Genomic DNA, 72089 nt, shown 5'->3' on the forward strand with positions numbered 1-72089 from the left:
CCCATTAGCCTTCTCTTCAATACGTTGAACACTCCCAGCCCTCATTGCCTATCCTGGTATGTCAGATGCTCCAGTCCCTTAGTCATTTTAGTAGACCTTCCATGATGGTGACATTACAGAATATCCAAGTATGTTACCATATTTGACGTGATAATGTGGATTCTAGTTTTATATGATTTCTGAAGCATATTGGAAGACTTATTAAAAGGCTTCACATAAAAAAAAAAAAAAAAGAAATTAAAATAAAATAAAATAAAATAAAATAAAATAAAATAAAATAAAATAAAATAAAATAAAATAAAATAAAATAAAATAAATGTAGTATAGGTTTACCATCTCCACAAAAGTATGTGGGAAATTCTGAGTTTCATTGCATAGTCTAAAATGTAATTTATCCAGTAAGAAGAAAGCCTTTCAGATAACTTTAATTCTGGAAAGAGATAAGTGTATTTCTGCATGTTTAAACAGCAGAAATGTAAAATGGAAGACATATATAGTTATTTATATAGTCTTAGAGGAATGTACTTGTTTCTGGATATCCATGGTGAGTCTGAACTTGGCTCAGTACATCAAAGATTTTAGCTTCTTCCTAATGGTCATATTAAGTAAACACTCTTACACAACTGGGAACTAATTCATAGTACTCTGCAAATTAACTCAGCATATGCAGGTGGAGCCTGACCTCCACATAGACTTGTACTGAATTCTTCTGTTACAGCTTTTAGTATGAACAGATGGCTGAGTGTGGCTGCATTCACAAATAATAAAGGTGCTTATATCAGCATAATACGCTCCTTTTACCAAGCTGCATCGGTGAGTTCTTTAAAAACACGAACTCCTCTGTAAGCCAAGAGAATCTCAGCTGGAAAACACATAATAAAATTTTCTTTATCAGCTACCAGTTGCAGTTTATTTTGTAGTTGTAACCATTTTGAATAATCAGAAACAATATTTAGTAATTGACTACTTAGGGTTATCCTTGTCTGGATTGTTTTTTTTCATTTTCACAAAATAATATCAGTATTTACATTTCCTTAAGAAAATAAGTCTGGTAGTTTCATATAGTTATTTTTGTTTCTTAATTTCTGGTTCATTTTTATGTACAAATGCTATGTACATTATGTTTTTTTCATTGCTTGTTTGTTTGTTTGTTCGTTTTTATGTATGTTTTTTTCTTTTCTTAAAAAAAAAAAAAAAAAGATTTTCAACTCATTTACTGGTTTCATCTTACAACTTTGAGCCTGAAATTGACAGCAGTGTATGAAGCAACATGTGCTAAAATTTTTAATCATTAAGAATGTATTAGACTTCTTAGATTTTAGACATATAGACATACTTAGAAATTTGCTAAAGAATGCTTTAAGTATTATTATAAGTATTCTATCTGGCATTATGTAATTATTTACAAAGCTATAGTATTAATTACCATAATTGTATTTCTTATCATCATTTATTTGTGCAATCACGTTTTGAAGAGATTCATCTCAATGAAAATATTGACTTTTTACCATTCAGAACACTATTTATTTATCCCAGCAGACTTTTCACTAAGTATATCAGTAGAGGTTTTTTCTTTTATTCTCAGATGTTCCGAACACCTCTTGAAAAACAAACAAATAATAATTTATGGTCAAAAAAATATAACTCCCCATGCTACATTAAAATGTCTTACAGTTTGGATAACCAGGATATCTGGTTATTTCCTTTCATATTGCAGCAAGAACCACAGTTTATTTTTAGGGTTATCATTCCAAACAGAGTTAAATTAAAATAAAAGTAACAGCAACAACAAACATTTGTGATTTAAGAACTACAGATTATTTTCTCACTGCAGTTCTTTTTTCAGAGCTCAAACAAAATGATATTCTGCCCCCATTGGTAAAAAAGAAGGATGACTAATGAGGGTACTTATATTCCACTTTCATTTTGCGTTCTGCCAGGATGTTGCTCTTGGCACTCCGGTGGAGAAGCAACATGAGATTATGGTCCAGAACTCTTTCTTACCCACTCTGTGATGAGAGAAAGATGACAGCAAGTGTTATTTCTGGTAAGTACATCTCTCATTAGTTCCTTTTCTTACTTTTTTATATCTTTTGTTTGAGTTTTGGTTCACTTTTCCATATTATTTCTGAATGTCACTGCATCATTCCTTTGACGTCAATAATGCACTCTGTAGTTACAAGTAGTTATTGTTGCAGTTACAACAATAGTTACAAGCACTCTGTAGCACTTCCAGGATTTTGCACACAACAATTGTGGAAGCTCTCTGACTTCCCTAAAACATATGTGTAACAATCACTTTGCAGCACAAAATGCTCTGCCATCACTCAGAAAAAGCTCTGTATGTGATCCTTTTTCCCAAAACAAACTGCCCAGAAATTGATGTACCCAGACAGTGATTGCATGTAGAGAAAAATAGGAGAGAGCAAAAACATTAGATTGTAAGACAACTATCTCTGTCTGACCCTACAGAAATTTGGAAAGCAAAATAAGGAGAATTCATTAGATTCATGGCTCCCTGCTAATTCATTATTTTTCAAAGTTGGAGTGAAAGTTTTCTAGGATTTTTCTTTTTTTTTTTTTCTTTTTAAGTCCTTACTTTTTAACAGTTAAATCATAATCAAAAACATATGCCATCTCTCTTCAACTGCATATTTTTCAAAGAAAGCACATTGGTATTTATCAAATAAGGATTAATATGAATCTAGCATTTCAACAAATGATGAAGAGAATAAACATTAGCTATGTGGATATAGTCCTTTAAGGAGGCAGACAACTCTCAGTTACACTACAATTATACAGTTCTAAGAAGCACATTTTCCATTATTGTGGATAGTGTGGTTTTAATTTATCAGGCTAGCTTTTTAAGAAGCCTTGCAGTGTAAGCATACAGTTACTTTCCAAATGTATAAGTATTTGCATTGCTCGATGAGTTGATAATCAAATGAATAGTGTAGACAGTCCTTCATATGGTGTGTTGCCAAAGTTGCAAGAGGCATGGGAGGGGTTCACATATTTTTGTTGTGTTTTTATTGCCAGCTGCCATACTGCTGTGGTGTTTAAAGACAGTGCCAAATACAGGGTTTTAAAGGTTCTCCTGTAATTATATCAGATAGAGAGAGGGCAGGGCATGCTTTAACACTGAATCCTGCCTTATTCATTTAGAGCCTGGCTCCAGTCTTGAGAAGTTTAAGGCCTGGCAGAGCTGCCTGCTAGAGGAGGCCTGTGCAGCCCTGGCAGTGCACATTCATGCTCACATTCATGTTCTTCTGGTAGCAGGCACCTTTTTAAAACGTGTTGGTTCTCAGGCATGGAATTACCCCCCATATTCTAGATGTCTAGTGACTTCTTAAAAGCATTATAAATCATACTCATGTCATCACTGTGCACTGTGTTAACTTACTTGCTTCATAGCTTACTTGCTTACTTACTTTGCTAGCTTGGTTTTATTTCTATAAATATTGCTAATATTTGTTACAGTGATAATGCTGAGCATAAAAGCAGGATCTTGAGCTTACAAGAAAAAGCATGCTGGAGAGCTCAAAAACATCTCAGAATAGGAACCAAAACTGGATCCCCAAATCCTCATGTCAGTAGCCTGGGAAGCTATTTCTCTCTTCACCAGATATTTCCCACTAAATAATTTTCTTTACAATAAAACTTTTATTTCCTCCATAGTAGATGTTTTCACCACCTTTTTGTCACTTCAGATAAGTGACAGAAATCTCTCATAATTTTCTCTTCTCTAACGTGAATTAAAGGCAATATAAAAACCAGTCATCACCTCCCTCACTTCTCATTTTCTGTAACATGTTCCTCACAAGCCCTGAAAAATCTTTTCACAAAAACTGCATGCTTTCTAGACATTTCTAAAAATTAGGAAATTGCACATCACAAGTTTCTCATTCCCATTTTAAATGTTTCCAGTGACTTTTCTTTTTGACTTTATAAAGTGATCTAGTCTTCTCTTCATGATCTTCCTTATGGAACTAAACCAAGCCTTTTGCCTTTTTATTTTCATATTGTGCTAATGCACTGACTTTCAGATTTTTTTCTGCACGTACTTCTGTTCTGGATGAGCAAAATATTCCAGCCACTGAACTAGCATGGGCTGTGATTTTGTTCTGTAAATATGCCTTTTGGAAAATCATTGAGCCTGTTGTTCATTCAGTTTCTTGCCCTTTAAGTTAGTTTGACAACTTTGGCAACCAGTCTATCTATCAGATGTCTTGAATTTTTCTGTATATTGCAAGTTATAATAACTGAAATAAAGCATAGCTGCATAACCTTATCTTTTTGTGCAGTAATTGCTGCCTTTCTACCCTGGTGCACAACAGAGAGATCATACAGAAATGACATGATGAAAAAAACCCTGGGACATGAAAAACTGTTACATTTGATGAATAAGGTTTCTTGTTAAAGAATGCCTGGTAACACAAAACTAAGTCTGTGACCTGATTTGTCTTTTAACTCTCCCACATAATTTTAGACACTTGGGACATTTCTCTAGCTTTGTTTTCCATCTTTCCTTCCCACAGAAGCTGGATAAAGGGACATACAAAAGTACACACACTGTGGCAACTGTGTTTGAATGCCCTCCTACATTCATTGCCTGATAATCCATTCAGAGCTGTGATCTTGCTTACCTAGTTTTCATAGCAGCTTGAATAACACCTTGCAGAGTACAGAAATGGTCACACAAATTAAGCATGGATCTCTTTTCTGCTAAAAAAAAAAAAAAATAAAATAAAAATAACAAATAAAAAATAAATAAAAAATAAAAAATAAAAAAAAATGAGTGAACAGGATAATGCATCTGAGAGAGATCATATTCCTATCTTCTTTTTAAAAATGGGTTAAAATCACCTGGTAATCTCTTCATGCTTTGATGCCATTGTGTTCTGTGTGGAACACTGGAACATAAGCCACGGGATACTGAAAAGAATAAATATAAGTAAATGGAGGGAAATGGAAGAGGAAGGATCATAGCAGCAGAAGGAAACCAAAATTAATGAAATTTTGCTAACCAATACTAGTACCGGAAAGCAGTAAAGTGAAATCATATTCTGTACGTAAATGTCACATGTATTTAGCATTTCAGTCAGTGGGGCTGGGTGGAAGATTTAATCTGAATGGCTTCAACATCTAAGGCATTATTTGGTTTTATTGATATTTTTAAAATTTGAACAGAAAGTGCAGATTACCTGTACGGAATTGCTTGTCGCTCAAAGCACCCAAACCAAACTTTCATGCAGTCATTTAAAATCTTTTCATGCTTGTGATTTCAGATAATAGTCATTTGTGATTTTTATGAGTCCAGTTAGCATATTGTATGACAAACCCCTAAGGCCATGTGTTACTGTACACTTCACTTGGGAAAAAAAAAAAAAAAAAAAAAAAAGAAACATGAAGGTGGTATGATTTGGTTTGACTGTACCATTAAATAATGCAACATCATTTTTTATGTCATGTTTTCTTAAATAAGCATAATCAGCTTCCCACACACATTAAATAAGATACCCAATGAATGTACTCAGTCTCTATAAACTATTTAGGATGATACATTGTTCATAGTTGCTTGTTGAGACAGTTCTTCCAAGTTTTTATATACTGTCTGATATGGGTTTTTCTTAAGGATAGGTTATGTGAAAATGTGGACCAATAAAAAGCAGAAGTCCTCATGCTTCTCTGTTCTTCCATGAATATTGAAGGCAAGGTTTGAAAACTGCCAATTTAGTCATGGAAAACAAACCCTTCATAACTAGCCACCCAAGTTTCAGCAAGAAGTCTATGAAGAGATGCTAACTCTGGATTTCTAACAATGCAAATGTCTATAAAGAGCTTTTTTTCTGTGGGCAACATTTAATCTTTTATGCAGTTGATCATATTACAGACCAATGTTGGTAAAAGACAATGCCAGAACAAAATTCTTCAGTCACTGCAGTGAGTTATCAGCAAATTTGGTGCAGTGTGAAGGAGAAAAGCATACATATCTCTTACAGCCAAGCAATCTCTGCTGGCCCTGGTAAATCACAATCATCCTTCTGGTACTTCCTCCTGTATTTGGAAGATTGGCACATTCTGTTCTAGCTGAGAATGCTGTCTTTGATTTCAGATATATTTTTGCCAAGGTTACAGGTATTGATGCGGAACACTTGTGGGTTTTTTTTGTTTTGTCTTCTTGCACAAGTACATATAATGGACCCTTTCCATTACTACATTCAGTGAACAAAATCAGATTTAGAAACCTTGGGTTAGTATATTACAATACTTCACTTTCTGTAACTTCAATCTACCATGTCCAGAATTATATTCAACCAAGCTGACTGCTAGAACACAGACTTGTAAGATTTGTTTAATGCAGAGTGTGTGCACTCAAAGCATTCCAGTGTCACTGAAGAGTCCAGCTTGTTCTTAAAATTTATGCAGAGTTATCAACAATTTAGAAAAGAGCTGCCAAAGGTCATACTGACTACAATGATTTGACAACACAAAGGCTTTTTTTTATTGATCTTTTCCTTTGCGTAGCACTTTAAAAAAATATTGATACACAGTGAAAATAAAGACCATGACGGATGTTGATTGTGACTTGGCCAAAGGTTGAGGAAGGGGAGAAGTTATCGGGGTTGCGTTGAGTGTGAAAGACTCCACTATAATTCTATTGTTTGGTCCCTATGTGGTAACAGTGTTCTCATGATGTGCCTTTGACCGGGCACTGTGCTTGCCTCTCAGCAGATTAGGGAAGCTGGCTCAGCTGGTTGGGAAAGACTTCATTAGGCATGGCAGTTTAGGTGGCACAAATTTCACAGTTCCAAAGCAATCTGGAGTCCTCCCAGAAATACAGGTATCATAGTCAAACAAATCACTAATCCCAGAGACCAGCTCCGACTGCTTTTCTGAAGTACTGTGAATCATGATCTTTAGGAAAACTAGATGGCTGCTGTCCAATTTTGCAGCTGGATTATATTAGTTCACATTTTTAAGGACAAAGGTTATAATAACAAGTTCTTGTGTTACTCAATTTACTCAATTAGGTAACATAGTTACCTTAATAGTTCTGTAACAGTTTGCTGGTGTTAGGAGTAATATAATTCAGTTCTTCTAGGGAAAAAAAAAGAAAAAAAAAGAAAGAAAAAAAAAAGAAAAAAGCAAAAAAAAAAGAAGAAGAAAAAAAAAAAAGAATTTAATGAAGGGTGTTCCATATATGAAGGCAGCATAGGAGAAAACAGGCAGCTGGGAGGAAAAACCAAATAGGTGTACTGTTCCTGTCGCTGCGAAGCAAGGAAACACTGCAACAGACAGTAATGATAGTGATGAAGTCTGAGTCAGAGTACCTTTGGGCCTCGAAAGCACAAGCAAAAAGTTTAAACCTGATACACCAGGCAAAAGAGCAGCCCAAAGAAAAGCGTGTCATAATACACAGATGCATACCTGACATATGTACGTTTTCTGTGCTTAAGGCTGGAGCGATGGGTTTTCCCATCTGCCCAACACTCCACCGCAGTGGTTTTCCTGTGGGATAACATTTGTGAGCCTCCAGTGAAATACTAACGAACAAGAAACTTGATTTCAGCTTTTTGATCAGTAAGACTGCTCTTATTTCTTACATACAGTGATGTATGTTACTTGGTCTTGATACATCCGTTTTTAATCAAACGTAATTTGCGTTATGTAGTGGGATATTTGGCTTGCAAGCTGTAAAAGTGGTTAACCATTTCTGGAAACACAAGGTTCATTACACACAGACCTGAGCGTTTCTCAAAAGCAGTTATCCCCATGTGCCCGCCGTTCGCCCCGTTTAATGCCTGCTTCTTCACACAAGGGAGCCCTCACACGGGTTGCCAGCTAGGGAGGGGGCTGCCGGGCTATTCCCGGGTGGGAGGAAAGGACAAGCACCCTGTGCCTTTTCGCTTGTCCGGACCGCGCTTCCTTCCCCCTGCTGCTCTCCGCCTGGCCCACCCGCAGGGCGCTCAGCCTCAGCCGGCTGCCGGGAGCTCTCTCGGAGCCCGCAGACCCCTCTCAGCCCATCCGCAGTGGGCCGGGGGCTCTGCCCCAGGCGGGGGGGGGGTCTTCTGGCCGGCCCTCGCTGCTTCGGTCTTGCCCCGGAGAGCGAGTTAGCAGGGACCGAGCCGCTCCGCCCCCGCTCCCCCCTGTCCCGGGCAGCTCGGGGACGTACGCGAGGGGAGCGGGGGGAATGGGCCGCAACAGCACCGCCGGGAGGAGGAGGAGGAGGACGAGGAGGAGGAGAAGGAGGAGGGCAGGAGGGAGGGCAGGAGGGAGGGAGCGACGGAGGGAGGAAACTTGGGGCAGGTGACACGGCGCTAGGTTCCTCCGGCGGGGCGGGAGAAGCCTCCTGTGCGCCGGCCGGGCGGGACGGACCGGCAGCGCCATGCACGTCAATGGCAAGGTGGCGCTGGTCACCGGCGGGGCGCAGGGCATCGGCAGGGCGTTCGTCCAGGCGCTGCTGGGCAAGGGAGCCAAGGTAAGCCCCGGGTAGCGCCCCCGCCACGGGCACCGGCAGCCCCCGAGCCTCGGCGGGGCTCCGCTCAGCCCCGCTCCTTCCCTTCCCTCCCTCCGTCCCCGGGCAGGTAGCGCTGCTGGACCGCAACCTCGAGGCCGGGCAGGAGAGCAAGGAGGCCCTGGACGAGCAGTTCGAGGCGCAGAGGACGGTGTTCATCCAGTGCGACGTTACGGACCCCGAACAGCTGAAAGGTAAGGGACCAAGCGTCAGCGCTGCGCTCCGGCTCAGCGCGCCAAGGGAGCCCGGGCTGCTGCACCTATAGGTGCGCAATTATGGGTGCTGCAGGACAGCCTACTCCCAATCTCTCCTGACAGTGACTCAAAAAGGATTTGTTTCTGAACCTGCAGATGTGAAATATGACTGCCAGCGCGCGCATATTTCACTGTGTTACTTGGCACATCGTAAAGAAAAGCCAGAGAAATCATTTCCATTGAGCGCTGTGTGACATTTTTGCATAAAAGCCTCTGCAGAAGATAGTTGTTATTTTATGAGTAATATACATAAACTTTAAAGCATGGACTTGCTTTTTATGAGGCTTCAGTACAGACTCCAAGCTGCATTCTCTCATCACAGGAGTAATAAATCTCCGGGTTGCAGTGCTCTTTCCGTACAGCATGCTTGCCTTCAACGTCCTGCTGCTGTGCCGAAAGAAGAGTCGGCAAAAGATGGCACGCTGCTTTAGTGTGGGGTTGGATAAGGATCGATAAAGTTTTGCATATGTTTTGCAGATGCAGGGCATGGCAAGAAGCTTCCCTCACACATGATTGCCATTCATGTTAATGAATAAATCCTGCTTCCCACTGAGATCTTGGAATAGTTTGTAATTTTGACATACCCTTCACATCTCATAGTCACCACATCACTTCATTAAAGCTTCATTCTTAGTTAACATTCACAGGTAGTGAGTCACTTTTGGATTTTGACATAACTGTTGTTAGTACCCTTTCCCCAGATTCATTTGTGTCAGGCTAGATGTGAGCATTGTTAGTTCTACTTTTATGCACTATGCTTCACTCACTGCTTTCTCAACAGTAGTGGTGAAGCATATCCATTCCTCTTTCACAAAGCATTGCGGATAGTCCAGAACTCAGCAATATTTTTCCTAGCTATGAGTTAGCATGATTACACCTAATTCCAGTGTTTTACGTGGGAGATGCTGGACTTTAAACATGAGATCTGCTCTGATCAGCAAACTTTTTTGTTTGTTTATCAGCTAGGTTCATTACTGACTTTTTCTTCAAGTGGGAGGAGTAACTCAGGAGCAAGAATAAGCATCTTAAGGGTAGGAATAGCATGTGCTGCAGCCTGGCTGTTACCCCAGCATGTTTTCTCTCTCCCACTTCCCACATTTCCTCCTCATTTTAGTGCCAGGCTAGTGTAGGGCCTAAAGGCTGAGCTCTGGGAACTGGAAGGAGAATGATGGGTCAGTGGGGGAGGATTTGGAACCAAGTTAGCAGGAAAAGAATGATTAGAATAAGACTGGAGTGATGGCAAGGAGCAAGAGCAAGAAGCTCCTTATGCTTCTCTGATATTGCATTTTTCCCATTTAAGGTTGCTTAGCAAAAATTTGCCATCACAACTTCAAATCCTGTAGGGCTTCTGTTTGTTACTGCTTTGCCTTCTCTTCTCTTTCCTCACTTTTAATTGCAAACTGCTGATTAATAAACCTAATTTCACTCCTAGAATTTTTTGCATTTAGTGGATGCATTGAGTCCTATACTTGTTTTTTACAGTCAGTGTCATTAGTTTTCTTAGTTTAAGTCTTTCAGTACAAAACAAGTCACAGCCAGTACAAAACAAGTCACAGCATTAGAGCTTATGGGTAGAAAAGCAACTGCTTTATCCATATTCAATTCTTGCCTGTGCTTTTTTCTCTGTTGGCACTCTCACACATTCCCCCACAAAAATCTTCAACCTTGTTCCACTTTTTAAGTTACCATACACTGAATTTTGCTTTCCCTGAAAACTTAGGAAGCTCACTTATGACTGGTATTCCACTTATGACTTACTTTGCACTGTGTTTCTTACATCTCCATTTAAATGGATCTTCTTCTTCATTGTAATGATCAATGTTCTGCATGATCATCTGCTTTTATTTGATATGATTTCATAAGACAACTAGTCTTAAAGGTTGTCTTAGCAGTGTAAACAGAATTATTCTCTATTCAGAAAGGGAAGAATGAAAAATCAGTTTAGAAAAATGAGTGGGTGATAAGATTCTTAAGAATTTGTAGTGAGAATCTTATTTTCTGTGGGAAGGTAACAGATGGACTATTGTAGACAGGTAAACTTCTACCAGAAATATTTTAAATTTCATAATCATTCTTTATTTTAACATAGATATGCAAACAGCTGAAAAACATTTTGCTATTTTCTTAAGGTGCAAGCTAGAAAACTACAATTAGTCAAGTCAATGTGTGAATTTAATAGTTAATGCATATTATTTGGCAGAAATACTGTTATCTCAGTGTTTTTGAAAGCAAAAGATTCTCTTAAGAGTGGAGTTGACGAAATAGGCTATTTCAAAAAGGCTTAAAAGTGAATGGGAGAGACATTTTGCAAAATTTGGAAGCTAACTCAAACTGCATTTATTGTATTAATTGAAACTAAGCTAAAGTAATCAGTTCTGCTCCTAAGCCAACTTTTTAGTTGCCCTGGCTTGTGCAGGACTGGGAAGATGAGGAAGGATGATTGAAGAGTTAAGGGATCAGAGAATGAGACAGCAATAAACATAACAAATCCCTGAAAGGCAGAAAGCCAAAAAGAGATGCTTTAAAATATTAAAATATTCTGTTACAGAAGAACATTAGAAAGTCTGTACAATAAGGGTAGTTGGACAAATAAAAAGTTTCCCAGCTACTGCCCAGCTCTTGTTCTGATATCAAGATGATGACAGTGATGGACCTGTGTCATTCAGCTTGTAAATATAAACTTGTAACAGCACCAACATCTGGTGCTTTTGTAAAGCCCTGCAACTACCAAAAAAAAAAAAAAAAAAGCTAGATAGCTAGATCTCTCAGAGCTACTGCTACTATTGACCTGATTGACACTAATAGCCAAAGAAGAAGTACCAGAGAAATACCAGAGAATTCAGAGGATCCTGGGATCACCCTTTGGTGAAGTAGTTTCATTAAGGCCCGCTGAGCATAATTTCACTATACCTGAAATACTCTGGGTTTTCAATCAGTCACCAACTGATGTTTTTTAAAACAATATAGTGGAGGAGGGGTGTTTTGCATAACGAAAAATGTTTAGTGATTAGAAATATCTGGAGGGAAGAACAAAAAAGCTATATATGTATTTCAGATAAGGTCTGCAGTCATGGAAAAACTTAGTCTGGAAAGAACATCTGGAGGTCATCTCATCCAACTGTTCTGTCAGAGCAGGGCCAGACTAGATGCGTTTCCTCATCACTATGACATCATTGTATTTTTCCATACACATCTTTTATCTTAGTTCAAACACTGTCACCTGGGAGAACACAGTGTCACTGTGGAAGTTTCCCAGTTCTTTATTTTTAAATTCTTTGGAAGACAGGTCATTATTTTCATCAACAGAAGAAGATGTGAATTTGTGAGATGTTATTAAAGTTACCTGATGTATAAAAATATCCATTTCATAAATGGATAAATTTAATCAAGAACTGTGATGAATTGTTTTTACTTAAAAGATTCATATTAGTTATATCACTGGATAAGTACTGCATTCTTTAAATAAGTTAAATTCAGACTCAGACCAGAGTCCATGGTTCTGAACATATGAAGCTTTTATTTTGCATTTAAAATAGGTGGAGACAGATCTGGAATTTATTAACTACATCAAACTCGAGATGTAAGTGCTTAATTTATATAATAAGGGTGCCAAACATCCTATCTAATACAAAATATATGGGTGCTAAGAACTTTCATTTGCTCATGTTAGACATTATGAAACAGAATGAAAAGCTTAGTGTGGTATCTTAATTCCTTCAGTTTTCCTGAATATGTTTAATATTGGTGAATGGTTAGATAAAACACGTAATTCTGTGTTGCTCATTAGTGATTAAGAAAACAGTTGAAACATTTTGGTGGATTAATAAAGCGTGTGTTTGTAAGTATATGCTGTATTTTTATATTTAATGAATACATGTTTTATTTCTGTGTCTTATTTTCCATAAGTACTAGTTTAACTTTGGATTTTACTATAGGTGCTTTCAAAAAAGTAATTGAACATTTTGGAAGGCTGGATATTGTGGTTAATAATGCTGGAGTGAACAATGAGAAGGACTGGGAAAGCACTATACAAATTAATTTGGTAAGTATTATCTCTTTTCACATACTCATACTTCAGTAATTGATGCTGGAATACACTTAACACTCCTTGGCTTATACAGATCATGCCATGTGACAAAACATGGATTATTAGTCTGACAAGCACAGCTGTTCAAAAAATAACCATCTAACTGCATGTGTACAAAAAACAAATGTCTGTGTGGTGGGTCCTTTATGTTGTCTATCCAAGATGTTAGCCTGAGTAACTATGCCATATACCAGACAACATTCTCCTTCTTATGAAGCCCAATGAAATCCCACAGAGGTGTAATAATTTGGTATCCAACGCAGTAGATCTACACCTACATGAGGCCAGTAGGTGTATATGAATGTTTTAGAATATTTTAGTTCCCTGTTAGAGTCGGCTGGACTGCATTAGAAAGTAAGTTGCCATCTGTTGGTACTGCAAGAAAACTTATTCAGCCACGAGCTCCTACATTTTCTTCACCACTGAGCATACAGCTTGAGTTTTTAATATACGCTATTTCACTATCACACCACTTAAGAGCATTTGATAAAACCAGATACATTCAATGAATGTGTAAAATTTATTTTCAAGCAGACTGCCACTGGTTCTTTGACGTTATCTGGTATCTGGCTAACCCTATGGTAAAATCTTATTCCTCTCATGAGGGGAGACTTCACTAACTATCTCAGTTTCTGTTTTGTTTTGTTTGCTTTTAAAATTTAGGCTACACAGTTAGGAGATCTAAGCTCCAAAAGAAAGAACAAATTTCTAGGTTAATAAAATGGCCAGCTTGTGTTCTACCACCTATGAAGTTCTAATTGGATGGTGATTCATCAAGTTACTCCTATGGCCATGCTTAAAAGCAATCTTGATCTGCAAAGGCACTAGCAAAAGAAAGCATGGAAGAGTACTATTTGGAGTTTGAGTCCAATCATTCATGAGGAATTTGTCAGACAAGCAGTATAGCTCAGGATATGAAAACTAAAAGCTTGGTTTTGTCAAAAGTTTTATGGACAAAGGTACCTGAGTCTTTGAATTCTATCTCTCTGAAAACTAACAGACAATCAAAAAAGACCAGGATAAGTAACACAAGATGTATATGAGACAAGCTCTAGAAAAACAATGGAGAAATCCATATTTTAAAAAAAAAAAAAAAAAAAAAAAGTTATAGATGTAGCAATATTTTTCTTTACCTTTTAAATCTATCCAAGGTCAAATTTGCTTATTCTTGGAAGGCGCTAAACTGAGACCACAGATTAACGTTTCCACAATAAGAGAAATGATTATTTTTATTATGTTCATTTTCCTTTGTCTTTTCTTTATATCTTTCTTAAGATGTAACTATACATATTTTTTCTTCTCTCTTTCATTTCTGAAGTATTCTGACAAATTAAACAACAGGATATTTCATATTTTGAACCTACAGAAGTGTGACATCATCAGTTAAATGCAACATGAATACATATTGTCAGAGATCCTTTGAATTTAAAGGAATTCAAGTTCTAGATTACTTATTTCTTTTTATTTTGTGCCTGAATTAATATGAGATATAATTTACTATAGGCAGCCATCCATGTGTCAAAAGTGCTTGCACATAGTTAGTCACAACACACAAAAAAAAAATGAAGACCATGTGTGAAACTCATTTGTCTGTGATTCACATATAAATTTAGCTCAAAAATTGAAGGTATCTGTGGTCAACAAATCTTGAAGATATTTAATGCCCAAGTAAATATCTTAACTTACAGACTGATGTCCAAACAAATTTGCAAATGTGGGAGGTAGGGGGAGGATATTGTAATTTATACATGATTGTTTGGGTTAATTCACTATGTGTGTCCTCCTGATTTAATTCATAGTCGAACGTTGAATAAATGCATCAATTCATGACTAGAACAAATACATTTAAAATGATCAAGCCAAGTAAAAGCACAACCATGTGGGTTAAGTTAAGGACACATTAAGATATAAATATCTTAATTACTCTTTTGATTTAAATATTCTTTAACTACCTAACCTTGAGCCAACTACCTAGCTTATTTCCATAGGGCATTTCTGTCTAGTTACTGTAATTTCCATGAACCAAGATATAAACATTTTATGCTTCTTACTTATTAACTGTAACACGGAACAATAACAGCTGCTGCATGCAATATGCTATGTTGACCAGTTTCATAAAATATGTTTTGCTTCTGGTAGAGAAAGGAAAAATTATGTACAAAAAATGCAATTTAAAAACGTCTCTATTTCTCCTGTGTAGGGCATTTAAGTATCCTTTGCATTATCTCTAAGAACATGAATAACCTCAATAGGCACACATTTTGATACACATTATGCAAACATTGGACAGATTTTTTTAAAATTTTTTTTAAGGGGGGAAAAAAAACTCTACATGCCAATCTTTGTCTTGCTGATATTATTTATATATTTGTACAACAAATATTCCCTGCCCCAGTTTAAAGTACAAAGTACAAAAGTAGAGCGGTACAGAGCAAGATAAATCAGAGCAAACACATACGGGGTGTGTTCTTTATGGCTAAAACAGTTCACAGAACCGGTTGGTCTTCAAGACCTTTTTTAAAGGAGGGCAAGGAAGTTTCCTGAGAGCACTGCTTAAAAAAGCATGAGGAACAGAAATGAAGAGCACATTTCTGCTACAATGGGACATGCTACAGAAGAAAAAAGAGGAGATAAAACACAATCCCTGCTTGTATCCAGTACAGATTCCTGTGAAGGAAACAAGACAGCTTGATAAACATGGGAAGGAAAAAAAGAACATCAACCACTAGAAAGATTTTTCTTGCAGTGCTTTCCAGCTCTTGCTATATTTTGTACTAAACAATATCCACCTTTTAATTACTTTATTCATATTTTTATTAACACTCTTAGTTCAGCATTCCAGCAATGCCATACATTCCCCACCAGAAAACTCCAAGACTGTTAGTGTTGACTTGATCAAAATTAGCTTGAGACATTGATTCAACTATGATATCCATATAAATTCCACCATAAGTGGATATTACCAGTGTTGTTTCAACAGTTCATGACATAAACATACCCGTACACCGAAAGGAATGAGACATAACATACATTCTTACCAAGAGTCCTACCGACAGTCATCCAGAATGACAAAAGCAGCATTTCTTCCATTCAGCTTCACAAAAACTTACACCTAAGGAATCCAGATATTTTATAGTTTGACTTCCCCCCTTCTTTTCACCTAAATGAGAAAAAAAAAAAAAAGTGCCCAAATTTTGATGAGCTTTAAACCCACATTAGTTTAGTTAAACACAAGTTGTTCTGAAAGGCTTTCTTTTCCTGAGGTTGTATGCTTTCTATAGTGGCTGCTATACTTACAGTATCTTTTCTCTTTACAAATGTATTTAGTACATTTTATACTAACAGAATTCCCAAATTAACTTGAAGGTCCCTCTTTATGCTCATAGTAGAGGTTTCTGAAGACTGACATAGGTCACACTATACAGTTAAAATGAAACAGTACATGAATCACATATCCTTACATCATAAATATTACCTGAATTCAAAGTGCAGGAGCATTTTACATAAAGTTTTGACCATGTTATTTTCTTTCTTACACCAAAAAAGAACACATGGGATCCAATTATTAAAGTGTTACCCTGCTCAGCATCATAGCTTCATCTAATTTATTTTGGAACAACTTAATAATTAAATGTCTTTTTTTTTTTTTAAAGAGAAATTTAATGCTGATCTCCAAAGATTATATATATTTCCTGGTACACAAATTTGGTCCAGAAAGTATAAGCCTCTAAAAATCTCTAAAGCATTCTGCTAGGAAAGCACTATTAATTAACATGTAGGTGAATACCTGCTTAGTTTTTATGTATCTTATTTATCTAGTTTCACAGGAAAAGAATTGTGAGGTAGTTTTTTGTTGTTGTGTGGTGTGTTTTTTTCTTTATGCTCTAAAGCAAAAATGACGTAATAATATTGTATTGTAATAAAAAGTTTTGAAAATTGTTTCAGGGACAGTTCACAATTTTAAATGACAGTTAAAACATGTATTATTTCCTCAATCTTAATAAAATAAGAGAAGATGTGGTTTTAGGCAAAAGTAGAAGAAAGTGGGAAAGTTGGCATGCTACCTCAATTCAGGATTCAGAATAAAATAGTGTGAAGTAAACTATGTAGCGGAATTGTTCTTACTTAATCCCTTGTCTGCATTGTAATGGTAACACCAGTAAAGTGAAAAGAAAAGGAAAAAAAAAAGAAAAATATACTTACAAAATATGTCAGCATAAATACAAAATGTCCAAAGTCAGTTATCAGAAATTTGTGACTGAAGTGTTCTTAAGGAAAACCAAGCTTTTTTTTCTTGATATACTGTGGAAGTATGGGTAGAGGGGTAAGAATTGCTTGTGAAGAGGTTTATTAACATCTAAAAGGTCTTTGAGGATAGTCACAGGAAGAGATTTAGGGAAATGTTGAAATGCTAGCCAAATTTTAGAATTAATATCCCCAAAGATTTGAGTAGCTAGCTATCATTTGCTCTGATAATTAAATTAAGTAATGAGAGCTGTCTTACTCCCTTGTGTACCCCATTTGCATTGCTCATTTCCTGGGTCGTAAGGAGGTAGTTAAGTTTCATGTGCAAATGATGAAGTACACTAGGAGAAGCATGAATGTGAGGCTCAGTTTAATACAGTTCATGGTGAAATAAAATTTCCAGCAACCAGCAAACCTTGCAGAATCAATTGATGTGTTCATTAGTAAGGAACTATTCCTCAAAAGGCCAGTTAGCATCTCAAAAGCAACCTTAAGGGTAAGTAGGCAAATATCAGAAGTGATTTATTTTATTGATTTTGGGGACAAATACTTGGTGATCATTGCAAGGCCATTCCCTCGTGCAAGCCAGATAAGGGATCTCTTGGGTGTGTGCTACAACCTTCACCTTGCTTTGGAGGGTGTATGCAGCAAGGTTCGTGTACCTTGCTTTCCTTTCCCAGTGTACCAGGGGAAATGACAAGGGCTGAGCTTTCATCCCAAAATAATATGACCAGGACATATGGCTGGATTCAGCAGCTGAGAATTACAACCTGGCCCTACAGTACAGACAAGCAAGTAATGTTTCTTAATGCTACTAACATAACTGCTCAAAGTGAAACCTTCTGAAACAAAACAAAAACAAAACACAGTGCTGTCTGTAGGTGAGTAAATTGCACCGGTAACTAGTTTGTCAAGCTTGCATTCTAAGGCAACAAGAAATACACAAACTCTGTTGTTCAATGGCTTAGTCACTTATTTCTTCGGTATAATTTGATGCTAGAAACAGGACTACGTGCCTAGGCAGAGATACGGACACTAAAAAGTGAGAAGTAGCTATCATCTTAAAATTGGTGGAGTGAGGATCAATCCTCTAAGTACATTAAAGAAAACAACTGTAAGCATAATAATTTCTATTGCCCATATTGTCTTAGGAAACACAGATTTACCTTAATTGCACAGTAAGTCAATTAACTTCATAGGTTAATTTTTAATGCATGTTTACAGTACTCAATGTTGAAACACAATGAAAGACACATTCTTTGAAATAGGGACTACTTAAGCCTAGCTACTTAAAATGCAATATTATTCCTCTGTCCCTGAGGAACATTTGGGAAAAAAGGCAAAGAAAAACTGCATAACAAAAAACTTAAATGTAGTATTTCACTCCCATGCTGTAAAACAGCTATTGAATTCTAGAAAAGGAACAAATCCTACTACCCCTTCCTTTTGCCTCTCCCTCCCTAGGACTTCTTGCTTTCCACAGTTTGAGGCAGAAACTCAAACTCAAGACCCTGAAATTTCATTTCATATAGCAAGCAAATTAATGGGAGTGCCAAAGGACTTGCATGCTTACTACAACCCATCTGCCTCCTAGAAGATCTACAATAAAATCCCACCTCCCTGACCTACAAGAAAACTGATAACATTTTCCATGGGTTATGAAACTGTGAATCAATGGCTCTTTCATTCATTTTATGTGCAGTATGCCTAGCACAAAGGCCTGGGCTCCATTAGCGCAGAAACCTACATTATATATTAGGACTGATTACCATTTTGTTTTCTCAAAGGAAGTCATAAGAAACTACTTCAGCACTGAAACACTAAAAAAAAAGTGTGTAGTAAATTACTTCCCAAAGAATTGCCATTTGCAAATGATGATGATTAAAGGTATTCTGGAAGCCACCACTACAAAAGAAAATACTTTAATTATTATTATTACTTGTAGATCAAGCTAAGAGGTAAAATGAAATACAGAGTATGAAAATCAACTTACAGGTCTTAGGTTGGAATACAAGAACATTGTACAACACTGGGTAGGCAGATTCATAGAGCCAGAACAAACTGAATTAGAGGTCTATTGAAGACTAGCAGTCTGACTAGAATCAGTTTTGATATATACTTTCTTTTAGAGCAAGAATTAAAGCCATACAGCTGTGGGATACATAGACTTGTCAAGAACCTTAGATTTTTGTTTCTGATTTTGACACTGACACATAAATTGCCAAACAATTTGTTACATAAGTTGCTGATTACTGATAGGATGCTTCCAATAGCAACTGCAAATGTTTCGAGCATTCAAACAATTACTTTTCAAAATTTACCATGTTGTGAGAAACTAAGTTTTAGTTTTATCAGTTTATGCTTCAGAATGTCTGATCTCCTCTAATGCAAATCTGAGTTTTCCAGAAGCTAATATTAGGAGACATTAAGATTTAACTGAAAAGGTTTCTACTGGCAGGTATAGAGCAAAATTGCCTCCCTTGAGAGCACACTGAGACCTGCAGTACACCTTGATAGGTTGTCTTCTTTATTTGCTAGAGTAAAATATTATATTTTGATAAAAAAAACAAACAGCAGTATCACCGAGATCACAAGTGTTGTTTTTTTTCCAACAGTTATAAGGACAACCATTTAGACGTTCTACTGGTTATCAGCAGCCAGGAGCAAACAAGCTAGGAAAGAGCCGACTGTCCTAATTTTCACTTTTCCTGCATTTAATTGTAAATTTGGCTAATTCCCTACTCTTTGTTCTTGACATGTTTATGGAGAACATCCATGCAGCTGGGTGCAGTTGTAAACTAAGGAACTGTAAAAAAATTCTACCTTAAAATGCAACTCTTCTAAGAAGTTAATTCTCATAGCATATCTTTGCCATATAAAATGTCGGGCTTTTTTCTTTTTTTTTTCTTTTTTTTTTTTCAATTAGGAAATTTTAAATATGAACTTTACCTGAATTTCTAATTAAAAAAGACAAACTACAAATTGTTATTGGTTAGGAGCATAGGATTAAGTTACTATTCTTATATACACAGAGAATTACGCCACCTGAAAACATCTTCAGTTTATTTTAGTTTATTGAAAAGTAGATAGTAGACATTTTTCCATCATATTCCCAAAACCAGGAAAATGTGGTGCACAAAACACATCATTCTTTGTCTTACTTTCTGTTGTGAATTTGATGTTACAGTAAAGTAATAGTTGATAAACTTTCTTCTAGAATTCAGCCAAAATATTCTCATCCCAACACATCAGAAACCAAAGGTACATTTCATAAAAAAGGAAGCCTTAGGCTGCAATTTGAACACTTGCAAAGATGGATTTTGTAACAAAACCAAGCTCACCAAGAGATGCCAAGCTAGTGGAGTCTAGAGAGAAAAAAGAGCAGTACTATGATTTTGATAGAAACATCTAGCTACCCACTTTTTGCCTGTCTTCTAATTGTGGTTTGGCTGAGGACTCATCTTGCTTTATTATCTCTTTGAATTAGAAGGCTGGAGGAATAGAAAAACCCTCAAGGAGCCCCAAGCTACTTCCTTCTCCAACTGATTTATTTCCTCTAATCATCCTAAATGGAATTCTCCTTTTCTGTTCAGCAGGCTGAGCCACTGCTGCAGGGCATGATAGGACCTGCACCTGCTCTACAGAGACAGCATTAACCCTTGATTTTCTAAAATGTCTAGTATCATGCATATGTATGTGTATATATATATATATAAATTCACCATCCATCCTTAATACCAAGTCTAATTTCAGTTGAGCTGTCATTGAGTTTACCTTCAGACTAAATGTACCACACAGCAGTGGTACTAGACATAAATTATCCTGTTTTTCAATACATCCTTTGAAATTTAGATGTGGCCATCAACATTAAACACTGCAAGACTACTACTAAGCGTTCAATAAATAACATCGTTTTGATAATAAGCAAAATGCTTCTAGTGCCAAAACTTTCCAGAATAAAAACATAAAACAAAAAGCTTTTTATGGGAAGTTTTAATTTAAAAAATCTAAAACATTATTTCAGACTTTTGAAATATTCCAATATTGTGATTTTTATGTTATTGCAGAATATGGTATTGTGAAAACATATTTATATTTAAAATATCACAAAATACTACAACTACAGAAAATTTTAAAAAGCTCGTTCAATATCAATATTAGAAAGCAAACTTGATAATGACATTTCAAGTTCTTTTGTCTCTGTAAATGTGCAGTTTATTGATGTTACTCAGACACTGAAAAAGCCATAACACTAAGACATGCAGTCTTGCAAATATGATTCTGGTTAAAACGACAAGCATATTTCTTGTAGAAGGCAAAAAGACTTGAATTAAGATTCTTATGTTTTATAACATATCTGTCTAAAAACACCAGCTAGTAAAAATGAGATGCAATACATGCCTTAAAATTTTCCGTTTTTTTTTTTTTTTTTTTAAAATGTATTTTATTACTTTGGGACATTTCCTCCTCCATGATTCATAGTTCTGCAAACCTTCCTTGTTCCTCTCCCTAACAGAACTCTCAGGGAAGTGACTACATGCAGATGTGGACAGATGTGTAGGGACACTTCATTTGCTGAGCATCTTAATTTGTTTGGGTCAAATAAATAGCATTAGACACAAATAAAATATAAATTGAGTTCTTGTTTAAAAACTTAAATATTTCTGGAAGTATAAAAGAGATTAAATGATTTTTTTAATTTTAGGTAGAAATTGTAAACCAAATATGAAATGTTTTAGCAGAGATCTAAGAAAATTATATAAATAATTAATATTTATGAAACTTGCAGCAACATTTCACTAAAATAAATGCAGCAATATTTCACTAAATATACTATGTTCCGCTAGAAGCATCACCATAACTTTCTATTAGCAATTTCTTAAAGTCTGTGGTAAAGCAACTTACCTTCTGGGAGACAGACTTCCTCTGGGTTAGGAGGCTGATAACTTCAGGCTCAGCATACATATAGGAATCTGTTTAGATGTGTTAAGTTCGGTGGGATGAATCCCAGCAGTTGGGTTCTAAAACAGATCTTAAGCAATCAAGATTGTACAGGTCTCAACAAGATCTTCTTCCTCAAAGATCTTTCTTTAAAATAAAATAAAATAAAATAAAATAATAAAATAAAATTAAATTAAATTAAAATTACATGCTGCAGCAAATATGACAACACCTTCTTTCACATCTCTTAGAATACTTATCTGTATCTGTCTGTTTGGGCTTACCTTCATTTGAGAGGAATTGTAAAAATGATGTAACTTCAGTCAGAAAATACAAATTTTAGGACCAGAAATAGATCTCACAACTTCTTTTAGGATCACATCCTATAAAGTGCAAGTTTCTCATGCCCTTAAATGGCCAAATGGGGCCATCAGTGTTAGCAAAATCTTCAAATTCAGTCTTTACATTTTCTGTAACAAAGAGTTCATCTAAATAAAAATGATGGGACTTGGATCAGTTCATCCACTCCTTATAGAGATTCATTTATAAATTAGTCTGGATTTCATCTCCTTTACAGTGTTTATTTCAGTCTGCAACTATTTAGTTTTATTATTGATATCTTTATGAGAAAAATAATTAAGAAATAATAATAATTTCTATTCATTGCAATTGTGCTTTTGAAGTTGCATTACTGTGGAATATCTTCTGTTTATAATCTTCAAAGTATAACTAAAATCTCAAGTAAAGTAATACAGACTCTAAGCATTACAACTAAAGCAAGACCGTTTTTAGGATCACAAAACATATTTTAAGAAACATATTTTGAATATAATTATCCTTTTTCCCCTTATGTCAGACATCTGTGATTAGAGGAACCTACCTTGGCCTAGAATATATGAGAAAAGGAAATGGAGGTGATGGAGGAGTAATCATTAATATCTCATCCTTAGCAGGTGAGAATATTTTGTATATAAACACTTTCTCCTCACTGATTTATTTCTAAAATCAATGAATCATACTGATCGCTCACACTTTTTCTTCTTTCCTATGGCTCTTCCCTGTTTATTCTCATTTGGAGCCCGTTTTCATCATAGTAACAGAAGTTACAAAGGAACATAACTTTAATTTGCTTTAAAATATTCAATAATTTTCCTAACATATCAGCCTCATATTTAATAATATTGAGCTTGATGTAAATACAGCATCAGAGTTTTTTTTCAGGTTTCAGTAGTACCACACTGAGCAAAACCTAATTAGCCTCAATTCATTATGCTTATTCCACACTTTTAGTAACATTGCTGAGTTACAACAATATGCGCTCCACAGTGTGAAACATAATCTCATGTGAAGACCTAACCTTAATTCAGGTTACTTTAAATATGATTATTTTTGATATTTTAAAACATTTATCAGGCACCAAATATGGAAAATCATATAAGCTTTTTCACAGAAAGTGAGGAAGCAGTAGTAGGCCCTCTGCTCACCTCCATAGGGGCCTAGCTGTGATACTATTTAAGATTAGGCTGCATCTACCTATTAATGAAGACTGTCAAATACCACTATACTTATTCTTCAAGCCCTCTTAGAGGTGAGCCACCTCTGCTTGAGAAGCCATAAAATTAACATTCATATTTAACTGAGAAGTTGACATGTTCTTTGCTCAACTGCTTGTTTATACTATAACTCTATTCCAATTTATTGGCACAGAAATAGAATTATATGGCTTCTAAGTCAGTCAGGATTATTGCTGCTGAGTTGTGAGGCACAATTGTATACCCTTTCCTGCAAGTAGGCTTGATGTTGCCATGCTCACTGCAAAAAAACACAACCAACAGGGAAATGATAAATATAGAACGATACGCCCCCTGATACCCTTCCTCAAAAAGCATGTGGGGAAATGCTTGCATTCTTTCTTGCTACTGTCATGACATCTGGGAAATATATGCTGGTTTATCCTTGGATTGTCACTGCTTTCTTTTGTATCCATGTAGAATACCAAATAATAGTACTTTTTTTTCCAGGGTACTCATATGTGCTCTAACAGTGAAAAGCCAGTAAGACAGCAGTGGCCCCAGGTCCTGATTGTGGATGGGGATAAGTGCAGAATAGGTGTGAGTGTCCTGGGTACTGTTGAACTCTATTGTAAGCCTGGGCTTTGTAGTAAGAAATCGAGTTCACGCTATTGAGCTAAGTCATGAGGATCTCTTAGCATGTGAGGATCTGACATAATACATACACATGCTTATTATGGGTGAGGGGTTCTTTAGTAAAAGCCTCCATGTCCCTTTAAGTCAGCACTTGCAGTACTGCCTGACACATTGCTTACTGAAGCCAGTATGTTTATCTCATTGGCTAAAATTGACATTGTACTGGGACCAAATTAGCCTGAAGGAAAATGCTATTGCACTAAAAGAGTTCATCAACACAAGTAAAAGATTAAACATTTTCACAGAAATGCTGATGCCCATGGAGTGCTTAAGAAAGGGCAAAGGTAGCAAGCAGCTTGATTCCTGTTCTATCTGTTCTGAACTGTGTAAAAACTGTTTTGCTTTTACGATCTAACAGTTTGTTTTTTCTTCATTTGGTAACAGCTCATTTTATTGTAATTATTAATATATGCATTTATTTACTTAATTAATGTTATGCTCTAATGATTGTGGTTACCTGTCAAAAACAAAGTGTCCTTTGCTTTGTTTGCTTTTACACGTCTTCTGTGTAGTAATAATTTCCAAAGACATAAGGAAAGCCACATTATAAAAGCTGACATACACCTACTTTTTATAGTTTTATTTATTTTACTATCTGTGATAATTTTCCTTTACAGTCTGAAGGTCTAAGTCCCACAGTTCACCCCATATAAAAAAGGCAAACTGCCATGGGCTTGTTTAATATTCCCTGCAAGTGTTTTCTCTTCTCAGAGCTAGCTTCTGTTGATCATTAAACTCTCAAATGGTTTTGATCCCCCTCCCATACAATTTCTCTATAAGATTATATCAGATATGCTCTACAGACAGCAAGTGTTCTTGTATCTTGTTGAGCAGCATGTAGAGTTATATGTAGTGCTTATGTAATGTTCAGTAAGAATAAGATTTGCTTCACACAGTTTTTAATTTCTAGTTCTTAACAATGGTAAGTTCTCCAATAATTGAAGTAGAGACAGAATCTAGCCTTACTGTTTTATATTTTCAAAGAACACCCCTGGGCCTACTTAAATGCTTCCCATGACAAGGATACTTGCAATGGGTGAAAGTCAGAGCACCCACCATTCCTTTCCTGTATTGAATCTTCCTTTCTTTAGTGTCTTAGCAAGTCAAGACTAAATATGAAAGGGAAGAAAATACATAAGCACATGGAGCACTCAACTCCTAACCCACTGCTCCTCAAAGCTATGAAGCTTTCTTAATTCTCTGGGATTTATACATTCAGATTAAGAGGAAGTAGTTCCAGTAAAACTCTAAGATTGCAGGAAAATTTGTACTTTACTGCCAAAAGAGAATGCCAACAGCAGCAGGTTTTTGAATACATTGTGGTAAACTTGATCCCAGATTTAAAAAGTAAACTGTTTTAAAACTCCTTCTGTAGGAAACTACTTACATTAATTTTCGTTTTCTTTAACAGAGAAGTTATAAGCAACAGGAAAACCATACAATACTAAATTTAACTCCTGAAATTATTTACTTGACTAACTTTAGTACTGTCTCTTATCTTTTGGTGGCTGGCACCTATACACTTTTAGTAAATGAAGGGAATAGGGAATTCATGTGTGTGTATGCACATTTCTTTTGATAGCTTTCATACCTTTAAGAAGGTATTCTGTAAAACTGATTTTGTATCTTTCTGGACCCCACAAAAAAATCAATTTATAGAGAGCTTAAAACCTACTAAAATATTTAGCTTATGAACATGCTAGCTTTTTATGAGAGGTTGTTCAATGCGTAGTGGATCTGCATAGTTCTTTTGTATCATCATATCAGTGATTTGATTCAACTTGAAGCATACAGGTTCCAACAAGCAGAGAGTTTGTCCTCCACCTGTAGAAAGCTTCAGCCAAAGGAAATATATAAAGTCTTTCCTCACAAAGAGTTGTTTTTTTTTTCGTTTGTTTTTTGTTTTTTTTTTAAGGATCTGATCCTCTATATATATCTCACAAGAACAAAGCCAAGCATATGGTCATATCATTTTGAGTGAGACTTTATCATGATGATGCAGTGCAGTGGAGTAAAGGTATAAATGGCAATACAACTGAATCCTTCAGTTCAGCATCACAACAGAGCTTCTGTTTCCTCCCTTATGTAAATAATGAGAATGCTGAGCAGAATCTGAAGGAATGAGATGAGAAAATTTAGAAACTACTCCCTAGAGACTTCAGTTCACTGTTACAAAATTTCCTAGAAATGACACAGCTTACAATTTTTGCTAGGCTTTCTATGTCTCCTTGATTTTGGCACAGATCACAGTAGCACAACTGACATAGTGAACATGATCTTGTATCCCACCAAACTCTTAAGTATAGGGTATTATATGAACCCTTTTAATCAATTCTCTCATCACTCTGTAGGATCATTGTGCCCCTAGCTCATTTTTCTACTTACATATATTTGCTTCTTCACACATGGCTTTGACCATCAGAGGATGTTGTAAGCGTATTCCATACTGTTTATTCAGACTTTTGCCTCAGGGTAACAAAGGAGATTTCTGTAATGTGGTTTGGAAAGACATTTAATTTAAATAAATGTGGCTAAATCTTTGTGATGTTATTTGTTTGTAAGTATTCTATGTGTTGCAATAATAGCTATACTTTATAAAAACAAACCCAATATAGTATGGGAAACAAACTACTTTGGCAATATTTTCCAGTATACAAAGAAGCACACTTTTGGTTTGCTTTAAAATGGATTCCATCAGTGACCCAAAACTTACCTTTCAGCATTTTCTCCATTTCCTTTAAAATAAATAAAATTTAGAAATTTAGGATGGTACAAGGTATTGACATTATGAAACACTAGTGAGATAATTTGAATATTTTAATAGAATATTTAAATGTTTTAATCATGAACATATTTCCCTAAAGTATCACTGGGAATAGAGCTTAATCATAGTGTAGAAGTACTGCTTTCTGATGAGCTCAAAGCCTCTGTGAGATGAACAGCCTTGTTAGAAAACATACTGTGGTTTCTTATTCTCTATGACATTTCCATCCAAACAGAACGTACACTTTTCAAAGAATTAGTGAAACTTAAAGATACTATCAAACAGAAAACAATTTTGTCCCAAGCTGCTTAACTGTGCACTCATGAAGAAAACAGACTGGAAAAGGCACCTAAAAGCTAATGTATCTTATCCAAAGGAAGAGACTTGCTCAAATTTCAGAGTGAAACATATTCAGTGGGTAAGCACACCTGGAAAAAAAAAAAAAAAATCCTTAACTCTCTATTCATTAAAACTCTTCAGTGAACTGAAAGAAAATGGTTTCAATAAAGCTTACTAATGCAAATCAAGCTTATTGATTCAATTTTCTGTCTCCAATAACAATTTCTCAAGATGTGGACCTTGAAACTGAACTAAAACTATTGACCTTGATTGTAGTTGACCTTGAGCCGTTGTAGTGAGAAGCCTGCCACCATGTCTGAAATGGTAACAACTGGTCTTGACACCTTACCAGGTATACATAAGGGCATGAGCTGCTCCCCTCTGTCAGCCTGTGAAGAACTAATAAGAAAAACAAACAAAAAAACATAGTTACATAGTTGATGCACTGTTTTTGGTAACCCAAAGGGCACCCTCAGTCATCACCCATGTGAACACCCTCTCCCCCCCAGTTATTTTGTGCATAACATTCTCCAGCCTGTTTCAGATGCTGTTCCACTTTGCATAAGATAATTAAATATTTATGGGATCAGCAAATAGAATCCAGATGTTCTAACAACTGAATGCACTAACAAATGTTATGAAATCATTTCATGCACTGGTAGAATAAATACTCAGGCAGAGCAGAATCAATGTCACACAGCAGTTCATCCCAAGACACTTCCTAGCACAGTCCTTAGGACACACCATTAGCAGATACAGGTTCAGCTCTCCCCGGGGCAGGGCAATGGCTCAGAGCTGAAAAGTGCACTGTGCTACTGAGTACTGAACTTGGGAACAAAAGTGAGGCAGGACTCATTGTAAAGGATGCAAGGACTAGCTCTTCACTGTCACTGCTTTGGCTGAAAGTCAGTTGATTTCTTCTTAGTTCTCCATTTTAGAAAGGAAAAAAAAAATAAATCAGAACTGGTTTAAATGCTTTCATTTAACCAAATGATGATTTATTTGTTCCTCTCTTCCTGCCAAATTATTTCTGCTCTCTTTTGACATTTGTCTTTGAACCTTCTTCCACTTCAGTACAGGGAGCTGTTTCCTTCCTTGCTTTATTTCTCTTCCCTTTCAAGAAAAAAAAAAAAAAAAAAAAAAAGTAACTTGCCTTACTGTGGTTTAAAAAACAAACAAAACTACCTTCTCAATTCCTCCTTTGTATTTCCCAGTATATTTTATGTATGTCTGTTACCTGCGGCCTTATTGGAATTGATTTCATCTTTAAAATATGTAAAACTACTCAAGGGTTAAAATAATAATAATAATAATAATAATAATAATAATAATAATAATAATAATAATAATAATAATAATAATAATAATAATAATAATATATTTCCAATGTGTGAGCATCCCAACATTTCTAATTATCATGAAGAATGGTGATGATGGATGACAATCAGAAGTCATCAAACAGAGGAATGAGAAGTCTTGCAATCGCAACCCAGAGGAAACACCATGGAAGACATTTTTCAAAACCAGAAGCAAAATACATTAATCCAAGATGAGGACATAACCAGTCACTAGATTAAGTTGTTCATTTCCCAGCACTGACAGTGGTACTAACAGTGTTGCTTTCACCAGATCACCAGAGTAGTATTTAAACCAAGATAAAATCTTGAAGCTGTCAGGGTTGTAATTAGAGCTTTCTTAGAAAGTAATTTTCTTGGGGAAAAGTGGATTCCAGAGCAAAGACCTCACACAAGCCTCTGGCATACATATTTTTCTGACAAATCCATACTTTATAGCTGAGTATTATATCCATCATCTCCACTGAGATGTCACACTCTTTCTTGATTATATCACTTAAAAATATGAAATAAGAAACAGATATGTTTATCTCCAGCTTATCTCCATTAGAACTAAACATGAAGGCATCAAAATCAGCATCCAGGTTTTATGATATCACATTCAAGAACACAAATGTCATCAGCCTGTCCTAACTATAGGACAGGCTGTGGTTTGTTATTCATAGGACCCTAGCATTCAGGTGGAACCAGAGCATCCATGTGGTCCAGTTCAGCTTTTATTTTACAGTGGATACTGTTGTCAGGATGTTTAGAAATACATATATACACCTATGGTCCATCTCTTCTTGATGAGCTCTTTGCCATCAAACTCAATCTTACTAGAACTAAGTTCTTATTTTTCCACCAATGCCTCTGCTCTTCTTTCAATACAGTAAATGAAGTTTGTATGCTCTGCCACTCCCATCACAAAGGTTCACAGTCTCAGAAGTCACTTTTCATTTTGCATCTCCTTTTCTTTTTAAAAGATAGCAGTGCTATTACCAAGTATTGTTAACTCTTGTTCCCATCCCCTCCTAAATATCATCGTCCTGGTTTTTCATCTCAGAACAGGGCCCACTGTAGGATGTACCATACAATGAAACCCTTTTCAGACTACCTAATTCAGTCTAAAAAAATGCTTCAAGAAAATTTCCTGTCTATATCTCTGCTTTCATTTCTTTCTGCTCACTATCTGAGTTCATCTTATCATTCAATTTACAGTGTTTACTGACTTACCTCCATACCCTCTCTTCACTGAGGTCCTGCATTCACTCCTTAGTGTGTTTTTTTTCCATTACTTATTACTTATTACTTATTATAAATCTCTTCTTATAAAACATCACCTACAAAATATTACTATAGCAGTACTGTAAGTAAAGTAAATTTTACACTGCATCTGATGGCACATTGTCTGAAATATTTTGTTTATGCTTGCTTCTTTGAACAAAAAACACTATGCAAAGGAGCATGTACTCTTTTGTTATAGTGGTTACTCTTTGTTATAGTACTAACTGTGTTGTCAAATAAACAGCAATGATATTTCATGGGCAGATGTAGTGCTTGACTGCACATCTGTGAGTTGAGCAGCATGTGCATTCCTCTCTCCTGCACTAGGGCTAGGGGAAAAGATCTAAAAAAAAAAAAAAAAAAAAGGAAAAAAAGGGAGAGAGAGAGAGAGAGAGAAACTGTAATCAAGGGATTTATGACAGATTGACAGATATTTTATTTATTGATTTAGTGATGTATTACAACTCTAATACTAATTCAGTTACAGTAGCCAAAATGGACATTGATATTTCCCTCACTATTTCCCTCACCTTTCCTCTTCCCTAAAATGAACGCAAGTGTCTTCTTTGTGTATCAGTAGTTAAGGTATCACTTATCAGAGTATTTATTTGCATATATCCAGATTCATTGAACAAGGCTCTAAAATTCTTGGTTTTGAGTGTATTCTTCCAGATCTTGTCCTCTGTTTTGTCTTACACTAGAGAGAGAGAACTTTTATCTTAAACTATACTTTTTTCTTCAATATTTCTCTTTTGCTTTCCTGTGTTTTTATCTGTTTCATTCCTTTTTCCCAGCTTACTTCAGATTACAAAATGGAATTTGAAGATATTTACTAAACTGTCTATTTTGTTGCATCTCTATAAATCCATCACTGATATTAACATTATTAACTTACATATATGTTTAAGGTAATCATAAGTAGAGGTACCCAACATCCTTACTCAGCTACCTTTTTATTTTAAAGGACTCATGCCTGCTGCATTCCAACCTGTGTACTGTGCTACAAAGCATGGTGTAATTGGATTTACGCGCTCAATAGCAGTAAGTATATATTTTTGAAAACAGAGTCAGCAGCTCCTTGGGACATGCTAAGTTTTTCATGCTCCCTCTTTATTGTCACATAACTGGAACTAATTTTCTTAAAGCAAATAGTGTCTGAAGTGCTGGAGGTTCCCTTCTTCTACAAACAGAATCTAAAGATGGAATAAGTAAGGCATGTGCGTGTTTATGAACAATTTGAAGTTTAGGAAGATTTAGGGAACACAGGAGAGACATTGTAAAATAATATAAGGACAGCAGGAGGAGCCCAGAAGTCAGGCATTCTTTTCCAAGCTTTAAAAAAATATTTTTCATAACTTCATCCCAGTCATTTAGCATTTTGTTTTCCTTATTTGTAAGCCAGGTTGATTACTGTCTCTTTTTTTTTTTTTTTTTTTTTAATGATAAACAGGTACTAAAGAGTGCAAAAAGTGATTGAACACAAATATGTTGGCCATTATTTATTCTTACCAACTTTTAACACACTAAAAATGTAAAATGACACAGTTAGGATGGGATGTGTTAGATAGTATATGAGCACATCTTAGTCTGACTCCAAAATTTTCCAGTCAAACCAAACAGTATGAGAAAATAACTTGGAGATACTGAAATATAATTACATTTTCATAGATTAAGCAGTCTATTTATAAAAGAATTCCAAACTAATTTCCAGAATAAAGCACCTGAAAAAAATCATTTTGATAGCTATCTAGATTTGATTCCCCTACACTCCACACAAATTACTCCTTAAGATTAAGCTAAACAGCACACTGTTGTACATGTGAGATGTTGTACATCTCATATTAGCCACAGAAAGAACTTCACACCTGGTTTTCTAGTTTTACTTTCACATGGTAATGTAATTTAACATCAGGTCAAAAATAAAAGAGTCCACAGAAAATTAGAGGAAATACTGTCTTTCTATTGAACATGATACAGTTGAGAAGAAAAAGAACAATAAACTATACTTACCAGGAAAGGCAGTCCAGCCTAACATTGTATGGGTGTGATACAAAGTGTCTATGACTTCATTTTCTTTTTTTCTCAAACTGAAAGGGCAAACTACCATATCATGAAAATGAAATGTGATTTACATGATACCGGAAAGGGTTCCTGTAAAATGTAAAACATATATGGAATTTAGTTTTGAACAATTATGGTTATTCTTGGATGTATCCTATACAGTTCATAAGGTTTACGCAATTGTTAAGAAAGTTCATCCAGCATTCAACCTGGCTGCTGATCAGACTTCTCCTTTGCTACAAGAATGAACTGGTAGCACCACAAAGGAAGGATCCAGCCAGACATTTTGCTTACTTTCGTCATATTCCTGAGCTGCATCATGAAAAAAAACCTGCCCCTTTCCTGTTCACAGGGATTTTCCAGTGTGTATATACTTGGTGATAGATTTCTTCCTTGGCAGGGAGAATAAAACAGCTGTAAAGGTTTAGCATTACTGCTTTAGCGGTACAGGCCAAATCTTATTTCAGTTGAGTTGAGGTAGGTAAATGACACGTCAAATTTGGGGGAAAAACAGATATATGGAAAAAAGTGTGTTAATTTCTTGTATAATTGTTCTCTCAGCAAAATGGATGTTGGAAAATAAAAATATAATTACTAGAAAAAGCATACTTCAAACTTAGATGTTGAAACAATTTGTTTTACAACAAATTTGTAACAAATTTTGCTAACCAGGAAAGTCTGAAATATACTTACTAATAAATCTTATTATTTGAAAAATTAGATGCACAATACCATTTAAAAATGTTGATGATGAATACCTAACCTCCTCTTTTCTAGTTAGCTGCTAACATAGAGAACTATGGTGTGAGACTCAACACAATTTGTCCAGGATTTGTCAACACGCCGATTCTACAGTCAATAGATAAAGAAGAGAATATGGGACAATACTTCTCATACAAAGATGAGATCAAAAATATGATGCAGTTCTATGGCGTCATGGAGTAAGTCAAGTCACATACAATGTTTTTTGACCCTTGTAAATGAAGAACAAGTACACTCATTAACATTTTCAAGTGATTCTCAACAGGCAAAATTAAAGTTAAGAAAGGGAAATGCTGTCTCAAACCAAAGTCAATCAAATGTGTTATCCTATACACAAGGGAATAATGGCAGATACTTAAGGCATCACATACTTAAGAGCATCACCTATTTAGTAATAATACCCTTTATGCATTCCCAATTCCAGCAAAATGCAAATCAAATTCCTGAATTAAAGACAGTGTATTAGTTTTTAATAGTCTTTGGTGGATTGTTCCATCAATTTGTTTAATCAAACTTCTTATGAGATTCAGGGTTTGGTTTCCACAACACCTGGAATTGAAACAAGATAGACGTCAAACAACGAACCAAACTGGACTAAGTTCATAAAAGCACAGTACCAACCATGGTGGATCATATCAGTCATCACCTAGACCATTAAGGTATTGCCAAAAAAGGACAAAAGCAGATACCTAGGAAAAAGTACATGAAGAAGACAAGCCTAAAGTGATATTTCTAGAATGCTTTCTCGGTCTCTTAACAATTAGCTGCTCACTTCCTTCTACACAAAGGAAACCTGTGTTGTTTTGCCTGTCCTTTTTCATATGTCAGATATATTGCATCTATTAACCACAACAAACCGATGTGACAAAGTTCAACTTACTGTCAGCCCTGCTACAATAACCAAGATAAACAATCAACAAGGAGCTGCAGAGGATTGCGAAAGGGTTACTTCTGCCCTCTTCCCCAGAAGAGAAAACTTCAGCAGCACCTCTATATCCACAGGGATGTGGATACCTACAGCAAATAAATGATGATTTGTAAAGCTGCAGCCTTATGTTGTATGTCATGACTAAGGAGAAAAATTCTCTTCTGAAACAATAATACCACTTTTGCTTTTCTGAAAACAAATTTGTTCAAATTTCAGATTAAGTTCCAGGGTGTATAGATTTACCTTCAGTTTCCATACCTGTCCTTTTCACATGTTCTATTACATCAATATTCCAAGATTCTTAAATAACATCCACCTCTCCCTTTTTTTTTAAGCCCATCGATAATTGCCGAAGGATTGATAACAATAATTGAAGACGATACGCTAAATGGAGAAGTTATGAAGATTACAGCATCCCAAGGGATTCATTTTCAACAATACAGCCAAACGCCTTATACATCATCGAAGAGATAAATCTAATTGTTTTGTGCTAATTATCTTTTGCTTTTCTTAAATAGAAAAAATGTTGGAAAAAATAACTTTTGGAAAAAATGTTAATTTTGTATCCAGAGTAGTGACAGTATTCAAAATTATTCTAATAACAGAAATGGAGAAGAAAATCCATCTCTAGGGATGAGGAAGATGTTATCATCCTACTTTGATTCTACATTTATTCAGTAGAACAAGCACACTGCTCTGAAGATTTCTGATTATGTAGTAGTAAGGGCCAGTTTTTTTCCTTCCAGTAGTTCTGTGCAATTATCTGATCTACATATTCCATGTATATTTTTCTGGACATGACTTAGTATAATTCTTCTCACTGTACTAAGTGCCTACTTATTTACATCCTGAATTCCTCAAACCAGGAATTCAGTTCAGGACTCCAGAAGAAAAATATACCTATAAAAAAATAAAAAATTACTTTTTCTTATATGAAATATGTAAAATAGAACAAGAAGCGAACTTCTCTTTCCTCATTGATATATGAAACTGAATATGTAGCATATCATACAAGGAAGTACAGAATTTTCTCTTCTTGGATTTTAGCTATTTATAAAATACTTCTGAAATATTTTTTCTTTTATATATAAATATATATATATATGTGAAATTTCTCTCTTTGTATATACAAGGATGAATATTTTGGCATTGATAGAAATGTCTATTTACTCATCAAATCTCATTTTCTGAAACTTTAAATCTAATCTCCTGCCTTGATTGATTAAAACCTGAATTAAATCCTGAGTGATCTGTTTATTTTATATTTTGTATGTGTCCATTTTGGTGCCGTGACTTCTTAGATGGAGCATATCATATAATGGCAATGGAGCTAAACTTCTATTTTCTGAGCTCCTCCGGACCCTCTGATCTAGCTCAATCACTAGTTATACTTATGAAGCAAACCTATAGGCTCCATTCCTGAATAAAAATACAGTTGTGCACAGTAATTTATATATTCATAGCATAAGATGATGTAATAACCCCTAGCAAAGCTAGGAAAAAATATGTCACCCTCCTTAGTAGTGACTTTAATTTCAGTGATTTAAGCATTGTTGTTGGTTTCCTTTCTTTTTTTCAGGATTATAACTAAAGAGTGGAAGCACTAATATTTATCTTCTGTGGAAGTCAGGGAGTAATAAGACTGTGGGGAGAAGAAAAGAAGCAGACACACATACCTTGAATTACTCACCATTCTCTCCCCATGTTCATTTTCGGCTGTTAACACTGATACTTTTAAAGCCTATTTACACATGATCATATCCATACCATCAGCATTCCTTAATGAAGCTACCTGACTTGATAGTATTAATTTCTATTTCTATTTCATTAACATCAGAGCAGGATACAGAAGATCTGAATATTTCCTAATATGTGAATAAACAGCACAAAAAAAAACATGACATAAAGCAAACTTTAGTCAGGTCCTAATACTGATAATTGCCTACCTCTGCTTCTCTCCTTGTTAAGTGGTATTTCAGGACAGCTTACTAAAAAGGGAATATATAACAATAATGATAGCATACGCAACTAACTAGCAAAGACCACACTACGTTAGACAGTATCCCAGCAGTTGCTCTTAATAACATGCTTCAACTAATGCTGGGAATACCGTATAAAGTCAGTACATGTACTGAACATATACTGTTGCCTTGACCGCTTTTGTTCCTTGGTGCCCCAAAACAAATATCTGTTAAACATGGAGGCGGTCAATGAAAGAACAAATACTAATCAGTTGTAATTAAAGAGTGCAAATAATAGAATAGAAGGTCAGAATTCTGATGTTTTGGAAGAAAATAAAAAAAAAAAAAGAAAGAAATACAGAGAGGAAAGAAATTTAAAGTTAATTAGAGCCAATCACTTTAGATATTGCAAAATTAACTGTGGTGTTTCACTGGTACAAAATTCTAAATCTATGAATTGGTACAATTCTAAGAATGGATTCAGTTTATGTGGTATATCAAATAGTCACGCAAGACAAAATCAGATTAATAAAATATACAGTTAGACTCCAGAACACCTGGAAAATCAGTGACTATGTTTGGGAAAGAATTAAAGCCATATCTTTCTTATACATATAGGTCTTTTATTCTGGATTATTTTTGTAACTCAAAAACAGAAGTTTTTGAATCAAAACCATATAGCATTCCTTCATGAAGGGTAAAGACTGCATTCAGTTCCATCTGATATGGAAGTCTCAGAATGTAATACAGGCTTATTTGATCAAATAAACATTTATACCAAAATAAATCTCAAATTATTAGCACATCTGGAACTCACTAAAAGAAACAAGGAAGTAACAATGAAGTAAAACTCCTGATGCAAATTCTAAAAGGAAAAAATAGCCATCAAGCCTCTACTTTTTAATTTAAAAAAAAAAAAAATGCCCCAAACCAAATATTGTATTTTTCTAGTTTCAGTTAGCCTGTATTAAAACACATCTGAGGGTTTCATCTGTGCAGGAAGAACAAGTCCTAAATATGTTTTGGAAAGGCTTCCTGTAAGACTTCCCCCCAAACTTTGGAAGTCTTCCAGAAAGCAAGAGAAAGAGCATATGTTTGATTTACAGACAGAAACACCCGGAGTAGCAGTAGGTAGAAAGATGAGCTAAAGGGAGAAAGTAAGCTTCATTTTGCACAAAGATTGTTTTGAAACTTTGTCTTCAGTTAAAAGTCTTGACATAATTCCAAGACTTAATTTATTTTGCCTGGGAGATCATCATTTTAAGACAACTGTTCCAGTTCTTAACGGAAATTTAGCCAAAAGAAAAAATAAATATTTTAAATTAGAGATGCTTATTGCCAAGAACATAAAATGACAAGTAATAAGCTAGACTCAAATGGTGATCATTATTTGTAATGAACATTCAATGCTATGGTTCTATACAATACAAGCTTATTTCTCAGAATGTCCTTAGTCTCAATCTGGAATCTCTTCAGGGGAAAGAATAAATATTACACTTTTTTCACTTATAATTCCACATGAAAGACCAGTTCATAAGACATTTCCACGCTTCTGTGACATTACAATGTTAATTTATTTATATTATTTAGTGCCTTGATTCAAAGAAGTCTTTGGGAAAATGTACATAATCCCAATCACCACAATAATTATGGTTCTGTACAGCTCAGGAACCTGAAATTGACTTTTTTTCTTATGCATATCAAAATCGTATGTGTCAATTTTATTATTGAGGGAGCAATCCAAGCAGTAACTAGTCCTCCTACTAGTTTACTTTAATTAAGGGAGGCTTGTTGTGTGAGGCTAGGCCTCTTTCTCTTGTTTGGGACATAAGCTTTGCAAACAGAAAACTAAAAAATAAACTTCATTGTAACTAATATCTGATTTCCACTGAAGTCTTCCATACGAGCCTAATCTTTAAGGGAACAGCATTAGGCATGTTCTAATGCCATGGCTTTGGGGCAGGATGGGGTTATTCTGACAAATAATTATTTCCTTCCTCCAGCATTGAACTGCTCTAAACTTTCTACAGGATGATTCTCTAAGCTTGAACTTCCCTTTTAGCCAAGTCTATTTGCTTTGCATCAAGAGATGTTGACAGTTTGCGGCTCTGGCTCCAGAAGTCCAGATGGTTCAATGAAAGTGAAGGATAATATCATATGACTTACTGTTTTGGATTTTTTTTTTCTCCAGTACAAAAAAGGAACAGTTTAATATCAGGTCAGATCTGTAATTTAAACTGATGGGTACAGTAAACATAGAGTTATGCTCTTTCTTTGAAGGGGACAATAAACAGTAAGACAATGGGGCAGGTAAAGAGATATAAGAAGTAAAAGTGCTAAAAGAAAAAACAGGCCAAACCTAAAACACATCTTTAAAATAAGCAGCTTAATCCCACTGTGTATATAGAAAGCCATTATTCTGAACTGTGTACCAAATCTAAGCTGAAGTGTCTTCTGACTTGTGTACAGAGACAGTCTAACATACTATTTTTAGGGATTCAGAGGATAAGATGGAGATTTTGAGTGAAAATAAACCTTAATGAAAAAACATAACCACTTTCAAGCAATCATGCTTTAAGCAGTGAAGCATTCATAACTTGTATTGTAAAGGACCTGTATTCAGGTCCTTTAATTATTCATAAACTGTGCTAATTCATCTGCTGGGCAAATCTGATGGAGAGTATTATCAGTGAAGAGGCAGAATTGATTTCTTAGTACAGAATTGTACTTTCTCAGCTTTTACTTTCATCAGAGGTTTTCTAGCCCTCCTAATTTTATCCAGAAGAGAGATCACTCAGGGAAGGACAGTCATCTGGTGATAGGTCTGACACCTGGGCCAGGATTTCTGGATGGCTTTAAGCCATCCAGATTTAGCCTTGTGAAGCAGTAATTTAGCATAGTCATATCCAAGCAGAATGTAAAAGATCCATCAGACACTCTAATCAAACCCTTGCCACTTCCCTTTCTGTATCTTTCCATTGGACAACCATGAACACAAGCATTTCAGCAATAGATAAACTCCAGATATACCACCACACAACTGCCTCTCTTCAGCAGTCACCAAGAACATACTCACCCATTTCACTGATTTCAGACAAACTGAAAGGTCATTTTTTCAGCTCACATGATGCTCCACAGGAATGGCCCAAGATACTTCAGTAGCACTTTTCTTTGTGATGCATGTTTGTCTGAGCAGCCACAATCTTGAGAAACTAAAGAAAGAAGAATAGGAAATAGCGTTCTCAGTTACATGTCTTTGACCTTTCCCTATAGCACATGAGAATAAGCACACTTCTGCCTGGTTTCAGAAAAATTGCAAAACCAACAGTGCACTTTCCCACAGCTGCAAACAAAACCTACAGAAGAGAAGAGGAAATAAAGATATTTTTAGAACACTGGAATTTATAACTCTTCAGAAAAAGCTATATTTTAGCTCATCTAGATATTTCTATTTACATAAATGACTAAGAGTTCAGGATGTTGTACACCGTCTGACTTTGAAGAGGTATTGCAGCAATTAACCTTGTATACACATGAATGCTGCAGTTCAAGAGACCCACAGGTGGGCAGAGAACATTGAAATCTCTGCCACTTACTCTGGTATAGCTCTTATAAAAGTGAATCAGCTTCCTTGTATAGAATCCTTCTGGCAATTTCACTTCAAATAGATACAGGGTTCCTTTATGGAGCTCTTTTCTTCTCTGAATTTGTAAGTATGTTTGAATACATTGCCCTCAGCCACGCTTACAAATTAGTCGCACTTATCAAAAATATTCCATTTATTTTGATTTAAGAGTTACTTTCCTTGGTATGCATTAACAAAAGGCTAGAGAAAATGGAGCTATGTTTTCACACATGCTCGGTGCTTGAAATGAATGTTACATCAAGCACTTCATCTTACACTCACATTTTCCTTGAGAAAGAACAGTACATATTGACATTTTACAGGGACTATAATGCTTTCATTTTTACACCTTCAGTACATGAGTGTATATTACATACATCTCACCACACATATTTGTGTCTGCATAACTACACACACAATAGGAATTATTTTTGTAATGGAGCAGCATACGTTATCTATGCATGTACCTGAAGCTAGAAACAAAAACAAACCAAAAATAAATAAATAAATAAATAAATAAATAAATAAATACATAGATGAATGAATAAAAAGTTGTAAAGCATTATTTTTCAGTGACATTCATCTGCCAGACATTTGGTGAAGTTACAGAATACACTTAAAAAGCTGTATGAACTGTTTTTTAGTTTTATCTAGCCTAAGTTTAATTTACAATTTCATGTTTCTTCTTAGTTATTGAATTATACCAAGAATAGATTGTCTTTAATTTAAACATTCTCCCATTAACTGACATAAAATCTCAGAGATATATATACTATGTTAAAAAATTCACCTGCTAATATCACCCTATCTGTTAGAATATCTTATGCATTTTTTGTTTCTTATTTATCAGAAGTGATTTTGTGATTATAAGTACTGAAAAACTTCCTAAAAATTTCACATCAGCCTTTGTGGCAGGAGGAATTTACATTTTTCCTTTTTTTTTTTTTTTTTTCCTCCTGTTTTTGTCTTAGCTGTTAGTATTACTTTATGCTCGTGGGGAAAGAAATGTCATGTGGGGATATGTAAAAACAACTTCCCTTTGAAAGCTACTCATCCAAAGAATAACGACAAGTAGAAAAGCAGAAGAGAGCCTACATTGCCATTTCATTTATTGAACAGAACAGTCCACTGAACACAACAGTATTTTGCTTTAAAAAGTTAGTGTTACAACATGTCCAAACCCAAAAATGTAGGTTCTTTTGTGATAAGGAAATCCACCTCAGGGATTGTGTTGTATTTTGTGATTTAAAAAATGATTATCTGAGTAGTCTCATTATTCCTCATCACTCCTTATTTTGCCTAACACATCAACCATTCAAAAACAAATAGAGAACAAAACATTTCTGTAAATTACAAAATTTGTATAACTAAACAGAACTGAAGAAAAAGAAAAAGCCATTTCTTTCAGGGTAGATATTTGCCTATGGTGCTAACTCTGTAGCTGAAAGAATTAGACTCATCTGTCTGAGCAACAAATAAAACTGTCTGTATACTTACTGGTATGAATAGTAAGGTTGTTTTTGGCTATTAATTTCCCCTCACTTTGACATCATACCATAAACTGTTGGAAAAAAAAAAAAAAAAAGGTTCAGTAGTTGCTCTGTGCTGGAATATTCAAACTTAATTTCAAAGGATAGTTTTTCAAAACATTTGATAATGAATAGCATAAATGCTAAGGTAGCATAAATGTAAATATAGGGTGCAAAAAAGACCTGTGTGGTCTGTTTAACAGATATGGGGATTAAACATTTATTAGACTTTTTTTAACAACATTTTTATTTAGTGATAGCTGGAAAATCAGTCTGTTAAATAAACTAAGTATATTTATTTTTTGTAAATTGGTGTAGGCACCAGGCCTTGGTGCTAGATTTGCAACAAAACATTTTTGTTTTAAAAATAAAATGGAACTTGGGTATTTAAGCATTTAAAATGCATGCTCAACTTCAGGCAAATGCTCATATCCCATCAGTTTATGAGACCTTAACAAGTATACTAGTCAACTGAATCTGTCTAGATATGTGCTATAGACAAGAAGTCATGTATTATCATACAGCACCAAGACATTAACTACATAAAAATCCCTGAAGGCACAAAACTTCTTTTTGCCAACTATTCCGGTGAGGACTATGTGTTTTGGACAGCACTTGTAGTCAGGGAAAGCAAGAGCTATACAAAAATCCCCACATTAAAAAAGAATTTTCTGCCTCACTCCAATGCCTCTTGCACAATATTGCTGTGTTCTGGAGAAAAGCAGATTTTGTTAGCTGTTTTGTTTATCTTTGCCTCCAGCTTCCTACAATTTCTGGATTTTCAGAGAAATGTTCAAAGTGTTGTGTTTTTGGTGGGTTTTTTTGGACTATCCCAGAAAACTAATGCTCATCTCAAGATTTATTGGGTCACAGCGTCTGAGCTGCACAAATCTGGAGAAAATGCAGATGAAACAGTTGGCTTACATGGATTTAAGCTGTAAATAACAGTACACATCATTCCAGAGCACAAGTGACAAACTGTCAAGATTTGCTAATTGTATTTAAAGACATGTAGAAGCTGAGAACTCGGGCTCAGTTTCTAAACAAAAATACTGCTGTCACACCAAACTAACCACAAATACTTTGTTCTCCAGGGACAGGTAGCAGAGTCTCCAGTCCTAGAAGTCAACAAACAGTATTCCAGAAGAAATGAATAGAAAACAAAAGAACTGTAAAAATTACTTTTTCACAGTCACGGGTAGATATTAACACAAATCTACCTACAATGCATTATAGTATGAAGTCATTATAAACTTTTGATATTTATAGAGATTTGCTTGAGAGGGCTTGCTTGCAAAATTTTATCTTAGCAAAGGTATCCTCAACAAATATTATGGCTTAACACTCATTTTAATCAAACTCTAGAATATAAATGCATTTTAAACCAGCAAATATCAGTGTCATATATTAACAAGCATTGTGCATACCCCCTTTTGGAACACAGCTACCTCTATAGCTTTACATCTTTGTGGAAAGCTCTAACCTACAGATTGTTAACTATTAGCTTTTATTTACCTTTTTTTTTCTGCATTTTTTTTTATATATAATTTTAAAAATTCAGAATGTGTGAACAGGTCTCTAAACATCAACTAAGCAATCTACACCAACTACTGGATCCTCCAAATTTGTCTGATATTAAAAATCAGTTTTTGTAGTTGATTAAAAATTCTGGCAGTGGTGTTTGGCAGAGGAGCTGGAGACTAAGTCCCAAAGCAGAAATACAAATTACAGTAATGTAGAATGAAAATGCATTTTGATTCACAAATCTTTGTTTTGGATTTAGCATGTACTCATGTCTGATTAAAACCCAGAGACTGAAGTACAGCTATTATAATTGGATTTTTAAAGCCTACTCTAATTTTTAACTTATTAGTAATTCATGCATTTTGATCATATTTTCACTCTCTAGTAATTCTTTAAGACATATCTTTGAAAGTGAGCTGCATAAGAAGTTCTATGATGAGACAGATTCAAACCAATTCAGTAGCTTTGTTTATAGGGCAGCTGCCAAGACTGAGTCACTGAGTCAGCCTGTGACATGCCCACTTGTATAACTTGTGTTCTTTGGCAGCCTTTGAGGGTTTTGTATATCTGTCATTGGATACACAACTCTATTCACATAAAAAATAAATAAATAAATAAAAGAAGCGATTTTTTTTATATAAAATTAATTTTAAAACCGCACTCATTAAATTCAGTGGACATCAGTGCACCACCTTCTTACCTTGTGGCAGATGAAAAGAGAAAAACTTGAACCTGGTAAGAGCCAAAGCTCTTGCTATACATCACACTTTTGATCAAAAGAAGAGCTTTAAAACCCACTAGGATACGGTATCTTCTCTGATAGCAGAACCTGGCAGGTATACCAAAAGAGACAACTAAATCAGTTCATTACAAATACCAGCAACTGTAGCCTGCTGCAAATCTGTAGCCACATGTGCAGAGAGCAAAAGCACATTTGGTCTCTCTCTCTCTCCTTCTACCTAATCAAATTAGGGAAAGGACAGGCAGTAAACTTCAGGCAGATTGTTTTGCTTTTTAAGCAAAAGTTGGATGTAATACCAAACACAATAACATTTGGTCTGCACCATTCAGAGATCTGTCCCACTATTTTCCTGCAAATTTCACACCTCTGGGAGTTGTTTCCTAACTAACAGGCCCAAGAACAACAACAATAACAAAAATGTTTTTGAGGGATGATTGGAAGGACTTTAGAGTTTGCTTTCCTTCCTCTAATGTCAAGAAAATGTTTAGGCTTTTTAAACCTTCAGCTTTTAGTCTCAGAGATAGCACTTTGGTTTTGGACCATTAGGGTTTCTAGTCAACAGCTGTTATTTTTTCCTCCTAAAACAGAGGTTTGTTTAGTGGAACAACCAACTCTTATCAGTTTGGTAACTCTGCTATCATCTTTAGGTGGTATAATACAATCCAATTTCATATCTGATTTTAAAGCTTGTCAGAGCTTGTTTATCTGTTCCTATTTATCTTTCTCTGGAAAAGAAAGGAAATGTTTTGTTTGCTTTCTTGTCTCATTCTGCCTTTGAGGATTCCAATGGGTCAGGTTGAAATCCAGAATATAAATTACCTTGCATACCATTACATCAACACGATCTGGAGGAAACAGATTTTTCTTGGTTTCCTGTTCTAAACTGGTGCGGGTTTGGGTCAGATAGAAAATTTGATAGCTGAGGACTGGGGCCTCTCTGAATGCAGTTCATTCTTCCTTACAATACAACATTGATTTCGTGTTAGTGTCAGGCCAAAGTTATTATTTTTCATGTTTGACCTTTCAACACCTAGAACTTTGTGTTTCTGCACTTTGAGAGAGGGTTGTCTGATGGTCAAGGATGAAAATATGAAACAGAGGTAGTCATTAAGAAAGGAAAACTGTAGACGTTGGGGTCACATTGGTGCAAACAGTACCTGAAGGTTCTCCGCATATTTAGAATCAGACAGGTATTGAGTTAGTTTCAACGCATTCTGAAGAAACATGTTTACCAGATGACTAAATAAAGAACAATTTGAAGACCAGTATTTTGAGACCAGTCCAAAGCCTGAAATGAAGCGTCAAAATTCTTATGGAGAAAGAATATGAACCAGTCCCAATGAAGAGTATAGCAGGAAAGGGGAGACACAAGATTCCACCCAAGCTACAGGAAAGCCTCATTAGAGACATCTTGTCTGGGTCAGAGTACTCTATGATTTTCTACACATTTCTTACTCTTTTAACATCCTCTGAATCGGCATCGTGCTTCTGAAGTTATTCATTGCCCAAGACTGTTGCATAACACAACTACCCTGAACTCTAATCTGTTGACAAATTGCTCATGACAGACGGTGGCAAGCAATGGTATCAAGACCCACTGTACAGTGGACAGCTAGGAATTTGCTTGCTAAAGGAAAAAACAGTTCTAGGCTTTGGGTCAGAAGGAAAAGAAAGGCAAAATCCATTTTTGGATGTAAAGTTCTTGGTTTATCTTGCAGTTACTGAGTGTGGCTGCAAAGTTCCACTTCCTATGTAAGATGCAGAGGTTTAGAAATTATACATGGAAGAATAGGCTTCATGTTTTTATCTCATACCAAGCAATTGATAACAACAGTGCTATTTGCAAAGTAAGAGGGGAAAAAAATAAAAGCAGAAACAATGGATATCAGCTATAAGGCTGGCCACTGACTGAAACATTCTGCTTCTATATGCACATCCTGCTGTGCTGGGGAAGGAAGGAAAAATACTATTTATGGCATGGAAAATAAAATAATAAAATAAAATAAAATAAAATAAAGTAAAATAAAATAAAATAAAATAAAATAAAATAAAATAAAATAAAATAAAATAAAATAAAATAAAATAAAATAAAATAAAATAAAATAAAATAAAATAAATAAATTAAAAAAAACTGTTTTGCTAATAGACATCAGAATGTCAGAAGCAATGATGACATTGTGCATGAGTTACCTTCTGAAGTGGTACCCTTGACAAAGAGAAAGTGCATCTAAATCAGGCTGAGAAAGAGAAAGGCTTTTCTTCTAAGCTGGGGGCAGCTGTGTAAAAGGCAGGATCAAAGGGCTTTGTAGACCCTTGTACTGCAATAAGGAAACTCCAGATTTGATAGGAGTGGAGTAGAAAAATCTGAATGTCTGTATATCCCTCTAAGGGGTCTGCCCAGAAGGAGATCTGGGGACATTACTGTATCTGCCTCCCTCCCATTTCCTTGGCCTATGCACTGGCAGGAATCAGCTGACCTGCAACAAGTGCATCCCTTGGCTGACACCTCTGGTCCTTATTCTGCAACTTGAAAATTACAGACGAAGCATCACTGCAAGCTTATAATGAAAGCTGGCAAGGACTGAAAGACACTTGCACTCATATGTCCCTGCTGCAGCACAGACTGAGACAGAGTCATATTTGGCTTTGCAATGGCAGACACTTTTCAAGACGGTAAGCAAATTAAGTGGGATTACTTTCAGTAAGGAAGGCTTCCTCACATAAAAAAATCAAATTGTTAATTAATAAAATATTTTCATACTTCTAATTTCCCTGTAATCTCTTAGTTCTCTGAAGACATTGTTGGCTGTGCTAGTATCACATTCGAAAGGCTTAATATTTTACTAAGGTAAAAAGTGAAAGTTTCATTTTATCCAAATGATAAAAAATGTTTTACATAAAAATGTTATTGTCAATGATAAACATAATCCTTATATATATATATATATATATATATATATATATATATATATTTGGTCTATTTTTGAGTAGGAGTATTAGATGGACTTCTATTGTTTTTCTTGACAAGTAGGAAAGCTCAGGCAAAATACTTCCTTTTTCAAAGATAATATAGAATCATAAAATCATTTAGGTTGGAAAAGACCCAAAAGATCATCAAGGCCTGTTATATCACAGAAAATATCTCCAGTATTACCAACCTTTACTCTCAAAAATCTCATGATAAGTTTGAAAGTAAAACTGACCTTTGACCTTGTGACTAGCCTATTGTGTATGAGTAGCAATTTTGTTTCTAAACTAGGCTTTTGAAGGTCACTTTGCAGCTTTGGTGGTCATGTTTATATATGCAAATAGGGCTGAAATTTAGGATGACAGGTTAAAGAAACCACACTGCCCCTGCTCCCTGCCAGACATTCACCCCATTTGGTCATGTTACACATTTTCTCAATGAGCTGTTCTGTAAATAAGCTAGTTGCTGATAAAGTCACATAAGTAATCCAAGAGATTCTCCATGGTATTTTGTACCTCGCAATACATCACTGACTCAGCTTTGAGAAGGTTGAGCAAGTTCACACTACTAGGTAGCAACACCATCAGCCTTGGTATGGGACCATGGAGGCATGAGGATGACTTGCAAGACCATATCCTGACCATGCAGGAAGATGTTTATATATAAGTGACCAGGTTTACATGTTCTACTTTTTCAACTCAGCCTGAGGAGGAAAGCCTACTGGATTAACTTTTAATAATTCTTAATTTCCAAACTACAGAGGGTAGCCACCACTGCAGAGCTGCTGAAATTTTTCAGGAATTAAACTGTACTTTTATAATTTTTCTCTCTTTTTACTTCTTGATTTTGACTTGCCCTGTGAAATTCTTACTTCCTGGGGCATTTCCACATGAGAGTCACCCTCAGCAGAAATAATACAACATAAAATCAGTAGCCCAAACTTAAATAAAAGCATCTGCAACAGTAAAAAATTAAGACTCATTGTATGTGAAACCTGACTTCCTGCTACAAGAAGCTTTGCTGACCTTGATCTTGAAATTCTTTCTCAATCCAGCCATAGTAAAGATGAGGAAACTTCAAATGATAACAATACCCAGCAGTTTCTGTATGGCATTGGCAAAGGGATTTGAAGATCAAACTAGAAGACAAAGAGTGAATAAAGAAGATTATAATAAATAAAACTGAAGTTCCAAGTCACACAAAAAGTTACAGTAGAAACACTACACAAATTTTTCTCTCACTTACCACTTGTATTGACATAGACCCTAAATATTTACATGACTAATACCACAACAAAACCAAAAATCTGTCTCAAAACACTTACCAAGAAAACCTAGTGCTCTCAGAAATATGATTTCTGCTGAAAATAGGTTATGTAGTTGAGACCTTTTTAAGAAAAGTAGTCTAGAAGGAGGAAAATAATTAATTTAATAAATAAAACCATCTTTTTATGGGAACCATGACAAAATTTGGAGGAGAGTTCATAGTCCTGTGGAAAGTTTTCCAAAGGCTAGTATCTTGGTCTAATTTTCAGAGGACTCGCCACAGCTTCCACAAGACCTCTAATATCTTAAAATTTACATTGGTATAGTTAGCAATAGTTAGCAAGTTAATCTTGACTGAAGGCTATTTTGTAAACATATCTTTTTGTTTGTTTGTTTTGTTTTAACATTGATACCTAAATGAAATCTTTCACACCAAGCTTGCTAGGGGTAAAATGCCAGTATGCTGTCACTAAAATGTTTGGAAAATTATTTGCATGATTCTTGCTTGGAAAATTTTTTATAAGTTATGAAAAAAAAAATGTTGAAATGAAATGTTATAAATGTCATTTGAAAAACATTTCCTTTCAACAAATCATCTCTTCTTTTTAATTTAAATGTTTCAACTTAGAATAAAACATTGTTTCCTTTGACACAAAAATTGTCAACTTCCATTTACATTCTGAGCAACATAATTTCTACCCACTAATGAAATGAAGTATTCATTACTCAGTTTGCTTGCATCCTGTCCTCCAGAGTCCACTGTATTTACTTGAATACTGATTACTTCGTAATTTTTCTCTATACTATCCATAACCCTGTTTGTGATCCGAACAGAGTGTCATTAAATAAACTATAGGAAGCCCAGGCTTTGCAATCACATTTTGTACTATCATACACATAACTACAGTTCCCATTTTCACAGCAATGAAGCAGATTTTCTATTTTGTATGTTTGATTGTGCAGTAACACATGACTACAATCTACAGGTGAGAGCCTGAAAGAGGGAGATACCAAGAATGAAATATCTGCCTTCAAGAAGTCTATGGGTTTTTAGAGGGAGATACCAAGAATGAAATATCTGCCTTCAAGAAGTCTATGGGTTTTTACCATTTTCTTCAACAGAGGTAGTGTTTCAATTGGCGAAATTCATATGGGCATTTGAAGTAAACTAAACTTGGCCTGTTCTTTTTACACAAACTAGTGCTGTGTATTGCATCTAGCAAGCATTTAATTAGTTGAAGCAAGCAAAACAATGAACACTTTCTCAGACACTAAGAAATAACTTACAAGATTAACCTAACCCCATATCCAGCTACTAAATAGAAGACTTTCCCTCCAGTGTTGTAATTTCATGTTCTAAAAACTTTTGGTTTGCATTTTAAAGGAAAAATTTGTCAGATGTGCAGACAGTTTATCTCAACAAACTTCTATTTCTGTTAATTCTGGAAGCTACTTGAATCTGAATCAAATGTGAAAGCTATTGCTTTGCCCTTACTGTTTATTATCAAAAAGAACTGGAAATAAATTCATTTAAATGCAGAACAAGAAAAGAATATTTACAGATAAAAAATAATTTTGTAAAACATTCAGGAAAGGTCAGTGAGCTGCAGGAAATATGCAGCTGAAAATAAGCAGGAAAATGAGATGTCCAGATAAGCAATAAACTTATTTGGTTCTGATTTTTTTTTTTCTTGAACATGACACAAGTTTTAATTTGCCAGGATCAACTGTGAAATACCACATGAAAAACCATGCGGTTGAGTCAAAAATCCAACAGCAAGATATTTCATAACTGTATAACCAAAAAAGACCTTTTAAAAATATATTTATAAAGAGATTAAAGAACTTATGTATAATACTCAAACGTATTTATTAAAGAAGTCCCCTGAGAAAGCAGTGAAAACACTATTTGTTGAACTGTAAATAAGTGCTGAAAATCACCTATTAACTACAGAAAATAGCACATGTAAAGATAAACATATGTAGTATTTGGTCTGTATCAAAGGTAAAATTCTGGAGATTAAATTGTTTTGATTCATTATCTCAGCAAGGTAAAATTGTTTCATATACAGTGTGTTTGTATGGACTTTTTAATCAATCTATATAGCCCTCCAATTAATTATTAAAATGCCTAAAGCTTCTACAGGTACTTTTTGTAGTTGATGTAACAGAAAGAGAAGTGAAGAGGTTTGCTTGTTTTTATGTTTGCTTTTTTCCAATTTTGTTCAATCCTGTGAACAAACATTCTTTTCAAACCAAAAAGGCAGGGTCAGCCAATCACATCAGTTGACTGTTAAGAAAGGATCTACTGTTAAAAAGTTATGTAATTCTGTCTCAGATGCTGGTGTACTAATGGTAATGTCCAAAAAAAATTTATCAGGAGCTATGAATTCATAAACATGAAAAAAAATCATTCATCCTTTCTTCACCCATTCAAAAGCATATCCTGTGTCTTAATAAGGGGATACCTCCATCCTAGCCCAGACACTTCTATGATCTTTCAGTATTTCCCATCCACTATACCTACAATCACCAGACTTTTATTTTTATTTTGTTCTTATATTCAAAAAGGATCCAGGAGGAAAATTACTTCCTGCATTGACGGCCACAAGAGCCTGACATTCCCTATCCATCATAATCTTGGCTTCCTTTTGCTTGCTATTTCTTTGGGGAATACTTTGTATAGTAATTAATCTAATCTTGGGTTGTTGTTTTTGTTTGTTGCTGTTTGTTTTCTCTAAAACACTTCGATATACAAAATGTATTAAGATAGGAAAATTAATTTACATTGCAAGAAACAAATCCAACAAACTATGACAATCTAGATATATGGGAAAATCAGACATTATAAACAGGGCAGAGCCTGAACCCCAGAACTGGCTACAGTCAGGCAGATGACATAAATGGGAACATTCAGTAGCTGTTTTATAGTGCTTGTTTTTTTCCCAAAACAGAAAAAAAAAAACAAAAAAAAAACAAAAAAAAAAAAAAAAAAGAGGAATAAAAAATGTTATGAAAGCCCTAAAAGTAGGACAAAATAGACTTTTCTGGTTTTACTGCCTACAGGAAGAAAAATATAATTAAAAAAAAAAAAAAAAAAGTTACATCTCAAATGCATGAAGCTTCTCCTGTGTACTTTATGAAGTACTCCTTTGGCACACAGGCTTTTTATTTAGCCTTTTTGGATTTGTTTTCTCCATTAAAACTAAAAGCAATGAAGAGGGAAAGTATACTTTATGTAAACACAACCAACAAATACACAGGAACTTGCAAACTTCTGTATCCTGTCTCTGATAGTGGTCACTTATCACTGCTATAAGAAAGCAGGAGATAAGCCCCTCAAAAAGCCATTTGCACCATCTAAAATCAGTCTCCTCATCTAAATGATCATCTAAAATCTCTCTCCTCAATATATTAGTAAAAAAAAGAAAAAAAAAAAAAAAAAAAAAAGTGAATAATCCCGAAACTCCTGTAAAGAAGCTGTTCTTTAGCCCTTTTAGCCCTTTTGTTTTCATGTTTGATCAAAATTCTTGACTTTCTGGTGCATTTCCAAGAAGCATCTCGTTTCTCCATCAGAGGACAAGATGTCATCTCTTGCTCAATTCTATTGCCTAATGATAGAAGACCATTCTTTTCACCAGCTAACAGACACACACTTCAAGTGCAGGACTATCAACAGAACCAGGAAAAAATACCACACCAACTGTCCAAGATGCTTTACACTCACAACCTCCCTCAAAGTGTATCAATAAGGTTCAAATAAGGCCATGGTCACCAATAAAATTCAGATTATTACACAACTTTCTGAAGAAACATGCTAACAATATCCAAGCAGTTTTCCTTATACTTTCCCTTTCCTGCCTTATCCATGACTTATCCATACAGGCCTTCAGTGAATCTAATGCTGCTTCTCAACAGCAGAGTACCTAATACATCAAAGGCATTCTGACCTTCCTAAAAATATCTTTAATTTTTAAGGCATGTTCAGAAAACAATAAGAACTACTTCACTTTTTTCCACTGCTTTGGCACTCTATTTATCTATAAAAAAAATCATGTCTTCTTCAAAGTAAGCTCAAATGTGAACTAAAAAAGAAAATTGGAAAGGGAACTTTTTCAGGATGAGTGTTTCATAATCCCTGTGGGCAAACTGAATGGGAAATTCAGCATAAAATAGGTTTCAATGACCTTTATAATATTACTCTTTGTAAACTCATTTAAATTTTCCATCAAGAACTTCAAGAATGTTATTCTCTGTTATCTGAGGCCACAAATTCCATTTCTTTTGGAAAAGTCATGATTTTTTAAAAAGATAAGAAGTAGAAATGAAAATGTGTTTTGTAGTGAGTGGGAAGGTCAATGAACTGGTAGTAGGATTTAGACAAAACTTTGGAGTGAGTTTTCATTTTGGAGTTCATAACAGACTGTATTTCTCTTGTTGCTGGGTATTAATTCATCATAAAATTAGAACATTAGTATAGGATTTCAAAGTCAATTTTCTTTCCCTTTATCCTTGTCATGCAGTTCCTTTCACATATTCATATCTTAATTTTGTTTTACATTTTTTATCCTGTTGTACTGGCTCAGCAGACCATACTAAATAATTCCTCTTGTTCTTTGTATCTGTATAAGCAAAAGATAAGCAGTTACAGCAACTTTTTTTTTGCCTTCTCTTCTTGTCTTTTTCTGCTATTTTTATAAACTAATCTTTATCAGGACAAAGATGTAGGCCATGCCCCAGCTGGGTGTGAAAGAGGGACAGCAAAGAGATAGGCCACACACTGCTCTTAGTGCAAAGGGAAATAGCTCTCAGTTAGTATCAGATACAGCAGAACACAGCATAAAGATGCAAACTTCCCAAATTACTAACATTGCCAATGCCAACTATTCTTTTTAATAACTAATTAGTAACTGACTTACCTACTTAAATTTTCCACATTAAAACAACAACAAAAAACACAATGTGAAAACTTATTACACCATGGAAAAAGTTTGAACAAAAAACTCTTTTGTCTTTTGAGATGTTGGATACCTGTGTTATTTTCTCCATAAATATTTTGATTAATTCAGGATCCCCACAAAGGAGAGCTTCACTATGAATCACCTTGAGTTTGGCTGTCTTTTGCAAGGCCACAGGAATGTTCCCACTCTGAAACATACATTTAATTGGAAAGAATTCATCAACTGCTTAAAGCAGGGGAAAAAAAATAAAATAATAATAATAATTAAAAAAACTCCATCTGTTTGAGAGCACTTTTTAGTATATTTTGCTCAACAGTAAGTTATCTTGTAATTTTTTAATGATTTCTCTACCTTACTAAGAACTTGAAGTATCTTCAGCATAAAGAGAAGTGGATTCTCAACTCTTTTCTGTTCTTCTTTCCTTTTTCTTCTCACTCCACACTTAACAATGTGAACCTTCTTGTATATACAGAAGCTCCTAACTATTGTCTAAGAAATGTTTATTCATGAAGTCTAAAATGGTTACAGTTTATCCAATTATTCAAGCTGTAAAATTTCCAGAAAGGGATGTTCCTACCTGACAACACCTATTACTTCCAGAACATGAATGGGTTAAACTTTAATGTGTTATGTTGGAGTCCAGTACTACAGAGCAATCTAGTCATCCCACAGTGAAAAATAACACCACATTGCAACACAAACGTTTCTGAACAGCCTGTACAATTGTCAGTTGGTATCACGTCAATGCTAATTAAGGAGATTTGACACAGCTTTTGTAAGAGGGTATGGAGAAAGACATCTCAACTTGGGGAAAACTTGCATTGTTTTCTTGAGTAATATTCAGTTTTAGGAAGTATCTGATTTATATAATGCTTACCAGAACTACCTGGAGGGAGGGATTGTACCCAAATCTGAAGGGACAGGCAAGTTAATCTCCTTGAATGCTTGATATCTTGCAATATCCACTGAATAAATGGATATTGTGAGAAAGAAAAACAGTATTTCTACAAAAGAATTGAGCTTACGAGGTAAAAAGATTCCTCTGTACCTATGGTAGAGAAATTCACCAAGATTGCACATGTCATTGTAATAATGCCACTCTTTTCAGAAGAGTTGTTAGATGGGATGTAACCACTTATGTACCTTATTGATATAACAAATTCTGCAACACTATAACATAAAAAGATTGTTAAGTTCCGTAACCACGTAGTTGATCAAAAAAAGCAATACTTTATACTTATTTAAAAAAAAAAAAAAAAACAATATATATATATGTTCCTAATTCCATCCCTATTTTAGATAGCTCCTTTGGGATATCTTAAGATATCACAAAGACCCATATGTTAATATGACCCATAGAGTGTCATATTAACTTCTTTCATATGGGCAGATTATTAATTTGAAGACAAAGATTATCCACTTTTGAATGGGTAAAAATAATAGATTGATAGACCAACTCCCATGCAGCACAGTACTTCCAAGTTCATTAAGAGTGTCTGGATAAGAAAAGCTTAGAGCAAGATAACTCACACATCCCCCCGAAAAAAAAAATAATAATAATAAAAAAATAATGAGAACAAATAAGAACAAATTGTGCCCTTGTGGCCAAGAAGGCCAATGGGATCCTAGCCTGCATCAAGAGGAGTATGAACAGCAGGTCGAGATAAGTGATCCTCCCCTTCTACTCAGTTCTAGTGAGGCCACACCTGGAATACTGTGTGAAGTTCTGTGTTCCACAGTACAAGAGAGACGTAGAACTTCTAAATTCCAGCACAAAGCCACAAAGATGATTAACGGATTGGAGCATCTGTTCTATGAAGAAAGACTACATGAGCTGGGCCTGTTTAGCCTAGAGAAGGGGAGATTAAGATCTTATCAACCTCTAAATACCTGACGGGACAAAGTAAAGTGGACGGGGTGATACTCTTCTCAGTGATAGGACAAGGGGTAATGGGTATAAATTGAACCACAGGAGGTTTCATTGCTGTATGAGGGGACACTTCTTTACAGTTCAGGTGACAGAGCACTGGAACAGGCTACCCAGAGGGGTTGTGGAGTTTCCTTCTTTGGAGATATTGAAAACTTGCCTGGATGTGATCCTGTGTAACGTGTTCTAGGTGACCCAGCTTGAGCAGGGGCAATGGACTAGATGATCTCTGGAGGTCCCTTCCGATCTCAGCCATTCTGTGATACGCACTCAGCATCAGCTCAGTCCAATTTATAATTCAGGTTCACAAAAAGACAAAAATCTGAAGAAAGAAGGGTGTGAGTAGTTCGTCAGAAATAAATATCTACACAATATTTCCTAGTTAAGGAAAGTAAACACTGGTTCTTAGCATTTGATCCTCTTTTGGAAAGGATTTTTTCCTGTGAAAGCAATGTATGGACACAATACAAACCAAACAGCCCTCTTAAGATTTTATGTCAATTGTATATTTTTGGAGGGGAGGGATTTAGTCAATGTTTAACATGTTGCCTTTGAGATATCTGAGTATTGAAAGTGATGACAAATCGCAACTGTACTTCTGAGTTCAGATGTGAAGGTATTTCCACTGTGGTTCAGGAGAATTCTCTTTCTAACAAACAGAAAAAACAAAGATGTTGGATGGTTGTTGGCCAGAATGGTGACCTCAAAGCAGGTACAAGGTCACTGAGAAACCAGTAATGAAAAGGATGAATTGCAGTGCAAATTACAGCATTATCTTTCTTTTGGACAAAGAGAGAAAGAAAAACACAGCTTAATAGCATGTACTGAAGACATTAATTTTACAATGACCCAGACAAAAAGAGCGTGTGGGTATTAAATAAAGGGAGACGTGCAGTGGTTGACAAAGCATTTCTTCTGGAAATGTTTGTGAAGTAGGTCTTTGACCATTTAAACACCTGACAGTAGAATAAATAAATAAAATTAAGGACATAAAGCTAGTTAGATTATTCTTGGGGCTTTCCTTCCTGCATCTGCTTCTAAAATAAACGTATCTTACTAGTTCACACAACAGAGCTATTTTGGCTGGACAAAGGAAGAACAGTGGTCACCATGGTCAGAGGCACTGCACAGCCAGCAAAAACAGCAATTGTATGTACATTAAATAAACCAGGAAAGGATTACTGTCTGTGACACACCAGGCTAGCTTCCACTTTGAGCAATGTGTAGGGAGTTTCATAATCCCTGAGGGCAGAAAGCTCTGTATCACTTTGGGAACCAGTGGGAGTGTATCATGATGTGCTCAAAACAACAGTGGTGGTTCTCTTACAGTATACTATGCATCTCTAATTGAAAGCCCTCTGAGCTTTTCTACAAGTTCTCCCATGGCTCACAATATTGCTTTTTCACAATTCTGTAATTTAACACAAGCTCTTCTCTTTATCACAGTCCTCTCAAGTCTGTTTGACCTCTTTCATTTGATCAGATAAAAAGAACATACATATCATCTGCAGTTGCAAGAATGAAGAAAAGCTCTCTTACAAGTGGACAAGCCAGCAGGGAAGACAAGACATTGTCTGACAACTGAGCAAAATAGTGTCACACTTATTCACCTGAAGCAAGTGAATCCTCCACAACCTGGAAGCATGTTGGGACAGCAGCTGGGTAGGATTCAGCATTAAATTGTAAAGACAACCTCAGTGCAGTAGGGTTGTGCACTGACAGCCACTGCGGGCAAAGGAACATGAGTTCCCAGTTAAACAAGTTGGCAGAGAGACAAAGACTGCTGCAAGTTGGAGGCACACATATGGCTACTCCCTGTACAGCAAATTCCTTCTGTAGTCCAGTGAATCTACTTTAAAGTGGTTTTCCTCTTATCCAAGTCATTTAACACTTTAAATACTAAAAATTAAACATTCAACATCAGCTGTTAAGAAAATTCACGTAGTATACAGCAATTTAAGGAAATCTCAAGCATAAAACAACAGAAGGACTGGAAAAAAGGTCCGATGCTGCAGTTACAAAACAGTAAAGTTTGTCACTGTATCAGCACTAGAGAGTGTGAATACTCACAGCATGGACAACTCAATGTGCGTTTACTAAGTCATGGCTTACAACGCAACCGTTGGTATGATATTCTCTCAGTTCCCTGTGTTGCTTCCCCAATATGTACAACAAGTGCTGGCACACTGCAAACAAAACTGAAAATGTCTATTAATGTTTATTAGCAGCTTCTCTTTATTTCAAAGGATGAATCATCTCTTGGCTCCCCGAAACTCTGAGCCACTCCTGCACTGATTCATACTCACTATTATTGTTATAGGAACTCCAGTGAGATATGTGAGTCCATATTACCATAACACATCTGATTCATCCCAAACAGTTCACAAACACTGAGCACAGTAATGATGCCAGGATGTACAGGACAACAGAAACATAAAATCAGAAATCTTAATATTTTTGGTAAAGTACCAGTAACTGTATAAGGCTCTGGATAGCTGTCATCAACATTCTGCTGCTCAAAAGTGGTTTAGATTATGTACAGAACCCTATGAGGTCTTAAGGCAACAGAGGAGGAAGCTACTTGTACACAGGCAGGGCATCATTGACTGGAATTTCCTCATTTGTGCCCTTACATCAAAATGCATGCTGACCTCCAGGAACCATTTTAATCATTCATCTTTTCTCCAAAATTTTGAAGAACCTACCAGTAAATGTGTATATATATACCTGTAATTCTCCACTGAAGGATTTTTCTATAAGCATACCACTACCATTGATAGGTGCTTGTAAAAAGATACACTGAAAATCAGGACTGTCAGGGCTCCCTGTTCAAGTCTTCACAACTTCAAAACTACTTTACTAGACAAAAGTAAATTAAGAGGAGCAATTCCTTAAGCTGCTTATTTAAATTCCTTAAATAAGCAGTTGCTAAGAATTTCATTGACAATAGAAGTAGCAACATAGTAGCATGATCCATTTAATGGATAACTTAGCTTCAGGTTACAAATATCCTGCTGTGACTCCCATCAGTAACAAGTTAGTATTCAGGTCACAGGTAACACAGCCTCAGCTCCCAGCCAGCTTCATTGCAGATTGATTACAGGATCTACTGTAAAACAGCCTCCAAGTCCTGTGGAGTGTTTCTTCCCTCAGGTGACATTTGCCTTTCCTGTTCTTCCCACTAACATTTACCAATGAGAAACTGAATAGGACAATAATCCACAGGTCCATCAAAACACAAGATGACAAGGTTATAAAACTTACACCTGAGCTTGTTTTGTCTGGAATGCACAGACACCTCTGGAGTGTTATTCTAAATTAATGTATTAAACAACAATATAAAGCAAAATCTCATTCTATTTAAATTGAACATAGAGTTGGGTAGGCTAAGGCAGAGAGGGAAAATAACTTCTTACTCAATTGCAGAACAAAACTTTACCCTACTTCTCACAGTTAGACTTAGTAAATAAAATGTTAAAAAACTGGCTACTGAATTTAACACAAAGTGTGATTATCAGACAGAATGCTTCACCTGTATTTTTAAATATTCACAAACAATTTTTTTAGCTGATACATTTAATTACTAGTAATCATCCCTCTTCCCTCTCAAAACCAAAGTCAGACTTAATTTTATTTTATTCTAAGAAATAATCTTCACTGAGTGTGATGTCCTGTTCTGAGCAAAGATGTATGCATGCCCTCTCATGTTCTGGATCAATCAATAATCATTTACGCTCTTCTTTATACTGTGCTGAAGGCTAATTCAGAAGAGTTGTTCATGCAGACTTCCTAATTCACATGAGAAAGCATGTCAAAAAGAAACTATGATATAGGAGATTTAAAGTTACCTTTTGAGCCAGTAATCTACACTAAAGGAGAATCTTTTTCAAAACAGAGAATATACTCGTGCTCTAAAGAAAAGATATCTCAGGACCTCGGCTTTTTATTATTATTTTTAAACCTTCTTTGGTTCCTAAAACTCATTGACAAATGCATCTGGCTTTCTAACAATTTTAACATGCCTCTTATCTTTACCTTTTTCCCCACCGCACAATAGTTGCCTGTCTACTGAAAAGGCTTTCTAACCCTTCCTTATCTTCATTTTTCTGTATTTCCTATTTTTATTAACTATTCTGATAGTTCTTCCTCCTACTTACCAGTTCTTTTCAGTTGTTTTCTTTTGTGCTTTTAAATTCACATCTTCAAAGCTCCCAGTAACACCTGTTCTTTGGGCTCTGTGTCTCAGGGCTAGGACGATTATTGCTTCTCTCCTTATCCAGCACACTGCTTCCCCATTGAAATTCTGCTCTCTTATTTTCTGTTGAAGCTTTTGCCATCTGAACAAATGGAAAAGCATACAATGTTGTATAACAAAATTGAAAGGGCTAAATGAAACAAAGCAGCAAATGTAAACCTAGCCAAATCTTGCAATAACGTAGTCTAGTAGACTATGAATGTGAATACTAAAAAGAAAAAAAAAATAAATAATTCACAGCTGATGTAAAAAAGGTGTGAAAATCCAGACCAAACAAAGAGTGAATAAGGTAAATCAAGATTTATCCAATCCATCTACCTTATCCATTTTCAAACTTCAAATTAAAGAAACTGACTTCATCACTGACTTGATGAAATAAAATGTTTTGAAATAGAGCAAACTGAGCATAGACTAGGCTGACAATGAGCTTGCCAGGTTATTGACACATTATGATTCAGCTTTGAGACCAGGCTGTTGTTGACCCAATAAAGAGACCTAATTCCAATTTCGTTCTTCTTGTATTTAAATATTTGAATTATTACAGTTTTTCACTGGCTCATTAATACTGGAATGCAAGGTATATGCTATCTGTCACGCCTCATGTGTCATCTTTGGCTCAGCTAACAAATTTCAGCCAAGTAAACTCAATGTGGGTTTGTTATCTCTAGGTATCTTTGATTGTAAATACCTCAGAGCAGTGACTGAGACCTCAACAAGGTACTGAAGTCTACTAAACAAACATCAGTAGTTAACCTGTACAGTAAGTTTCCATGACTTCACTGATTGCCAAACACTTTTCACTCCAACAATTACCAGACAGCTATGGAGGTTCCTGAACATGGTATTGACAAAAAAAAAAAAAAAAAAAAAAAAAAAAAAAAAAAAAAAAAAAGCTGATTTAAAAATTAAACAAGGTGTTGAAACTATTCAATAACCAAGGTAACATAACATAAATCCTACTGGCATCAAAATTGCGAATATATTTGCAGCACATCTTTTGGAATAGCTGTTGGAATTAGCCAAACAGATATTTTTGGTTGGCTACCTTCCATCCACTGGCAAGATGTTCTTTCCATCATAACTCAATATACTTATTGAAACACATAGCACACAAAACAGCTGTATCACTAATCAGTTACATACCTGTGTAAAGCACTAAAAGCCTCAACACTTCCCTGAAACCCGTACAGATTTGGCCGTGCCAACCAGATAAGAGGTAAGCCAAAAGGAGAAGGATAAACAAACTTGTTATTCCTCCAAGATTGTAGCATAGTTTTCATGCACTGCTACAATATGGCAAGGTAGTCAGTACAGTTAAGCAAAATTAAATTTTACAAGGTGATGATAGATGGCTCTTTCTCGTTTAAGCTCCCATCAGATTTTTTCCTCTTTCCCATGACTGGAGACAAATCAAATTGTATGAAGCCTAAGTTGGCACGTTCTGGCTTCCCACTCCCATTCTACTCGCTAAGGAACACAGCTTAAAAGTGAATTAATTGCATTGTAAGAGCATATTTGAATGTCTATCATGCTGTTAGGTTGCACTCTGTAGTAATCATCTATTTTCTATCAATTCCTCACAACTTCTACTTCAGATTGTTAATAGATAATTCTACAAACTGAAATTTACAGAAATAATGCACTACAGGTTCAATATTCTCTTGTTGCCATTCTTGGACAAGGCATACTGACCATGGCTTGACCTTCCTTCTTTTCCAGATGTATGTTTATCTTTTTTCCGAGTGGTGGCAGGGCGAATGTTTTAATCAAAGTCAAGAAAATGAATCACCAATATTTTGCAAATAACAAGATCACTTATCTTAACTGAAAAGTCTCAAGCACTGTGTGTGTAAAAGCCCTTCAGAGTACATATTAATGGACAATTTTTATTTCAGATTACAGTGAAATATCATTGGATGCAGTAGGCAGAAATTCTCAGATGTCTCATTGCTATGAGATAATGACTATTTTTCCCCCGTCTGCTTGCAGTTAGTATAAATTCCCTCACCATTTTCCAAAGAACTGGGATTATGCAACTGCATGCAATTTGTAACCCTATATTCTCATAAAGCATCCTTTTGACTGGACGAATCATTTATCTTTCCTGCTCTAAGACAAATCACATGTTGATATTAGCATTCACCACAGAACTGTAATGCAATGTGTAGTGTTTTATTATGTAGACAGTGAGCTAGAAAATTTCTTTTGTGTGCCTAAAGATGATATTGTATCCAATTTTTTTAATTGTTTATTTCCGACACTTCTAAATATTCATTCTACATACAAGCATTTCCAAAGCCCTTCATTTTCTTTTAAAACTTCTTCCAAGTTCAAATACCAGTTCTCTGGTATTTGAACTTGCTTACTTGTTCAGTGTGGTTCCATAATGCCTTTTTTTTTTTTCCTTGTAGCCTCAGGTAACTTCTTTGTTTCATGACTTTGCACAGTTGCATTTAAAATCCCCATTGCATTTCAGATAGATGTTTCTTCCACAGTCAAATCTGTGTCCAGTTCTGGGCTCCCCAGAAAGACAGGGATCTCCTGGAAAGAGTCCAGCGGAGGGCCTCAAATATGATACGGGGCCTGGAGCATCTTCCCTATGAAGAAAGGCTGAGAGACCTGGGTCTGTTCAGCCTGGAGAAGAGAAAACTTAGAGGGGATCTCCTCAGTGTATATAAATATCTGAGGGGTCGGGGACAGAAGGACGTAGCCAACCTCTTCTCAGTGCTTTGTGGGGATAGGACAAGGGGCAATGGCTGCAAGTTAGAGCACAGGAAGTTCTGCACTGACATGCGAAAGAACTTCTTCGTGGTGAGGGTGACAGAGCATTGGAACAGGCTGCCTAGGGAGGCTGTGGAGTCTCTTTCTCTGGAGATATTCAAGGCCTGTCTGGACGCCTACCTGGGCAGCCTGCTCTGAGGAACCTGCTTTGGCAGAGGGGTTGGACCCGATGATCTTTCAAGGTCCCTTCCAACCCCTACACTTCTGTGATTCTGTAAAAAATACAAACAACTTCTTCACTGTTTATATGTTATTTTCAAAGTCCTAAGATTCAGAAAAAGATAAAAATGCAGTGTTGCACTAGAAGTGTAGGGTAGATTAATTTTTGCATTAAAACAAATATTTCTACTTTTTCCTAATCAACAGTCTAAAAAAGCAGTCTAACATACAGGCCTGAAAAAATACAGCATTTGGATGCCTCTCAACTCTGTTAAAAATAACACATATCTGCACTGTGAAAGCCCTTCTTGCGAACTCCTAGATCAAAGAATCTCTCAGATATTCTATCCAGCTTTTTCTGGAAAGCAGTGCTAACAGCGATCTTCAGAAACCCTCCCAGCTACGTTTTCCAGGCCTTTGCAGATGCAGCAGTTGCTCCTGTACGAAATGTGAAGCTCTCAAGAGACATCTACTGGGCAGCCTCTAAAACATCATATACCAAAAAAAAAAAAAAAAAAAAAAAAAAAAGGAAAATAAAAAATATATATATTTTTTTGTCAAAACAGTTTTATGATTTTGCTGTTCTCCAAGCCAGATTGCTATATCAAGTACAGACTTGCTAGCACTTCCTGATGAGATTTGTACAGTACCTCCATGATTAAGAAGTTTTAAAAATCGGAAACTGTATTTATGGTGCACATGAATTCCACTCCCCAACAGGCCTAAGACCAATCAGTCCTGATGAATTAAGCACATTACAGCAATATTCATACTAGTATGAACACATAATAGGCACCTTGTCAAATTGAGCAGAAGCATTAGTTAAAACCCTCAACTAACTTCTAAGGAAACAAACAAAAATTGCACAATCAGTTTTATCTTGAGAAAAACATTGGGCAAATAAAACAATGATAATACTGTGGGTATGGGGCATTTTGTTCGTCGGTATCACATTCTCTTCTCCAGAAAACCAAGATGTTTGTTTTTTTTTTTCCTTACAGAAGCATCTACTACATATGCTTTGATGACATACGTTAGCCCCAGTTTTACCTTTAGGCTAAAATATACAAAGGTTTCTAATCATCTTCATTATAGTTGTTCCTTCATTATATAGCATATAAATTGCCATCACATTGCTCAGAGTGCTTATGGCTTTTAACTACAAACTAAAGGCAAGAAAGTAGTTACATATATTTTAAATAAACAATTAAAAAAATGTATTAATGGTAGTTACTAAAATTCTTTATCCCTCGGGATTAGACTAACTGCAATAATACAACACCTACTCAGTAATTATCTTAGTTGTAAATGGCTGTTATCACAACACCATGTTGTTGGTTTTTTTGCTTGTTTGTTTATTTTAAAGCACAAAAGTTTTAAAAAATGCACCTATATTGCCATCTTGTGGAAAGCATGAATTTTGCATTGATTGTACATTTTCTTCTGCTGGATCAAACAGCATTTCAAAACAAAATTTCCTTTTCTTTTGGTATGATGCTTCTCCCTGTTGAAAATAGGTGTTGGTGGGCAGGCAGAGAGGTTGTTTTGCTTTTAATTTGATAGTACATTTTAACTTGAACTCTTTTTCATATAAAATGCAGAGGATGAGTTAGATACTGCACTCAATTTGCAGCTTTAAGCATAGCTTGCCTGAAATCAGTAACTTGAGAGACAAAGAAAATGGTATGCACATCAGTGACTGACTCATTGGACATTCTCATTTTCTACAACCTCTTTCAACCACATCCTCTCCCCTACAATTTAACCTTTAGATGTTAGATGGCTCCATAAGGTCCATAGTAACACCTGTATAATGTTTCTTGCCCTCAGAGGAGCTGTCACTCAATAGAATTCACAGCCAGCCTGGGAATGGGACCAACTCTTCAGTGAATATGAAGGAAGCACCTGTGTAAGAAGTTCTCCATCACCCTTTATGGGTTAAAAAATAGAGTGCATCTCCACTATGGCCTGTAACAATCACAGGGTAGTATTTTTTACTCAGGGCTGATGCATAACCTTTTACAATTAGGGTTATATCAGCCAGACTCACTAAAAGGATAAGAATGCATATAATTTTCTGTCTACCTGAATTTCATTCTGTTGAGATTGATAATGTTGAAGGAACAATCCACCAAAATTTAAAGGCAAAATACTACAACACAGGATACAAACCTTTGCAACATGAACTGTAACTGCAACTAAACTAGAGGTGAGATCTTAAATCTGAAGTTTTGCAAATGTGCTCCAATGCCCCTTCTTTTTATGACCTGTCAATTTGATATATTTAAAAAATGTGTCATTAAGCCTTCCTCACAATCACCTGGACCTCTGTCTTCAGTCTAATCCCCTTAAATAATCTTTCCACCTCCCTCTCTATCACACCTTCACAGGCCACAAAGTAGGAATACATCTTGGTGCATGCTACAGTTGCCCACAAATACCATGGAAGTCTTGAGGTGCTGAAGACCATACAATATTTTCTTCAGGCAACATTTCTTGTCAGCAGGAGAAAGACTTAAATGTTAAGATCCTGAATGACACAAAAGAGGTCATTTTGGAATTGGTTTTCCCCCCAAAGCAGAAACAAACCCTTGCCCATCATTTCTGGGGCAGAGTAGTGGGCAAAAAGGAGCAACAACACTAACAAGAAGATGGAATGCATTTTACTTGAGAGAAAACTTCAGTAAATGATGAGAACTTCCTCACTTAAGATGAACTACCTAGAGAGACGAACAACCATTGTTTCTACTCAAGACATGCCAGTTATCATTGGAAAAACAAAGAGAATCCATATGTTGGTAATCTGAGAACGCACATATGTAGCATTAATACTTAACTGTTATGATGCAGTATTTTATAAAATAGACTTGTAGAGACATTATGAGAGTTATCAAGGTTAAGAGACCTTGAAGTTTTAATAAAATTGTCTACTTCATGATGGCAGACTTCAGAATTAATCTTTTTTTTTTTATTCATTGTATTTTGTCTGAAAGCTGTCAAGGCTCTTACAGTCAAAGTTGAACATAAAAATAAAATTACACTCATCCTTATGACACATAGAACCACATACCTGGAAAGGGAGTTCAACTTCCAATCACAAAAAGCAGTTATGTTTTGCCGCAGTCATATACAAACAAACAAATAAAAAATAAACATATTCCATATATATATTGGAGTATGTTTATAACATATGTGTTTTTAAAAAAAAAAAAAAAAAATAAGCACATTTGTATAACATATTCCATTTTATATAAATAAAAAATAAACAATATTCCATCCACAAGTGGCTAGTTGGATTGGCAACTTCAAAGCATTCACTTCTTTCATAGTGCCTAGGTTGTGCTGGAGATTGCATGAGGATGAAGCAGTTATGTAAAAAAAATACATCTTATGCTATGTTCTCATCCTACAAATTTATAATTTTTTCACATAGGGTATGAAATCTGCACAGCCTCACATTATCTCTTAAGATAGAAGTGTCAACGTGCTTTAAAACAGAGTGCTTCTACATACATGTACTATATTAAAGTTTTTACAAGCAGAAGGTACAAAGATGTTTACATGTTTACAATTATAGGAGAGAATTCTAAGGTTTTGCTAATCTAAGGATGTGAATTAGTTCCTACCCATCCTGGGCTTCTTCCTTCCTGCCTCCTCAGGCTCTTACTAGCTATCACCATGATCCAAACCATTCCTAGGAGATACAGCTCCTCTTCATATACAGCAGCACCACAACCACGTTCTTGGCACATTTCAGAAACCCTCATTTCCACCTGCTGCAGTTCCAGTCATGGAAAACAACATCAAAATTAGTAAGAAAGTTATGCATATTTTATTTCAAGTAAATAAATATCATTCAATGAATATGCCTGATACTCTTCAGCATCTAAAGAGCCTAACTTGTTTTCTCAGAGACCTATCCAGGGAAGGTACTGCTGGCCAGGATAGGTTCATATTAATAACAGCATACTTTTTTGGTGCAAAATAAGAAAGAGAAAGGGAAATAGACATTTGTGGAGTTTCAAACAGAAATAGAATAAAGCCAGGTAAAAGTGTATAAAACTCTGGTAACACCTGTATATTAAATTTTAATAAGTAATAACAAACATTGAAATAATTATTTTCAAATATGTGTACAGAAGAATGTATGCATACACAATAAGTGCAACAAGTTTAATATCAAATATATATTCTGCTCTTTAATATGCCAGCTACCTCTGTATTTCATCAGAATCTGTCCTGACCAACATATAACAAGTTCTAGTAGTGTATGTAAATAAATCTTCAGTAAAACGTTTCCACTTCAAACACACAACTTGGCACAATATTGGTAAGTTTGGCAAAGAGTTAGACACTGCTGTTTCCTGGGCATGATATAACATGTATTGGATACATGCCCGTTAAATAATTCTAATAAACACATCGTGGACAGACTGAGGTACCACACGCATTTGCAACATGCTGTGTTGAGCTAATTTAACTTTTACTATATAAATTAAAGGAATAAATGAATCTACAAAAGTTAAAGTTTGAAGCTTTACCCTATGACCAACATCAAACTAATTACCCTCATTCATGTTGCCACATGATATTTTCTTATTGCATTATCACAAAATAACATTTTGAGTCTATTCCAAATTTTAATGATGCAATTATAGAACAGACTTGTGGTAATATTTTTGTCACGGTTTCAGTTTTTTAAAAATAGGTACATGACATGGAAGGAAGGAGTGTGTTATCCCTCTTTTTCTGATATGAGTAGACTTGTCTCTCACTTTTTATTCCAGGTGCTTTCATTTGGAGGTGCCAGGCACTACAAGAAAATCAGCACCCTGGAAAACTAGAACAGGGCAAATTCACCAAAACTGACTTCACTGTCAATTCTTAATAGTTCTATATTGTTCAGTACATTGTCCTTAATTTTATATTTGAACAGCAGAAACTACGTTTTTCTGCTCCAACTTAGACTGCTCTACCCTATGTGAGTTTGACTGTATAGAATTAGAACCAATCAAAGAAATGTTTTGAGACGATACTTGAAGTCTCTTGCTGCAATACTTCCTAGTCTCTCATGGTTACCAGAATAACTGAATAAACTTGAACACATATAGCAAAGTCAATTGGGCCCTAAATAATTAATCATTTATAGTATACCTCTCTAAGGCCTCTGCTGTTCTCTGCAAGACTCTCTCAAGTCTATCAATCAGACCGCTTAGCTTTAGAGAATACGAACTGAATATGTTCTTCCCAGGAATTACACTCCACTGCAGTTGCCTGCAAGAAAAAATATCTAATTTTAAAAAACAGGTAAGATGCTTCATGCACCTATTTTTATTTTCTACTATTTTTTGTCAAAGTATAACGTGGAAATCTGATACTATACTATGATGCAAGATGAAGAGTAGAAGGCCTTCAAAATCATCTTGTTTCTTCTTGCCTATTTTGGAAGGAACAAAATAGAACAACAAAAAAAGCATACCTCACAGTTTTGACAAAAATGTTTCAAATAAAAATACTTTTCTACCCTGATGCTATTCTTTTTTTTCTATTCACCATTCAATCAGTCAGAGACAACAACAGAGTGGGTTTGCTGTGGAAGAAATCTACTCTTAAAAAAATAATTAAAAAAAAAAAAAGTTCTATTTAGGTTATTGCATTGCCCTTCTTCTAAAGAAGGGCATCCAAGCAAGCATAACATCACCTGTTGTGATGGGTTTGTCTTCTTCCTACTTTGAAAACTACTTCAGGACATCTTTAATGCTTTCCTTTAACTCAGAATAGAATTTGGTTGCTGTGCCATGAAGAACAGAGACAGGAGATTGTGAAGCCACCCTGCAAGATGAGCACTGCCTGCCATGCCTGCACTCAGCATTGAGGTAGGCTGCTCAGAGCCTGGGTGAACAAAGGCTTCAGGTATGCAGTCTCTGTGGTCTCAAAGCCGCAGAGACATATGTGCAGCACTGAAAAGGGCAGAATTGCAAATATGCAACACCCTCCTGATTGCCATTATGATGCTAAAGCCCCAGTCTTCATATATAAAAATCTGAAGATCTATTTTTATTGCCTTAGAGCTAGACATCAAAAATAACTTGAATATTTTGGAGCTGTCAACTTTGCTTGGCTGTAAAGACCATGGTTCTACAATCTGTTCAATAGAGAATTGATATTAATTTACAATTTCTGTGTATTATTTAAACATCCACCTTCAGGAGATTTTGTGCCCATTTTCCTCACAGCATACTTGTATAATTTCTCACAGATTCTGCAGGACTCACAAGTTGTAAATATGTGTATTAAGATGCGAATAACCACCTTCAGGTCAGTAAAAACAGAATGTATTCTGAAAAGCTGTAGACATCAAGAAAGCTAAATATTTCTGTGCTCCTTTAGGGTCTTCACTTTGCATCTCAGGAAAACTACATTTTTAGCACAGCTTATGAAGTGGCACAATAGTACACAATTGCTCCAATGGTATACTATTGGATACTGAAAATTTCTTAGTCTGCAGAGATCAGGGATATTCTTCAAAGGATTTATTTTTAAAGCTTTCCTCCTAAAATTTACAATTTTGTTGTGCTCAGTTCCATAATTACAGCTTGAGCCTTTACATACTCCTAACAGTAAATGACTGCAGTGCTTAAATAATCACAATTTCAAGAGAAAATGAATGGTTTATTCAGTCAGCAATTATTGCACAAGACAGCATTGGCACTGACTTAAGTGGCACAGTATCAAGCCTCACAAGAACAATCATTCCTGTAGTATATGTGACTTCTAAGTCATACTAATTTTACTCTTTTTCCCCATGAATCTGTCATTTTTTGCACATTACAGAATGTTTAAATTACTCAAAGCATTCATTAATGTAATAATTAAGTATATTCTCTAGTAATTTTAATTTAAGTAACAATATTATTTTGTTTAGATGGTGAATAAACACAGATGGGAAGATTACAATATTTTATGCTCAAGACATATTAAAAATTGTCTAGCCAAGATTAAAGTTTATAAAAAATGAAGTGACTATTCTTTTAGTGCATACATACTTATCTATTTATCCATCTTCTTTTTAGTGCAACTTGAAACGCCATCAAGAGCTGGGAATGGAAAGACAAGAATAGGTCGAACAGCAGCTTTAATTCTGAACCATGATCACCACCCCAAAAACAAAGTCTTTCCCCTTTCTCCCCCTCTCTGATGAAAGTGGGTTATAACTTCTGCAGGTGGTCAGAAAATGGATTGAAGTGAACATCTGCACATCTCTATCACTGAAAAAAAATTACAAACATGCTCACTATCTTGCTAATGCTCTTCCTTTGAGCCAAGGATAGTCTTATGAAATAGTGACATATGTATGAAACAAAAGGGTAACAAAAAGAACTCAGTTGAATTAAGAACTGTACAAGAGCCTTGAGACTTTAAAGAAAACCCAACAAACCATTTCCTCAAGTGACATAACCTTTAATTAATATACTCTTAGATACCCTTCACTTACTGCAAAATATGACCTGCCACAGATATCATTACACATAATAAAAGTTAAACTGGTGAGTACTGGTACTTAAACAACCTTATACATGTGCACAAGACTAACATGACCACAAAAAACCCGTTCACCACTAATAAATCACTCCTTTTATTTTAACAACACTAGCATAAATCCAGAGGATAGGTTACTGTCTAGATTTACAGTGATATAGCTGAGGTCAGCATTTGGTTACATATGTTTTAATGCATGGTTATTTCTATGTAAATTTAAAGCTTTGGAACTGTATAGAATTGCTGAGCCTACAGACAATGTAGAGTAAAAGTTCTACTTTCAATTTGCCTGTATGTACAATACTGTTATTGTCTGTGCACATAGAGAAACAGGTTTCTATAGCAGACCTATCCTTTAAAGATATGTATTCAGCACACGAAAAATAAGTGCACAGTGCAGCAAGAACAGCAGTTTCACAAGCCACCACCAAACTGACTTTCACTACTGTCTTGCTCTGTCTCTATACAAGAAAGATGTGTGGTTTCAAGAGGTCTCATAGAAGAGAAAACAGACAACCCTTTAGATCAATTTTGGAAAGAAAACAAAACAGTCAAAACAGTAGTACTGAGTACAGACAGATCAATTTATACCACAAACTACAAAATGCTGCAGAAAAACTATAATTTAATTTAGGAAAAAAAAAATACCAAAGAGCTGTATTTCATTTCACATGGATAAGGGAAGGAAACAGAAAATAGGGAAGGAGACCAAGGTAGTTTTTCTCTCTGTACTCTTCTAGAGAACAGTGGACATGTCCTCTAGATTTATGATTGGGACAGTAGATCATGTCCTTGAAAAAGCTTCTAAAAATATACCTGCATAAATTATTTCAGTATTCAGCATTGTACTGGAAAGCACAAATCAAATAATTTTAGAATCACACTGGTGTGCCACAGAGATGGTCCTCCTAGCAGTTTACTGCTCATCACATTATTACAACCAACAAATGGAGATAAAAATCAGTTACATTCTTTGTTGTGATCTCTATCATTTTCAATCACTTTTTAGGTTGTAAAGCTTGTTTTGAAAACATCTACCTTTTTTATTATTACTATTTCTGTATCCATAAAATGCATTAACGTGTGTTAACTGGGATCTGAGAACACTCCTGGAAGGATTTTATCATACATGAAATTATGATTTCTAGAGTCCTTGTTTTTGTACCCACGTCAAAACTTGTCTGCACCCTATTTAAAGTCATCTTGCCCAGAATTTTCCTCATATAGCTAGAAAATCTCTGAAAATACAACTCGCAGAGATAATGTGTCAGAGATAAGCAAGAGTCAATTGCTTGCGGGAAACATTTTCAAAGGAAAGCAAAAGAAAGGGTATTTATGCTTACACATAGGATCATGATATGTCCAAAAGGTCTTGTATGCTTTGGTGTATCGTACCTCAAATTTGAAACACTGCATAAAATACTTTTACCAAATGGCGTTTTCCCTTCTTCATCAAATATGTTTTGTTTATATAGGAAAAGAAACCACTAAACTTCTACTTAGCCCTTCAATGCTCTCCTCATGGAGCTCAGATGCACACTTATACACCAGCTTCTAACAAGCCAGAATGATTCTAGAGAGCCTCCAATAATAAATAAATAAATAAATGAAACACACTACACTTTAGAAGGAGGCCCTAGTTATATTGGCAGCACATAAACTCGTCTTTTTAATGGCAACCACTCTACATTGTTTAGCACATTTAGCAGGGTTTAAAGATGACTCTAATATAGCCACAAACTCTCAAAAAAGCCTGTGAGGTGGAGGGAAAAAAATGGTGAGATATGAAATACATAGTCACTGCCAACAGGTCCTGGGCAAGCACTGCATGAGCAGGTGAAAAAAAAAATCTAGTGACTGTGAAGAGCTTGATGACAGCCCTGGTTCCACTTCCCTTATTCAACTGTTTCCACTTATATTCCCTTCTGCATCTGTTACATATTTAGGGGTGTTTTATTAGTATCTTTGGATTCCTTGAAGCAGGTGAGCATGTGTTCAAAAGACAACTAAAAAAAAATGAGTTAAAAAGAACACATGAAATGGTTCAGAGAAAGTAGACTAACAAGGCATGCTCTCTACAAATCACAGCATACACATTTTAATTGATTTTATGCCATTTGAATACAGATAAAGTGAATAAAACTGTTTTGTTTTGTTTTTGTTTTTTTAAGTAAACCAGGTGAAATTAACTTGACTCAAGTAATCTCTTGGCAAACATTGGCCAAGATAAATAATAGAAAATACATACATAATGCTTGCAAGCATCTTCCATACAATTACTTTTCATAAGCAATCTTTCCCCCGCATCTCTTCCCACCCTTCTTTTCTATATGTTATTTAAAACCCTCTTTATAATCTTACCTCTTTTCCTCCATGTATGTGTTGACAGGGGTCCCAGTTCAGGAAAGTACCTGGTATGCACTTGAGGTCCAAGAACACAGTTGTAGCAAGAAAATTAATTCCAAACAAAACACTCTTCCTGAACAAGAATATTTTGGCCAGGGGTGATGCATTTATGCTTTTGTTTTCAAGCTATTCTTACAGAAAAAGACAAAAAATTATCATTCAGGCTGTTCTCCAAAATGCTTATCTTTTGGGTTATATGTAGAAGTTATTGCTTTTGTGCAGTTATTTTTTGATATATATGTAAAAATATTAAGACAAACTATAACAACAATGGATTTCCTTTGTACTGTTGAGATCTGACCAGAATTGTGTGGGACAACACAATCCAAAAAATTATATTTCCATCTCTAAAAAGTTTAGAGGTGCTAGAGAACCTCTTAAGCACTTGATCAGCTCCTCCTTCAAAGGAATACAAAGGAATCCAAACATCTGTATGAAAGCATAGTTACATGATACATTATCTTGGCTACAGTCAACAAATCCAGTTTAAGATGTTCCCATGCCTTTTCTCCTTCAACCCAGTTACTCCTTCCTTCCTTTCACCTGCTCCCTGAAATAAGCATATTATAGGAAACTGTTATGAAAAATAACAACTCCTTTGGAACTTTGGTGTTTTACCCACAGTAAGACGTCTTTGTGAGGATCATAGATCAAAACACTCCTCAGATGATAAGTACCTAGATTACCTAGATGCATTTTTCTCTTTCATAATACACAAGG

General features: G+C 35.4%; 1 protein-coding gene and 2 long non-coding RNA genes across 3 annotated transcripts in view; 1 reads left to right on the forward strand and 2 right to left on the reverse strand.

Moving 5' to 3' along the window:
- Positions 1-197, reverse strand: part of LOC106019516 (uncharacterized) — a 25280-nt gene extending 25083 nt beyond the window's left edge. Inside the window, exon 1 of the long non-coding RNA XR_011809004.1 lies at positions 1-197. This exon is cut by the window's left edge and continues 362 nt beyond it. This is a non-coding gene — a long non-coding RNA (uncharacterized lncRNA).
- Positions 198-8282: 8085 nt separating this feature from the next.
- On the forward strand, positions 8283-34972 carry HPGD (15-hydroxyprostaglandin dehydrogenase). The gene is made up of 7 exons (XM_005027458.6): positions 8283-8482; positions 8589-8712; positions 12708-12814; positions 22902-22998; positions 30941-31017; positions 32815-32978; positions 34063-34972. The coding sequence occupies exons 1-7, from the start codon at positions 8390-8392 to the stop codon at positions 34199-34201; spliced, it is 801 nt and encodes a 266-aa protein (XP_005027515.1). The 5' UTR covers positions 8283-8389; the 3' UTR covers positions 34202-34972.
- Positions 12809-38949, reverse strand: LOC106019506 (uncharacterized). The gene is made up of 7 exons (XR_011809005.1): positions 38765-38949; positions 31987-32127; positions 27705-27754; positions 26638-26740; positions 22010-22192; positions 15898-16019; positions 12809-15526 (listed from the first exon to the last, which is right to left on the reverse strand). It is a non-coding gene; the product is annotated as an uncharacterized lncRNA (long non-coding RNA).
- Between the last annotated feature and the right edge of the window lie 33140 nt (positions 38950-72089).

The sequence above is a fragment of the Anas platyrhynchos genome, chromosome 4 (assembly GCF_047663525.1).
Source record: "Anas platyrhynchos isolate ZD024472 breed Pekin duck chromosome 4, IASCAAS_PekinDuck_T2T, whole genome shotgun sequence".
In the NCBI taxonomy this organism is placed as follows: domain Eukaryota; kingdom Metazoa; phylum Chordata; class Aves; order Anseriformes; family Anatidae; genus Anas; species Anas platyrhynchos.

Bases quoted from the DNA above. Each gene is read 5' to 3' on its own strand.
- HPGD (XM_005027458.6), top strand. From the start codon at position 8,390: ATGCACGTCAATGGCAAGGTGGCGCTGGTCACCGGCGGGGCGCAGGGC. The intron at 8,483-8,588 runs GTAAGCCCCGGG...GTCCCCGGGCAG, and splicing joins TGCTGGGCAAGGGAGCCAAG to GTAGCGCTGCTGGACCGCAA. The intron at 22,999-30,940 runs GTGAGAATATTT...TTTATTTTAAAG, and splicing joins TAATATCTCATCCTTAGCAG to GACTCATGCCTGCTGCATTC.